At 40.6% G+C, this 72,089-nt stretch overlaps 4 protein-coding genes across 5 annotated transcripts; 2 read left to right on the plus strand and 2 right to left on the minus strand.

The window, feature by feature from the left end:
* The first annotated feature begins 6,675 nt into the window (after positions 1 to 6,675).
* On the plus strand, positions 6,676 to 9,529 carry LOC135700607 (uncharacterized). 2 transcript variants are annotated; one of them, XM_065221258.1, is made up of 3 exons: positions 6,676 to 9,162; positions 9,218 to 9,286; positions 9,347 to 9,362. In XM_065221258.1, the coding sequence occupies exon 1, from the start codon at positions 6,759 to 6,761 to the stop codon at positions 8,865 to 8,867; it is 2,109 nt and encodes a 702-aa protein (XP_065077330.1). In that variant the 5' UTR covers positions 6,676 to 6,758; the 3' UTR covers positions 8,868 to 9,162; positions 9,218 to 9,286; positions 9,347 to 9,362. The 2 variants fall into 2 exon arrangements, with proteins under 2 accessions (XP_065077330.1, XP_065077264.1); XM_065221192.1 differs by having other exon boundaries at positions 9,218 to 9,529.
* A 6,196-nt stretch (positions 9,530 to 15,725) lies between these two features.
* On the minus strand, positions 15,726 to 27,068 carry LOC135713826 (adult-specific cuticular protein ACP-22-like). Its single transcript, XM_065237398.1, has 2 exons — positions 26,952 to 27,068; positions 15,726 to 16,348 (listed from the first exon to the last, which is right to left on the minus strand). Exons 1-2 carry the CDS (start codon positions 27,066 to 27,068, stop codon positions 15,791 to 15,793), a joined length of 675 nt encoding a protein of 224 aa, XP_065093470.1. The 3' UTR covers positions 15,726 to 15,790.
* Positions 27,069 to 42,683: 15,615 nt separating this feature from the next.
* LOC135707617 (cuticle protein 19-like) lies at positions 42,684 to 43,392 on the minus strand. The gene is made up of 2 exons (XM_065229505.1): positions 43,298 to 43,392; positions 42,684 to 43,216 (listed from the first exon to the last, which is right to left on the minus strand). Exons 1-2 carry the CDS (start codon positions 43,304 to 43,306, stop codon positions 42,809 to 42,811), a joined length of 417 nt encoding a protein of 138 aa, XP_065085577.1. The 5' UTR covers positions 43,307 to 43,392; the 3' UTR covers positions 42,684 to 42,808.
* Positions 43,393 to 64,536: 21,144 nt separating this feature from the next.
* Positions 64,537 to 65,243, plus strand: LOC135707137 (histidine-rich glycoprotein-like). The gene is made up of 2 exons (XM_065228900.1): positions 64,537 to 64,575; positions 64,649 to 65,243. Exons 1-2 carry the CDS (start codon positions 64,567 to 64,569, stop codon positions 65,195 to 65,197), a joined length of 558 nt encoding a protein of 185 aa, XP_065084972.1. The 5' UTR covers positions 64,537 to 64,566; the 3' UTR covers positions 65,198 to 65,243.
* Positions 65,244 to 72,089: the final 6,846 nt, after the last annotated feature.

Here is a 72,089-nt window from a genome sequence, read left to right on the forward strand (position 1 = left end):
TTCTTTCTATTATCACAGTTCCTAATGTTTAAAAAAAACGCGGAGCTCTAGGATCAGGAGAGTGGATTTACTACTTTTACGGATGTTCCGGATCTTCCGGAGGACGGTCCCATAGCCATCTGGGTCCATGACCCAAATTCATTCTTATATCACAGATCCTAATGTTAAAAAAAACACAGAGCTCTAGGATCAGATTCATGGATTGTCCACTTTTACGGATGTTCCGGATCTTCCGGAGGACGGTCCCATGGCCATCCAGGTACATGTTTATGTCACGACCCCAAATATTTGTTTATATCACAGTTCCTAATGTTTTTAAAAAAACCGCAGAGCTCTAGGATCAGGATCATAGATTGACCATTTTTACGGATGTTCCGGATTTTTCGAGGACCGTTCCGTTGTCTCCAGGATCCATATATAGGAACCATGACTGTATTCTGGCTAATTGTGAACATTTGTGCCCATTAATCTAAATTACAGATCTTGCGCCACTTGCAAAACCCTACAAACACACCTTTCAAAAAAACGTGTAACAACTCTTTTCGCTTTTTAAAAAAGTAGACGACTCTATTTTCAAGTTTTTTGCAATCAAAATCATTTAGAAACCCTAGGAATTCTAAAGGTACCACCATTTTTTAAATTCATTAAGAAATAGCTAAGTTGTGCCATTGCAAACTTGCCGTTACACGTTTTTCGGAGGCATCGTATTCGGAGTGTTAAGAGCGATGCAGATAACTGTACGACCTCTCATAAGTGTCACAGGAGTTTTGATACGTTCGGTAAATGTTGCTGGTAGATTTATAATAGCAATGTGGATAGAATAAGGCATAGTGAAAAATTGAAAGGGAGGGGAACGGACCAAGAATTGTACTTCAGACCTTCTGCTCAGTAAACAGAAACGGTAACCACTAAGCTAGCGAGCCCGTCTTCTATCGCAATATTTTGCAGGCACTCAGAAATTGTGTATCATTTCCATAGTACCCTGGGTAAAATCATATTACAATTATATAATATTTTAGTATCATATCTTATAAGGTTATTTAATTGTTGATCAAGAAATCAATTTAATTACATACTAACAACTTAATTTGTTATAGCTTAGCATAATTGGCTATTTTTGTGGTATACCGTATGCGTGATAATGTTTGCACCATCGTACAAATAAGGTTCCCGTTTCACCTGTGCATACAATGCCTTGGTTTCTTTTCATGCACGTAACCAGCTCATAGCGTAGTAGGCTGTGTATAAAAGAAAACGATTTACTTTGTTTGACAGTTGTACCATGACGAAGTGGCAGCGTATTCGTGATTTGTCCCAAGCGCAAATGTCGCAAAAAGACATTTCAATCGCCGTAGGAGTGTCCCGGTGGACCGTCAAAAGGGCTTTAGACCGAGAAAAGAAAGGACAACTATCCGCGAAGGTGGCCACAGGTCGTCCGAGGTCAGCTCGGGTTCCGAGGGTTATCGCTGCTATCAAAAGGAAGATTCGCATGATTCCAGTTCGTTCAATAAGGAAAATGGCAAAGGAACACGGGATCAGTGACTTTACGGCACGGAATATCGTAAAGGAAGATTGCGGGGCGAAGTCGAGGGCACGGAAAAAAACCTCACATGATTACCAACCGCATCCGGGAGCTACGAGTCGAACGATGCAAGAAAATCTTGAACTTCCTTAAGCGAAAAAATCCGGTGATCCTGTTCACCGACGAGAGCATGTTTACCGTCGATCCCTATCAAATTCCAGAACCGACCCGTATTGTTGGTTGCGCTACGTTGACGAGCCCGTTAAGCCCCACACGCCCCACACAGTCGACGTAGATGGTCGAATCCATCCACACCCATCGTACGTACGGAGGATTGTTTTGTCTATGGGACAGTGGGAAGACCAGAAGAAAAACAACAGAAGCTATTGTTCGAAGTTTTTCTGTGCACTTCAACCGGCTTAAGAATAATTATTACTAAATTACCTAGTGCTGAATACCTAGTGAATTCTTAAATTAAGTAAAATACACAATCTTATACTAGTGAATTATCGATTGAGTTCGGGCAGAAAATATTTTTTGCTACTGCAGGTTAATAACGTAAAGCGGTATAACTAAATCTTAAACTAATTATAAAATTACCTAGGAATATTGCGATACGGCCTAAGAAAAGACCGAGAAAGGTGCTTAAACTACGTTAAATCGACAAGTGAAGGTGAAAATTAAACTAAAAATGTTGGTTTAAGCTTATGAACTACAGTTATGATCTAATTAGACACAGGAAATACAGCTACAACTTGGACAGAACATTTAGACTAAAACGTTGAGCGGTATAGAATCACTACAAGTAAGGAACGATCTCATACTCAATCTAATTACAAATAATTTCAAATATGACATTTATATTAGGAATTTTGTAATTCAATAAAACTGAATACATTGAATTGACAAAATCTCGATTCGCTTGCTACCGCACAACATCTTACAAAATTCTTGTAAGCACGTCGAGGATGTCTCGCAAATCGTCAACCAGATCCAGGTCGGAATTGAGTTCTGTCATGGGTGCGGTAAGCCAACTTTTCGGTACAGGCGATGTGGGTAGCGCAGCAGACAAGGACACGGGAACTCCAATAACCGATGCAGATGTAGTTGCCGGGATCAACAGTCTCACTATCGTGACCAACGCGAAACGCGGAGCGAAGGACTCGATGAAATCGGCAACAGGCGCAAAGAGCGATGCAGCTGTGGTAAAAGTAGTTCCTCCCCCTCCTAGTCCTCAGGTAAATCTTGACGTTGCCAATACCAGACAGGCCCATGTAAAGGGAGCCATACCCAAAATAAAGGTTAGTGCTACTACTAAAGTCAATCCCGTCCGGTCGTCAAATATTGTCGTTAACGCGAGACCCAACGCTCGACTTGATCTGAACCAACGCGTTCATATAACTCGGTACAGTCATTGCGAGTTGTGTAGTGAACGTGATACTAGTAGAATGGTGCAGTGTGATGGTTGCGATAAGTGGTATCATTTCTCTTGTGTAGAAGTGACTAGTGGCATAGCGGACTACAGCTGGATTTGTCCAAAGTGTCCATACATGCATTTCGGCGCAAGTCATCAAGAGCAGCAGACACCAATGCTCCAGCAGATTCAACCGGTAGATCCACCCCCCAACTCTGTAAGTTCAAAGAAGTCCACCGGAAAGGCAAGCAGTAACCGGAGCAATCAACGGAAGGTCGATCGACTATTGCAGAAGCTGGAAGAGCAGAAGCAGTTGGAACAAAAGTTTTTGGATGAAAAATACCGCATTTTGGATGAAGAGGACGCTGACGATGAAACTGTCGCCAGTGATGATGATGATGTAGGATCCGAGGAGATGTCCAAAGTGAGAGGATGGCTGAGAGATACGGAAAAGTGTGGTGAAGATTATGATTCCGGTCTGGTGGAAGAAGAGTCGAACGATGATCAACTGCAAGCTGTCATTCAGCAGGCACCGACTATGGGGCAGACGGAACCGCAATCATCTCTACATGGTTTCGTTCCTAACCAACGTTCAACGCCTCAAGAGACCGTTCGTATGGATCCGAGGTTGAGGAGCCGTGTAATGCAACCTTCCGTTCCAGCACCGATCCCTGAAAGCCTGTTCCGCCGACCACCGGCACCAGTTCCAGAGGAGCCATTTCGTCAGCCTGTTGTTCCAGATACCCAGTTCCGTCAACCACCAGCCACAGCTCCAGGAGTCCAGTTCCGTCAACCATCAGCCATAGCTCCAGAAGTCCAGTTCCGTCGACCACCGGCACCTGTTCCAGAAGGCCTGCTCCGAAGGTCGCCTTCGCACACGCTTCCAGAAGACCAGTTCTACCGACCACAAGTACTTCGGTCAGCTGCAGCTTTAGAAACACATAACTACCTGCCACAGGATCTTCGGCCTGCTCCAGCTCCAGGAATCCAGTTCCATCATTCGCAAGTCCCTCGAGTGGCTCCAGCTCCAGGAGTTCAGGGCATTCGGCCGCCACCTGCTGCACCAAATGAACACTTCTGGCCAGAACCAACAATCGTCCCGGAAAGCCAGTATCGTCAACCTTCAGGGTCAAGGAATGAAATGCTTCAAGGAGATTCAACATCCCGAGGTTTCGGAAATCCGGAACCAGCTGCTCGCAATGTCGAAGAGAACGTGTGCATCCTCAACCGAAGCCAGTTAGCAGCACGTCAGGCTGTATCCAAGGAGTTACCGGAGTTTTACGGAAATCCTGAAGATTGGCCGCTGTTCTTCTCCATGTACAACTCTTCAACGAAGATGTGTGGCTTCTCCAACGAAGAAAACATGCTTCGGCTTCGAAAATGCTTGAAGGGCAAGGCTCTAGATGCTGTACGATGCCGGCTACTCCACCCATCCAACGTTATCGGTGTAATTTCTACGTTGAAAATGCTATATGGAAGACCAGAAGCAATCGTTCAGGCATCAGTTAGGAAGATTCGGTCATTACCATCGCCACAAGTGGAAAAACTCGACACTCTTGTCAATTTTGCATTGACGGTCGAAAACTTGGTAGCTACGATAGAGGCATGCGGCGTCGAAGATTTCGTATACAATGCGTCTTTGAAATGTGAGCTAGTGGATCGTCTTCCTCCTGGGCTGAAGCTGGATTGGGCGAAGTATTCCAGAAATAATGCAGCACCAAATCTGCTTGATTTCAGTTATTGGCTGTACTCGATCGCGGAAGATGCTAGTTCAGTTATGCAAACTTCGTTCAGCACGCAAAGAAGTCGTGGAGCAAAGAATGATGGATTTATCAATGTCCACTCTGAAGCAGAATCAGAACTGTCCCGATCAGCAGCTGCAAAGACTCGGGGTATCCACGGATCATCATCAGCGCCAATGACAGAATGCATCACATGCCGAGGTCATTGTCCGTCAGTTGCAAAGTGCAAAAGATTTGCTGAGTTAAGCCTAGTTGCAAAGTGGGCTGTTGTACGAGAGAGAAAGCTGTGTCGCAAATGTCTGCGTAAGCACAATGGATCATGCAGGCAGCAAAAACCGTGTGGGATCAAAGGATGCATCTTTTTGCATCATCCGTTGTTGCACAATGACCACCAGGAGGTTGAAAAGGAACGTTCTGGCCAAACCTTTGCTACCGGAAGTTGCAATATTCACCAACTTCAAACTAGCGAAGTCCTGTTCAGGATTGTTCCCGTGCTAATCCACGGTCCATCAAAATCCATCCAGACATACGCGTTCATAGACGACGGTTCAGAGCTGACACTGATGGAAGATAGCCTTGCAGAGGAGCTTGGCGTAAAGGGGCCTCGAACACCGCTGTGCTTAAAATGGACGGGTGGTACCAAGAGAGTGGAGAATGAATCCCAGAAGGTGGATGTGGAAATATCAGCCATCGGAAATACCTCGAAGTCGCACAGGATGTCCAACGTACATACGATTCAGAACCTACAACTTCGGCCGCAAACGTTAGTGTATTCTGAGTTACTGCAACGGTATCAACACCTCGGTGGACTACCTGTCGAATCCTACAGTAACGTATGTCCTCGAATCCTGATTGGGCTTGACCATGCGTCGCTTGGGCATGCTATGAAAAGTCGAGAAGGAAAGCCATACGAACCTATCGCCGTCAAAACACGCTTGGGATGGATAATCTACGGGAGTTGTTCACGAACACAGCGAAACCAAAACTACGTGAATGTCCATACGATTAAAGTATGTGAGTGCAATCTTGATTCCGACGATAACCTGCACACCGCAATGAAGAACTACTTCACTCTAGATAGCCTTGGAGTGGCAAAACCAGAAAAGATTTTGCGGTCAACGGAAGAACAACGTGCCTTGGAAATGCTCGAAAAGCTGACAATCCCAAAAGAAGGGCGGTACGAAACGGGACTCCTCTGGAAGTACGATGATGTTCGCTTTCCAAGTAGCAAAGGAATGGCTTACAGAAGATGGCAGTGTTTAGACCGGCGCATGAAGCGGGATGAGGAGTTTGCAAAAACCGTGACGACGAAGATGGATGAATACGTGGATAAACGCTACGTTCGGAAGTTGTCGGATGATGAACTCAATATGCATCAGTCTAAGGAATGGTACTTACCCGTGTTCCCTGTTGTGAACCCCAACAAACCGGGTAAGGTACGGCTAGTCTGGGACGCAGCTGCTCCTGCTTATGGCGTTTCACTCAATTCGCTGTTACTCAAAGGCCCTGACCTTTTGACGTCGCTACTTGCAGTTCTCGTCCAGTTTCGTGAATTCCGGATCGCAATTTGCGGGGATATCCGGGAGATGTATCTGCAGGTTCTACTGAGGCAAGATATTCGACTGTGCTTCTTCTGGAAGGGCGATGAAGGCAACGCGGATCCTAAGGTGTACATCATGTTGGTGTTACCGTTCGGAGTGTCGTGTGCTCCAAGCATTGCGCAGTACGTCAAAAACACCAACGCCCAACGGTTTGAGAAGGACCATCCCACCGCTGTTCAAGCTATCGTCGACCAGCATTACGTAGATGACATGCTTGTAAGCGTGGAAAGCGAGCAAGAAGCAGTGGACCTCGCACGGGATGTAAAGAAAATTCACCATGAAGCCGGCTTTGAAATGAGGAACTGGATCTCAAATAGCCCGGATGTTTTGGAGGCCCCGTCGGATGGGATGACCCGATCGAAGAAAAACAGTTTGAGATGTGGATGCAATGGCTGAAGGTCCTTCCTGAAGTGGCAAAGGTAGAAATCCCGCGGTGCTACAGGACGGCTACATCTGTTGGAGGTTCCAACGAAGTACAAATGCACATCTTCGTCGATGCTAGCGAGAAGGGTTTCGCGGCGGTGGTGTATCTGCGATTCAAGGAGGGGCCCATCATCGAAACTGCGCTGGTTGGATCGAAGACTCGTGTTGCACCAATCAAATTTCTGTCGATTCCGCGCTCGGAGCTTCAAGCTTGCGTTATCGGAGTCAGGTTTGCGAACAGCATAGCACAGTCACTGTCTATCAAGGTGAATAGACGCTACTTCTGGACGGATTCCAGTGACGTCATCAGCTGGCTCAAATCCGATCATCGTCGGTATAGCCAATTTGTTGCTTTCCGAGTGAGTGAGATACTAGAAGCTTCGGAAGTTTACGAGTGGCAATGGATCCAAACTAAAAAGAACGTTGCTGATGATGGCACGAAGTGGAAACGGGTGCCTGACATGACTAGAACTAGCCGATGGTTTAACGGACCGGAATTTCTCAAGAACATTGAAGGAGAATGGCCTGTGGAACTACACATCGAAGGACCTACTACGGAGGAACTGCGCCCACATTTGCTCGTTCACGTCAAATTACCGGAGCCAATCATCGACCTCCAAAACTGCTCTAAATGGACTCCACTTGTCCATCGAACTGCATACGTGTTTCGATTCATCGGGAACTTGAGGACATCCAGACCCGAAGAAAGAACTATTGGAGTGTTGACGAGTTCAGAGCTAGCTACGGCTGAAAACTATTTGTACCGGCTTGCTCAGGGAAGTTCTTACCCAGATGAGGTAGCAGTACTATCGGGCATACGAGCGTCGGAAAACTTCACATTAACGATACCGAAGAACAGTTCAATCTATCATCTTTGTCCGTTTCTAGACGAACATGATGTACTCCGCGTTCGTGGTAGAACCATCAGTTGTCCGTTTGTTAATCAGGATGCGGTGAATCCTGTTATTCTTCCACGAGACCACCACATCACCCGTCTCGTCATATCCCACTACCACAGCAAATATCATCATCAAAACCATAACACAGTTATCAACGAGCTGCGGCAGCGATACAGCATCCCTCGTCTGAAGGCTGCCTACAACAGGATCCGTCAATGCTGTCAGCAATGCAAGAACGACCGTGCACGACCGCAACCACCGGCTATGAGCGACTTGCCTTTACCTCGCTTGGCCGCCTACGCTCGTCCGTTCACTTACATGGGGGTGGACTACTTTGGACCGTTTGTGATTATCCTTGGACGACGTCTCGAGAAACGTTGGGTACTTCTCGCCACTTGCCTTACCACTCGTGCCATCCACTTGCAAATCGTTCACACAATGACTACCGACTCTTGTATTATGGCACTGAGAAACGTCATGGCTAGGAGGGGGGTACCTGCAGTCGTGTATAGTGACAGAGGTACAAATTTCCAGGGAGCCAGTAAAGAACTCCAAGAGGCTATGGAGAACTTGGATCGAGATCGTCTAGCGGCGGAGTTCACCACCTCCCATACGTCCTGGTATTTCATTCCTCCCGCTTCACCGCATATGGGTGGAGCATGGGAACGTCTCGTACGAACTGTCAAACAGAACCTTGGTAAACTGAAACTCAACAGAACGCTGTCCCATGAAGTCCTCGAAAACATGCTAACGGAGATAGAGAATATCGTCAACTCTCGTCCGCTAACTAGCATTCCAATCGACGATGACCAGTCACCGGTGCTAACTCCCAATCATTTTTTGCTGGGATCAAGCAATGGACTAAGGCCTTGGGTTCCGTTTGACGACAGCTCTGAAGTGCTCAAGAACTGCTGGAAGCTTTCGCAAACTTTAGCCAACCAATTTTGGAAGCAGTGGCTTCGGGATTATCTTCCCTCAATCACTCGAAGGACGAAATGGCTCACGGAGGTGAAACCCATCAGAGTCAACGATATCGTTGTCATCGTGGACCCGAAACTTCCTCGGAACACTTGGCCTAAAGGCCGAGTTATTGGGATAAAGCAGGGATCGGACGGACAGGTGCGAAGTGCTACTGTGCAGACTTTCGGTGGCATCTACGAGCGACCAACTGTGAAGCTTGCCGTGCTCGACGTAGGCGCTGGAAGCAATGCGCATCAGGATGACCAGAAGCCCATTCCGGGGGGAGTGTTGGTTGCGCTACGTTGACGAGCCCGTTAAGCCCCACACGCCCCACACAGTCGACGTAGATGGTCGAATCCATCCACACCCATCGTACGTACGGAGGATTGTTTTGTCTATGGGACAGTGGGAAGACCAGAAGAAAAACAACAGAAGCTATTGTTCGAAGTTTTTCTGTGCACTTCAACCGGCTTAAGAATAATTATTACTAAATTACCTAGTGCTGAATACCTAGTGAATTCTTAAATTAAGTAAAATACACAATCTTATACTAGTGAATTATCGATTGAGTTCGGGCAGAAAATATTTTTTGCTACTGCAGGTTAATAACGTAAAGCGGTATAACTAAATCTTAAACTAATTATAAAATTACCTAGGAATATTGCGATACGGCCTAAGAAAAGACCGAGAAAGGTGCTTAAACTACGTTAAATCGACAAGTGAAGGTGAAAATTAAACTAAAAATGTTGGTTTAAGCTTATGAACTACAGTTATGATCTAATTAGACACAGGAAATACAGCTACAACTTGGACAGAACATTTAGACTAAAACGTTGAGCGGTATAGAATCACTACAAGTAAGGAACGATCTCATACTCAATCTAATTACAAATAATTTCAAATATGACATTTATATTAGGAATTTTGTAATTCAATAAAACTGAATACATTGAATTGACAAAATCTCGATTCGCTTGCTACCGCACAACACGTATATTAGTTCTCTTCCGGTAAAAGACGTGACCGAGGAGCACAAGAACATGTATCTGACCAAGCATCCTGCTAGCGTTATGGTGTTTGGATTGGTGGCTTCCGATGGCAAACAAATTGACCAGGTGTTTATTCCAGAAGGCGACAAGGCCAACACGGAGGTCTACATCGGGATTGTAAGTAAGTATGTTCTTCCGTGGATCAAAGATCAGTGCAATTCGAAGCCAAATGTTGTATTTCAACAAGATGGGGCTCCGTGCCACACCTCGAACCGCACTCAGAAGTGGTTGCAGGAACATCTTCCGTTCTGGGCGAAGGATATGTGGCCCCCATCCAACCCCGATCTTAATGCGCTGGATTACTCAATATGGCGCGTCATGAAGGCCAAGGCCTGTTCTAAACGCCACCCGACTACAGCAAGCCTCAGACAAACATTGACCCGTACCTGGTGATAAATGGATCCAGACTACATTATTAGAACCTGCCGTGCATTCCGAGAACGTGTTGAGGCCGTAATTTCAGCAAGTGAAAACTCGATCGATGATTAACTCAGAGTCTTAGAGAAACATCCCCCCTTTGAATAAATAAAAAAACTCGAAAACGAAATTTTTGAGAATTTTCCTAATTTTGACATTACTCAATGGTGCAAACATTATCACGCATATGATATATGGTATGGTATATTTATGGTTTCAGCATTATCGACATTATAATAAAAAGGTGAGCTGTAAAGTATAAGTACCATGCATAGAGATAACAAGCTGAACATTAGGTCCTAAGTAACATTGACAGATTCGCTTCGTCGACTTTCTCTTCTTTCATCTAGCATCTAATACGACAAACACAACAAGAAACGGTTATGTGCTCATGTTATTAACGAAAGAGAAAGTTGGCGAAGAGAATCGATCAATGTTACTTAGGACCTAATACAATGTTCAGCTTGATAAGTTACTGTACCAGAATCTGGACGGACACGAGTCTACCCAGGGAAGAACCCGGATACGACCACCCATGTGTGTCTAGAGTATCGTATGAGCTGACGAGTGCAACGGGAAGAACAGTAGGTGTATAGACTCTAGGTAAATTAATTAATTTATCTTTATTAGGGAGGCTTTCAGCCTTGGGCTGGTTCGCCTCCATACTCTAGGTAAATGAGCAGCATCAGCGGAGGAACCTATTTACCAGCTATATTACTACGTGTTAGAAAATAATTCACTGCTAGCATCGCCGGTTGGGTGTATGGCTTACCCGACCTACTAACAATATTCCACCCTACCCGTGACATTTATGAGAGGTCGTAGAGTTCTCTCTTAAGTAAATGTTGTACTAACATTCCTTCCCGATCACCACCAGTTGCAAGGACGTGACCAGGACATATCTGAACTGTTGGAAGAAGACACATCCTTTATCTAAGAGGTAGTGATTAATAACAAATCCGAGCCCAAATCATTTGCTTGCAGCAACGGATAAAAGTGAGCCTTCTTTTTAACATCAGTTTAGAACTCGTACCACCTACGATTGTGCGCAACTTGAATTATGCTATGCTATGCTATACTAGACCAGGTGGTTAGACCCTAGATAGGCTAACCTAGCGGCAGCGTTGCCAGGTCATTTTCAGAAAAATCTGGACCAGTTAAAATATAAAATCTGGAAAAATCTGGAATGCTCCGAAAAATCCTGTTTTAACATAACCCGAGTAGCACATGTCCGATACCAACAATTGCAGAAACTTGTTTATGACTAGAATAAGTCGTATAGGAGTTTCCACAACCTATTTGTGACAGATGTGCTACTAGGGAATGCTATTGAAATCAAATTGATGTGCCTATCTCCCGTAAAAATCGGTCAGCATGATCCTCTGGTATTTATTTAAAGTACTAGAATAGTTATGAATTACATATTACAAATATATTACAAATAAATTATGTAAAGCAAATAACTTGTTAGCATTGCTAAATCATCCAAAAATGGAAAAGTATTGACACAGTGTGCCCAAAAAAGTTTTATTATCCATTACGCAGCAGTTCAAAAATTGAATTAAATGTGGGCAACATAAAGGGTGATACGGTCAAAATTTGGTTAAGGGAAAACGCGTGTAAATCGGTGAAATCGTTTATTTAAAAAATCAAATTAAATTTCTTTTTCAAGTTCAATTAGTATAAAATTCAGGAAACATATTCAGTTAGGCTTCCGCTTTTCCAAATCCGAATTGCCGGGCCTTACGCTTGACCCCTGCCATCAGATTTTGTACAGCCACCTTGTCCACCTTCTTCGCCGCAGAAAGCCAGTTTGCCTTGAACTGCTGCTCGCCCTTAGCAGTTTTTTTTTGGTCTTCTTTAGGTTCCGCTTGACAATAGCCCAGTATTTCTCAATTGGGCGGAGCTCTGGCGTGTTGGGAGGGTTCTTGTCCTTGGGAACCACCTGCACGTTGTTGGCGGCGTACCACTCCATGGCCTTTTTACCATAATGGCAAGATGCCAAATCCGGCCAAAACAGTACGGAACAACCGTGTTTCTTCAGGAAAGGCAGCAGACGTTTATTCAAACACTCTTTCACGTAAATTTCTTGGTTGACAGTCCCGGAAGCTATGAAAATGCTGCTTTTCAAGCCACAGGTACAGATGGCTTGCCAAACCAGATATTTCTTTGCGAACTTTGACAGTTTCATGTGCTTGAAAACATCTGCTACCTTTCCCCTTCCTTTTGCCGTATAAAACTCCTGTCCCGGAAGCTGCTTGTAGTCGGCTTTGACGTAGGTTTCGTCGTCCATTACCACGCAGTCAAACTTCGTCAGCATCGTCGTGTACAGCCTCCGGGATCGCGCTTTGGCCGTCGTATTTTGTTTATCATCGCGATTTGGAGTCACTACCTTCTTGTAAGTCGATAGTCCGGCTCGTTTTTTGGCTCGATGCACGGTTGTAGACGATACACCCAGCTTATTTGCGGCATCTCGGAGAGAGAGGTTAGGGTTTCGCTTGAAACTACCGGCAACTCTCTTTGTCGTCTCAGCGGCTTCCGGTTTTCGATTTCCCCCCGATCCAGACTTCCTGGCTGTCGACAAACGTTCCCCAAACACTTTAATTACATTTGTAACGGTTGATTTGGCAACTTTTAGCGATTTTGCCAACTTTGCGTGCGAGTAGCTCGGATTTTCGCGATGCGCGAGCAAAATTTTGATACGCTGCTCTTCTTGCTTGGACGGCATTTTGACAACTGAAGAGTGAATTCCAAAATCAAAATAGGAGCAACATTCTACACACACACACCTTCAAAATGAGGGGTGTTCACGTTTTTTAAATGCAAAATTGAAAGAAATACGTCAAGTTGATATTGACCAAATTTTGACCGTATCACTCTTTACTGCAGAAAATATTTTTAGAATTGTTTTTTAAACTGTAATTTTTTTTTTAAACGAATGAAAAGCAAAGTATTAAGCAAATTTAATGGGATGGATTTTTTAGCTAATTGACCACTTTGTCAAGCAGTTTTGGTGTGACTTTCTACCAGCGATTTCACAAAACTGGACCAACTAATTTCTATTTTTTATGAAACGCACAAATGTTGGCTACTTTTTTCGTGGTTCTAAAAGAAACAATCTCAAAATAATGTTTTATTTCAAAGTTCAAGTGGTAGTAAACGTCATTTTAACTGCTCGAATGAAGTGCTTAATAGTCGATATAGTCCTTACTATTTGATGCAGTATCAGAATATAAAGATTTTATTACTTCTAATCAATTCAACTACCCTGAGGTTGATCAGATTTACAATTTAATTCTTGACATCATGCAACACACAACTCTCTATAGACATGTAGGCAATTTTATTTTGAAGCAAAATTCACCTGGCTGAAGTGGGAACCAAAGCCTAACATCGTGGTACTCACACAAAGTTTACCTAAACTACGGGTAACTCCACTATTCGCATGACCATTACGAATAATTTTAGGCCAAAGAATAATTGTATTATACTACTAAAATGAAAGTCTGATAGCGTCAGGATCTTGAAATGATTATGACCCTTATAACGGGTGTCACTTCACGGTGAAAACGAAATGAAGTGACCAGTTGTCACTCACGGTGAAGTAATTGCCGTGTAAATCAAATGGGAATCACTTCACCGTGAGTGATGAGTTGTCACTTCACCGTTAAGTGACATCGGTAATAAGGGCCTATGAATTCCGGAATTTCTATTTTTCCTGGGTCCCAGATCATGAACAATTTTGTTGGTCTGAATTTACTTGGAACTCTTTACAGGCTATTTTCGCCCTTTTTTTAATTCCATTTGAATGGTCCTAGAATTTCATCATACTTATTTTCTGGATTCCCCTAAAATAATCTTGATAATATCCAAACTTGTCCAGTAACATTCTGAGAGTTCATAGCATTACTTCTTGTAATCTCTTATAAATTACTCTCCAATTCCACAATTCCCTCAAACTGCTAATAATTCCCAAGAATAGGCATAATTTTTTGTCCATTATTTTTAAAAAATTTCTTGGTTCACTCTTCAGAATGATCGACACACTCTTCTCATAATTCCATTTGAACTGCTTTGTAGGTAAGGTCAGAATTATTTTGAAATCCTTTTCACTATTTCCTAAGTACTCAAATACTTTGTCAAAATGGCCTTGAAAGTCTCTCGGAAATCGCGCATAATTCCGTTAAAATGTCTTAAAATTTTATTAAAATGAATCTCCTTAGAAACATTGGACAGAGTTCCATTGAAATTATTCCAACGATCAGCATAGTCTTTAAGTTTCATCATAAAAATTTTCTATGATTTCTCTTCCGGATTGTATTTCCTATATTCACAAAATCTCCATGCAATTGTCATCAGACTTGACAAGACAATTGACACCGTCTTCATCCAGAGGTTGCACAGACTGAATATTTAACACTAGACAACGGACAACACACCACACTCAGTGGACCAGTAGGAAAATTTTCAGGTTGCCAAAATTTGCACCGGCTGGAGCGCGAATCGAACCCTCACTTTGTGGCACCCACAATACGCCTGAACGAGCAGGAAGCCCAAAAAGATGGATGGAACACTACTCAGAATTAGCTTGAAGTTCTCCTTTGATTTCACAAGGAATTCAACCTCACACTTCCCAAGTAACATTGCAGGTTTTATCGCGGTTTTATAGCATTCTACAAGTCTAAATCATGGTCTACAGAACCCTCGTAAAACCAAAATTGTTGCTTGGGTTCACTGTGAACTATTTTTAGAATTACCTTAATATTCCAATAATGTCCAACAATTGGATTTTTTAGAGAGTTAATCAATTGCAGTGCTATTTTTAAAGCAACATGTTTAATCAATCTGGGAAAATCTGGAACATATTTAAAAAATCTGGAAATATACGTGGTCTGTCTGTGTATCTGACAAGACGACTAAAAATCTGGAAAATCTGGAATACTGGCAACGCTGCTTAGCGGTTACAATTACTGTTACATAATTCATCATAACGAAACCAGCCCAACGCAATACAATGTCACAGACCTTACACAGCTACTTTATGGTTTACAGCATCCGGTTTTGGGTACAGAATATGCAAATGCTGCCCATAACCTTCTCTCGCCACACGCACGTCTTACCTTGACACTGTCCAATGTGTAAACGGCACAAAACGGTTACCACCGCACCAACGCCGCAATCCGAAAAGCTCCAACCATCATCAACCACGCTGATCGATTGACGTGCTAAGAGGGGCGGGAAGATTAATGCGTTGTTTGTTTTGATTGTAATTTCTCTGGTTGCTTTACTTTAAGTGAACCCTACACGATTGCTTTTATTGACAATAATCGTATTGTCAATACATGCTATATTGACGTCAATATATCGAGATTGACAATATTTATGAATTCACATCATCAATATTATAGTCAATAATTCCCCTTCGCGTCAATATATTGATGCGTGTGGGGTTTGCTTTATGGACTTTACGACGGCGGCCGTGAAGCTGTTCCAATCTCGAAAGAAGTGCTGAAGTGCAATGATCGCTCTCGAAAGAGAGGGATGACTGGAGATCTATTCGAAATTGATTTCAAGTAGTTTGCTATTTTTTCGAGTAGTTTTATTTTTCGATCAGTATCTACATTCAGGCGTAATATGTACACTGTAAAATCTTTCATGCAACTTCGTTCACCATTTTTCACAGGTATATAGCATAATCTCAGGTTAAATTCAGTATAATAAATAAATTCTGTTCTACACTTATATCGATGATCCCAGCGTGCTTCAGTGAACGTTGTTATAACTGTAGCTGTCATCGTGGTGTCCATTGTAACCGCTGCCAGCGATTCCGTTCTCCGTGCCATAGATTTGTGGGTGGTGGGCATGGCCAATCTTCTTCACGACGGCATTGAATCCGCTGTGTTTGTCCGAGGTGTACTCCACGACACGCTTGGTACCATCGGGTTCGTACAGAGTGTATCCTCCCTTAACAACATCTCCATCGCGGATTTCCCACTGGCTCTTGTGATCTCCTGTATGAGAATCCTGAACACCGTAATTGTAATTGTACTTAGGGTAAGCGTAATAATCCTTGTGACTGTCATGATCGTAGTTGTCGTATTTCAAGCCCTTATTCATATAACGGAGATTTCCTTGTACAGAGTAGCCATCATCTCCTTGTCCAGCATAGCCCGATGCACCATATCCGGAATTTTCATAGTTTTCACTCGATCCAAGACCAGTTCCATAGTACTGCGTAGCGTGTTTAGTCACTATATTGTATCCTTTTCCAGTACGGTAAGCGGCAGTTGTAGCAGCCAAAGCAGCAGCGATCACAACGACCTAGTAACAAAAATATCCTTCTGAGTGACGAATTTTGTCTTAAGCACTGTGTTACACTTATTACCTTAAACATTTTCCTTGTGAAACTGCACCTAACCGAAACTAAACTTTATCAACGAAAGATCACCGTTGAACTGATACCATTCTCGGCGGTCACCAATGTTTATATAGTGTTCTTTGTTGGCCGTGGGATCAATCCTCAACGGGTGGCACAGGGGCTTCCATGGGAACCCTTTTTTTTAATTGAAAGCTACAACAAAACAATCAAAACACGAGCACAGCCACCACTGTACAGCATTAGCGTGAAAAATTACAGCCAGCGTGCAGATTGATACAGTATCAAAGGCAAATATGCCCAATATCGTGGAAGCTATGTTGGAAAAACAAACTACCCGATTCAGTGGTTCCGAAACCATACTGTCCAAGCTTGTCTTAATTATCAATGCACACAACAGCGGAAATTGGTGCACGTTCTTGCCGTCTAGGGCGCGGAAAAATGAGTTTATTTGCAGGGTTAAGCAAGTTACTATTATATTAATTCATTGTTCTTGTGGTCTTGTTGATGCATGAGAAGTATTCAATCTTGTTGAGCTTTGCAGCTTGTGATGAGATTAGTGTAGTGTGGATGATTTTAGCACGAAACGTCCAAAGATCCGGATCGAGGTGATAGCTAAAAGGGGAAGTGCGAATCACGAGCGTCTGGTGTGATCCAGATGGTGTCCTATCCTGGAAATTCAAATATAAGGTGGTAGTCTCAACATTGACCATGGCGGATCATATGAAAAACATGCATTATTTCTGGAATCTAGCAAATGTTAATGTCCAATTGGTATAGTAAAAATAAGATATGCATGCTAATTCAGGATGCAACTTAGTTAGAAAGTAATAGTTTCCAAACACATCGCATTTTTAGAGCAGAATCTTGCAGGATTGTTCCTCAATCCTCAATTCCTGATCCGATAATATTTCTAAGATTTTCTTGATATGTCTATAAATTAATCAGTCTGCATTTTAACACATTTAGTTAGGTAGGTTTAATGTTTTAATTCAACCGAAATATGCCCAGAAGGTTAATAATGTAAACAAGAAGAAAATTGAAAAATAAAAAATTCAAAATAAATTAATCAATCAATCAAAGATGAAATAAATAGAAATAAAAAGTTATTTTACTATTTTTATCACAATATTCTCTTGATTTCTTGAATGACTAAAGGCTGTTGGGAATCGAAAATCTTTGACAGTGGTTTGTTTACATTTCTATAGAGAACAACTGGTGCAAGTTTGATCAAAGTAGTCGATTGCGTTCAGAAATAACGTCAAGTGGAGCTCGAAAGAAGAAAAAATATTGTGCACAAACACCTGGAAAATCCGGAGTGGTCCGGATCCAAGCTGGCTAAGGTGCTGAAGATGCCAAAAACAACAGTTTGTCGAGTGTTCAAAACCTACAAGGAAACCCTGAGCGTGGAAAGGAATCAGCAAACCTACGAAAAACTGAGACCAGGGTGCGTTAAAGCCAACCCCGGTCTTTCGATCCGAGATGAGGCCAGGAGGTACTGATTTTAAGCAGCTTCTCGGTCAATAGTTTTACATTGCGACTGGACGTGGGGATGTGCCGGGAAGATTCAAGTTCGTGTTTGCTGACAAGTTCGCGAAGAAGACCATGATTTGGCAAGCGATTTGCAGTTCTGGCCTGAAAACGGAACCATTCGTCACATCCTCGACGATGACATCCCAAGTTTGCATCGAAGAATTCCCTCTAATAGCGTGTATTGCCGTTCATCGGCAAGCATAGGGGCCATCTTTTGGCCCGATTTGGTCAGCTGCCACTACTCCAAGGCAGTATGGAATGGTATGCTGCCAACAAGATCGATTTTGTCCCAAGCTAATGAATCCTCCGAATTGCCCGGAATTTAAACCAATCGGAAAATACTGGGCAATTTCAAAGCAGCGACTTCGACGAAGCGGCGGGGTAGTGAAGGACATTCAGCAAATGCGGACAAAATGGAAGAATTGCACTGATTCCGTGTCCGTTTCCACTGTGCGGGGGGTGCTGATGGGCTCCATCAAGAGGAAGGTTCGAGATTTCGTTCAAACTGGAGAAATGTAACCATCTAATATAATCTTTGAAGTTTTAATAAAAGTACTGTAAAGCAACCATTAATGGACTTTTCAAACTTATTGAACCACGAATTACAGGTCTTTTTGAGCGTACCAATTTACTTTTAGTCAGCCAGTTCCAGGAAAGCCAGTTCCCTATACAAATAGTGAAAACATCAATAATCATTTTTTTTAAAACTGATATTTTATGTATTTAAACATGAGTTAACCAAATTGAAAAAAAAAATCTCCCGCAACTCAGGAATGGCAACAGAAACGTCCGGGAAGATTGTGTGTTCGAGATGGTTGGATTCTTGAAAAAATAGTGAAAACTCCTATGTTTTTATTTTTGGTTCGACATTTTGAATTTTACGTGTCCAATATCACAGTGCACTTGATCACTTCGTCATCTTTATAAAACTTTTCGAGTCCAAATTTTTTAATTGGGGCTGAAGTAAGCTGGCTAAATCTTCCCGATCCACGCAAGCTGTGGGAAATTTCTGGTGGAAGATGGAAGAGTTTAGCGGCGCCGGTGGTGTATTGGTAAGCGTGACTGCCTCTCACTCGGAAGATAAGTTAGGTCGTTGGCCCCGGCCATGAGTTGATGGGTCGATAGCTAAGGTCCAGGTGTGGGAGTTGCCTCCCTGGCGTCGGTAGCATTGGTCGATGGAAAATAAATAAAGGGAAAGAAAAGATGGAAGAGTCTTCCAGGAAAAGTTTTAAGGAATTTCAGGGAGTCTACAGCTTTCAGAGCCAGTAGAAATTCTGGAGAATGTCAGAAGAAACTTCCGTTGACATTTCTGGAGAAATTTGGAAGAAAATTTCTTGGAAAGATGCAAGATTATTTCAGGTAAAGTCGAAAAAAAAAACTTCTGGAAGATGTTGGAAGAAATTTTCGTACAAAGTCGGAAGAAAGTTACAAGAGAAATCATTAGAATCCTACCGAAGAAGCCAATCAAAATATTAAAGAGGAAGTTGAAAAAAAAAAAACTTCCAGAAGAAGGAAAAATCGTTTGGTTTTAGTTTTTGTTTGTCTTGTTCCCCCGTTTCGATGAGTCTCATCGTCGCCCACTGTTCACCATAGCTGGTCGAACTCCAGATGATTCTAGTTCCGCACTATCGTTCATACTGGCGACAACGCTCTGATGAGGCAACGAAACCCCACCGCCAAGTTCCTCCTCTTTTTTTATACAGGGGGAATCTGCTCCCAGACACCTGAGAAGATAACTGGGAGAAGTAGCGCTCCCGACCCACTAAACCTTACCCTGTGCTCTTGGCCCTTGTCCTCCCCGGAACCGTCCGAAAGCATTACATCATGGGAGGGGCCGATTGCGCTATGGCGCATCACACTAGTGGTGTGTCACAGACGTGACACTCGCTACTGCACAGTGAGCAGCTGTACAGGGCCTTCCTCTTATCGTTCGCTGTTAATTGTTTGCCTGAGTTCTAGAGCAGACGTGATAGCTAGCCAACTGTCCGCGGCAGGACAGGACAGTTGTGGCCGCGTACCAGCTGCGTGTGCTGCGACTTGGTCAGAGTCGTATACACTCTAAGAACCCGGTGTCACTCCTGCCTTTGCACAACGAGGGTTTGTGCAGAGCTTATCGACCTCCTGGAACGAGCTGGATGGGGCTCCAGCGTCCTTACTCTGCTGTAGTTCGTTTAGCCGCAATATCTCTCCCTTGGGTTCGATACTTAACGTTTCCAGGGCACACCACGAGGAGGCGAACTACTTCATGCCCCAAAAGCTCCTCCTCTGATTCTATCCTTCGACAATGTACCCCTCTAACCTCAGGAAAGCCGCGAGTATGAAAAATGCAATTTAGTCTAAATGAAGGTATTTTATATCATAAAACTTCATAAAAAAAATCCACAATTAATCCGACGGCGTTCGGATGACCTTTCGGACTTTATTTGGAATTGCTTGCATTATATGCCAAACACTGGACTGGTCAACCTCAGCGGCCATTTCTTTAAGTTTCTGGGCGAAATTATCGCCGAAAACCAACTTGAATTTGTTGGGGACATCACCCCTTGTCTCGATAAAACTTTCGACCAGGAACCTGCCTGAAATGCGTCGTGACATCGGTTTCGTTGTCCATGAGAAGGCATCCACTGTACTTCGTCAGAAGCCGGTCGTACAACTTCTGGGCGCTTGTTATGGCCACTAGATTATGTTTCTCGTCCTGTTCGGTTGCTTGGAGGCATGGAATGAACGGTAACCTGCTCGCAGATGAATTCTCCGGACGGTACAATGGCTGGCACCGTATTTTTTTTTGGCGACATCCCGATCCGCGAGTCCTGGGTTTCTCTTGATCGACCTCAACGCCTTCCAGTTCAGCTGCCCATCCAATTTTCCAGCACGACGTTTGCTTTGAACTTTCCGGGCCACTTTCTTGCGATCACGGAACCGATTGAGAACATATCTCATGGTAGAAAAGGCAATTTTCAACTTTTTCGCAATATTTCGAATTGGCCACGTCAGGTTTTTGCCGTGGGTGTGCAGGATTAATTTTCTTTTCTCATCTTCCATCTAATACATTTTTTTTTAATACTGCACGTATCAAGACGAAACTTGCACCACTGAAACACGTGTACTTTCAAAACAAATCACCGTCAAATTCCAAATCCGAACACTAGCGGCGCTGCAATAAATCAAGTATCCGGATTCTAAGTGGACCAGACTTTATTCGGTCCAACTCCTACTAGACATAGAAACAAGTTAATTTTACATAGTTGGAGATTCTTAACATCAAACATCAACCTTAAAGTGGTCATTTTATACAACAGATGAGGAGATGAAAGTGTAGAGTTGATAGTTCCGTTAGAGTACGGCAGTGTGAAAATTGTATATAGGGAGTAGAAAGCGAGCAAAGGTCAATTTTGAGGAAGGCACGAATCAAATAGTGGAAGTAAGTGAATTTTGTTACAATCAATAAACAATGTTTATGAATTATAATGTAAAAACTGGTGATTTCAAACTAAGCAATAGCAGCACGCGGCCACTCCCGATCGCAGGTCAAGAAAGGAATTGGTAGGAATGGCGTGATACCCGCTAGGTTGAAAGCCGAGAAATCCACTGCACTTCCTCGAGAAATCACTGGGATGTTGGATAAAAGGATTAGGTTTGTAGCAGGATTTGTTTTGGTAAACGATAAGCTGAATTGATATCCTAACGATCCTATAACACGAAGGAGCTTGGGGTTGAACCCACGGTCTTCTGCTCAGTGTGCAAAAACGTTTGCCACTAGCCAAACAAGCTCCTTTTATTACAACACAACAATGATCGATTTGGTGTTATTACAATGTATTCACATTAACAAATAAAGCGACTATCGAATCTTCAAAGAATCCATGGGACTTTAGATTAATCTCATGATGTTCTACTCAGTTAGCTAAAATATAAGGCCACCAAGGCCCTCATATAACTTCATACAAGCTACGATCGCGTTGCTATTGCAACCATTGAAAACCGTTCCGGTGACGTTGATGACGATTTTAAGTTGCACAAAACACACGATAATCAAGCAATATTACAAGTCTCCTTAATTGGAGCTGGGATTTATTCAAACTCAAACGATGATCCTTTAAACCTGGAGACAAAAAAGCTACGGAAAAGCGATAAGCCTTCATTAATCTCTTCTTTTACGTGACGTTCGTTGTTTCGATTTGGTCTTTACGTAAGACGGGAACATAATGCCCCTTACTTCACAAAATAACGCGGAAATTAAAAAAAAAAAAACAAATCACGAAAATTTCGATAGGTTGAAATTCGAAAGCGTTTTGAGAGTTCTGTTTTTGATGTGCTCTGTGGATTCCATATAAGCCAATACTGGTTGACATGTCTTGGATTCAAGCTATTACTGTCTAGTTAACTAATTTATCAGTCATTTGTGGTCCTGAAAAGGACCGATGGGTTGGGAGCTTGGAAGCTAGTTTAGTACAATGCAGTGGATATGTTTCCTCAATGATTTTGGAGATGATAGTGTTGCGGAAATGAAATATGTATTAGGGAAAACACATCAATCACAGAATCTACCGGACGGTACATTCGTTTATGTTTTTTGATGCAAAATTTAAGCCCCTTCTATTAAAGAGAATTTGGCAAGATTTTTATTGGTTTAATTCTCTTAATGGGAGGGGCTAAAATTTGCATCAAAAGGCATAAAAATAGGTTCCGTCTGGCATGCTCAGTGCTTGGTATCAATATTCGGTGACTGTGTTAGGGATTTTTTTTCATCTCACTACGTATTATCGTGCACAAAACGCACGGAAGTTTTGGTTTATTCAATAGATAATAAAAAAGCAAATATTGATTGGAGGAATTTCTTGCTCAATTTTTTCCAAATCACGAGATATTCGTGATCATATAAATTCGAGATTTTTGTTTGCTTTTTCTAGCGTCCTGGAGAAATCCTTACGAAGTGTCTGATTAATTGACATGGTTATGTGGTATTCGGTCATTGCGAGAATTTTTATGTACCTACCACTTCAATACTGTTACGCATTTGAACACTAACGTTTGGTTGCTGGGTAAATTATCGAAGAGCTTTGGGAGTGATGTGGCTGGCAGCAAGGCGAGCGAACGTTCATTAAAAATTAACTCTCAACAACAATAATTTATAAAGGTCCTAAATTGAACCGGTTTTTTCGTAATGGTTGAGTATTGCTGAGCTATTAGAGTGTTGGACACGGATGAGGCTGGCAAGCTGTATGTTGTTTAGAACGAGGGTGACGCGCTTGGCATAGATGACCCACAGAGACTCACGAGGATGGATCCCCATCAGTAGCGGTGAGGCTTTTTCCTCCTTCTTCGGTGAATCGAGGGCTCCTTTCACGAAAGCAGCTAGCTGCTTACGGGGAGCCTTTCGTTGCGTACTGGAGAAAAATGTACAACGCCACGCGCCTAAAGCACTGCTGCTGCTTCTGCTGCTGCTTCTGCTTCTGCTGCTGCTGCTGCTGACGACCGACCGGACACCACCACACACAGTGATTGAATAAAACCGTTCAGTGAGACCGAATGAAACTCGATTTTGAAATCTGTGTTAGGGAAAGCGCTGTTTGCAGGCAATCGGTGATAATATTGAACTCCATTGTGACGTTTGACATTTCGCGTCACTTTTCAAATAAACCAATATAACATATTCACCATTTTGAGAAAATCGGTGTTGAAGTTCGACAGATTATTATTTTAACTGTTAACAATAAATTTAGCAATACTATTTTTAATGTAGTTAGTGAATAATAACGTTCAAAATTCTGTAGAAAGGGTAAAATCACAATTTAACTTTGAATTTCATGCTACAATAGAGAAAAAAAAACCACATAAGACGTTTTGACTAGTCAAATTGTACATCGGACATGTAACATTGGCCGATTTTTCACCATGACATAATCAATGAGTGTTATATTGGACGTTTTGTTCTACATGATACTAGATTCCCTTTCACAGATTTCAGAGTAGAATACCTAACTTTAGATTGGCCTCGCCTTTAAAAAATGAGCACCAATCATGTTAGGCAGTCCGAGTGACCGAAGTAACAATCATGTGCCCATCATTTCAAACTGTAAATTGGACAATTGTAATTATCTTAAATAAATGAAAGTAAATTTGGATGGGTGTTTTTGTTTCACTTACAATGATAGTAGCCAATAGTTTGTATCGCTTAGCTCGATTTGTTTACATTTGTTACTTAGGACCTTAGGAGAGGGAAGGGTGGAAGGGGGAGGAGGAAGGGGGAAGTGGGAAGGTGGATGGTTTAGTCCAATAATAATACAAAAACACAAACATAATTAAATTACATACTTTGTGGATGACCCCTTAGATGAATCTTCTTGATATTCCGGGATATATTATTCTTTTGTCCCTTGTTATTTATTTTGTGCCCCTCTCTCGGCCTATTTGAATGATATTGGACATAAAATGATAATAAGGCATTCCTTGAAACAGCTGTGGTCAACTGATATTCAGGGCCCATGCATTAATTATGTCACGCTAAATCGAGGAAAAATTAACCCCCCCTCTCTTGTTACGTTTTTTCTATACCTAATGCATTGCTTGTCACAAAATCTTAGACCCCCCTCCTCCCTTAGAGCGTGACATAATATATGCATCAACCCTTATGTTTATCGAGAAGTTTTGAAAGTTCATAGTTGAACTGACAGATCTTTCCCATTGAAAATAGCTCTATTTATATGTTCATCTAGCATCGGTAACACCTGATTACTCACACACTCACAGCTTTTTAGCTGTCATGTCAATTGCAAAACGTCTCATGGACCACCTTATATTATTTGCATCGGCCTAATTGACATCTTGCTCTTATCGAAAAACAATGAATGATTTATATAAAATTCATTCAAAGCTTTCGAATGTACACTTGTATTGGTAATTTCGTATCCCACCATGGGAATTTACTCTCTTTTTAGGAAGCATTTATCAGACTTACACATCTATTTTTGTTAACCGTAAAGCTTTGCTTCACCCGTAGTTTGTGCTAACTCTCGCAACCTCCTAGCGGTCAGCAGTTCAAGCTCAAACCGACCAAAAACTGATCCAATTTCACAATTTTGCATGATCCAAAAGCTGCCTATTATCTTCATCTCGGTCACCGTTCATAGTACTTACACTTTGATGGTAATCATTGCCTAACGTCGTCGTCGCAAGCAACCGAACCGTTTGCCATTGAAACTGGATCGTAATCGTTCAAGCGAATGCGTTTAATGTTCTCGGTATTAGTTTGCAATTGTGACCTTTTTGGTCACTTTGCATAAATTGAAATCTTTTATTCAGTGAAAAGCTGAAAATCGTGCGAATTGTTTTCATGCTACGTTTAGGATAGTAGGTATGTCTGGGGTTGCTGGAAGGAAAATAAATCCGCTTAATTAGAAGAAAACAAAGCCAGCCATTTTGCTTGCGGCTGTAATCTGCGCACTAAAAGGGTGAAGTATTGTGTTTCTCGTGAACGTAGGTATTATTTAAAATGTAATTCATAAAAAAATAAAAGTTATCGAGGCAAGTCTTCGGTAACCTACTCGTGTCAAATTAACAAAATCTAGAAGAAAGTTAAAAAGTAATATTGATTTGCATTTACTAACCCTTAAACAAACATCCAAGTTACTCAACTGGATGACAGGCACGTGGGTGTGAACAATAATTGTTCGCACCTCTGCCTTCTTCGTTGCATAAAACCAGCATGTGTTTAAATATTAAGTATGACTGCGAATTTACGACCAACACTCTTCCATAACCCCAGCACTAGTGACCGAAATCTGCGTGTTTGATTTTGTGTGGAGTTGCACTCATTCTATTTGTTTTTTGAAACGTGAGATTTTTACGATCCACATTATGACTGAACCGCTAAGCTCGCTGTCATAGCTTGTCGTGTTAAATTTGCCAACTTTGTTGGCACTACAACAGTCGTTTGTCAGACTTCCTCTTCGCCGACGACTTCTTCTGTTGACTTCCATCGCGTGGGGAGTGGGGAATGGGGAGGGAGCAAGCAGTAGACGCAGATCAACCAACTGTAGGCTCGCACGGAACGTGATACTTAGACTTGAATTGTAGAAAATTGCTTAATCGAAGTTGGTGTTTTGCGCTTACCTGGGTACTAGCAGCAGGCAAATCATAATTGGATTAAAAGATCACCCCCTGTGCCGTTAGCTGCGTTTTATTATTGTTCACTGGTATGGCGAAAATGAGCGGGGTTTTAACGCATTTTAATCAGCTCAACGATTAACGAAGCGATGGAGTAAGTTATGGTAGAGGAATTGGAACTATGGAACTGCTTGCATTTTTTGGATTAATGTCATATTGATGACCATATCGTGGGACTTTCCCAGTTAGTGGTTTTCAACCTTTTCCGTTACATACACTCCTTTCCAAAAATTGAGCACCGCCGCACGAGGAGTAACTAGACAGCTAAAACTTTGGAAAATTTACGTTTGGCACATTCATGTATTTTCTACTATTAGTTGAAACACACAGCAAACAAAATTTACATGAAAGTATATAGTAATACATTTATATGAATTGAATTTTACATGCAAGTGTGATTTTACATGGATGTCAAAAGTTCAACAGGAATTGAATTAAATTTCAAGTAACAACGATACAATTTATATGAACGTGTAAATTTCAGCTTAAATTCATTGAATTTTGCAATTTAATATTTAAATCCCAGTTCCAGTTGGTATTTCAAATTTACCTAATATTTTCATCGGTGTAGGACAAGAATCTGGCTAAAATTATTGAATGTTGTTTTGAGTGATATTAGACATTGATCATTATTAAGAAGTAATTATTATTCAATTTGAGTAATATTGAAAAAAAAACCTCGAAAAACAGATTTGCGCAGCGACTTGTGACAAGTCGAAACCGTTGAATTCTTCTTCGTCGTGGATGGTATCGTGCACGCAGTCTGTGTAGAACTCGCCATGTTCGTCGTCGACGTCGCCGTCACGTTTCATCCTGTGAGCTTGGCATACCGTCGTCAATGAAACTTACTTCGCGGCTGGTGAACACCTTGCGCGATTGCGGATCGTAAAGTCGATACCCTTTTGTATTATTGTCGTATCCAACGAAGACGCATATCCGAGATTTGGGATCCGGTATTTGCGCCATCGCCTTGGTGCCGACGACTCTTAAGTGAGCCAAATCCGGATTTTTGCCAGTCCAGACCTGCTCCGGTGACGAATTATGACCTTGCTTGGGAGATCGGTTAAGCAGATAGACAGAAGTATGAACAGCCTCAGCCCAGAAAGTTTTCGCTAGTCCTGTTTCAAATACCATGCATCGTGCGCTCTCGACTATTGAACGGTTGGTGCGTACTGCCATGCCGTGCTGCTTCGGAGTGTAAGCTGTTGTTTTCTGGTGCTGGACGCCTTTTTCCAACAGGTAGCTCTAGAAGCCCTTATTCACATAATCTTTACCATTATCGCTTGGAAGCACCTTTAGCTTCCGGTCGGACTGTCGCTCAACCACAGACAAACAGACATAACACATTGAATATTTTTCACTGTGAAACATTGTCGCTAAAACAGATGGTGATAGTGTGTAAACGTCAAACCCAAGGGAATTGACTTTGCGTGCCACAGGTGGCAGTTCTACCAACTACGATTCTTTTGAATTTCTCGTTTAATGCTTGTTCGATGAACAACTTGCTAGTTTTATGTCTATTTTTCTGTGACTCTTTCGCGTGGCATTCGTTGAAGGTTCTCAAATGTTTTGCCTCCCATTTCGTCTTCAGAAAGTACGTTCACATTTTTCTGGATTTATCATCAACGAAGACGATGTAGTACCACCGAGTGAATTCACTTTCATAGGCCCACAGATATCGGTGTGCACCACATCGAGTACCTCTGCGCCGCGTGAACCTTTCTTGCTAAAGGGATTCCGGCAATGTTTTCCCATTGGCACACCTTACAGTCCTCTGCTTTCCTATCGACGATAGTAATTCCATCCACTAATCCGTTGGTCAGCTTGTGGACTCTTTTCATATTCAAATGGTCCAACATCTGGTGCCAAATCTTCAGGCTGAGCGCAGATGAACAAGTCAAAGCGCTGCTCGTATCCTGCTGTTGCTGTTCGAGCTGAAACAAATCGTTTTCGTGCTTACCCGTTTGCACAGTGTCACCGCTTTTGTTGATCACCTTGCATATGGCGACTAGGTATCCCTTCTTCACTATCTCGTTCACGGAGAGTAGGCTCACTGAAAGATCCGGAATCAGCTGGACTTTGTGTACTGAAATGGTATCATCCTGATAGACTGGCATCAAGATGGTTGAACCTGTTCCACATTCATAGTGTTCCCGTTAGCCAGTGACGATGGTCCCAGTCGAAGGTTTAATATTTTCCAGCAACTCTCGGTGGCTAGTCATGTGTGTAGATACTGAAGAAGATCCAGTTTCGGAATATTTGTTCAAAACCACTCGATTAGATTTTCACGCCAACCAATATTTATTCTTCACCTCGTCAATCTCTTCTCACGTCCCTTCGTCCGATCGTTTTCACTCGTCCTCCCTTTTTTGCCAAGACCTTTTCGGCCAAGGTGTTCCTAATTTATAACACTGTCAATATATTTTACTCAAAAGTAATAAACGCAAACCCTACATCCCCCTCTTCCTTTAAACGAATTATTCAGTAGCTTACGTAATCTCTGAAATGTTTAGGTTCTACTCTAGTTCTTCTTAATGTATTTGCCGTCTGTATTTTGTCTGATGTCGATGTAGTATCATTATCCTCCTTTTCACGGTGGCTGCTCTTGCGCACCAAACGAGGCTCCGACGAAGTTGTATCCTCTGGTGGATCAGTCTTGTTAGGCTCTGCACGGGGAAGTGCTTTCAGATGTGCTGAACTTCTTCTGAATTCCTTTCCCGTTTTAGTTGATCGAATGGTGACATCAGCTCAACGATGCCAGATATACAGACTTCTGTGCACGAAAAAAGTGGTCACCCTTTTTTAATTGTATCTTAAAAATATCAAATGAAGTATTTCCTGAAGCTAGAATTAATGCAATAACTAGTTAATACTTGTAACTATTTTTATATCTAATGAGATTAGAAAAATCGTTATTATAATTAAAGTTACAGGGGTTCAAAAAAGATAGTGTCCACCTTTATCGTGTACAAAAGTCTGTATATCTGGCATCGTTGCATCAGCTCCACTTCTATGGATAACGTCAAACGTTTCAGGTGCAAAGTCAGCACACAGCTTATTTTCCTTCCTGGTACGCTTCGCTAGCACGCGATCTCCTGCTTGTAAGTCACTTTCCGTGGCTCCACGTTTCTTGTCAGCATACAATCTCCCTTTCTCTTTCTCAATAGCGTCTCGTTCTCTCACGACCTCGTATTCCTGTGATGCGGTTAAAATGCACGGTAATTTAGTACGTATACGACGTCCAAACATGAGCTCCGATGGAGGATTTCCTGTAGTCGTGTGACTTGCTGCGTGGTACATCAGCAGATATTGCCTCAACTCTTTCCGCCAGTCCTTCCCCAATTCCTGCGCTATCCGTAAACGCTTCAAAATGGAGCGGTTCTGGCGCTCCACTTCCCCATTCATTTGAGGCCAATAAGAAATCGAGTGTACTAATCGGATACCATACTCCTCACGTTGGGGCCACTGCGATGAAAAAAAAAATTAGTTGACGATGCTGTGTCCAGGAGGGGCATAGTACCGCAAGAATCAAATTATGAAAGTTGTTACCAGTGGAAGTAATGGATTGAATAGCTAATTATTTTGAACGTTTCTGCAGCTAGGGGGCTGGAAACAAGTGACTGGCTAGGGGGCCACTGTTTTAAAAGTTTCTGAAGCTAGGGGGCTGGAAACATGAAATTGAATGGCTAGGGGGCCATTGGTTTAAAAGTTTCTGCAGCTAGGGGGCTGGAAACCTGAAATTGAATGGCTAGGGGGCCAATGTTTTTAACGTTTCTGCAGCTAGGGGGCTGGAAACCTGAAATTGAATGGCTAGGGGGCTATTTTTTTTAAAAGTTTCTGCAGCTAGGGGGCTGGAGGCTAGACGTTAAATGGAATAGAGACAATAATTTGAAATTTTCTGCGGCTAGGGGGTGATTAAATGTGAAGTTGGAGGAATTCCTACCGAAATGCTAGTTGACTCGGGATCGGACGCAAACCTGATCACTGTTGGAACATGGGAAATGATGAAAGAAAAATGCATTATTGTGCAGAAGTGCACCAAAGGCAGTGATAAGATTCTAAAAGCGTATGGCAGCGATTTACCGTTAGTCATATTGGGATCATTTGTAGCAGTGATTGAATTGATGAAGCGGAGTTTTTCGTCATCGAAAAAGGACAACGTAACATACTCGGCGATGCAACTTCCAAACAACTCGGCGTGTTGAAGATAGGAATTGATGTTAATCAAGTACAGAATAAAGAGCCAACACCTACATTTCCAAAGATTAAAGGGGTACAGGTTCATATTCAGATGGATCCAACTGTCGTCCCTGTTTTCCAGCCGCTTAGACGAATTCCGATCCCGTTGGAGGACTCTGTTAACAAGAAGCTTGATGAACTTCTAGCAAAGGATATCATAGAGGCAAAGAAAGGGTTTCCCCTTTAGTAGTGGCGAGGAAATCTAATGGTGATATCCGGTTGTGTGTGGACTTACGGCGTGTAAATCAGGCCGTTATCAGAGAACGCCATCCAATGCCAATCATCGAGGATGTTCTGGCGAAGATAGGTAGAGGAAATATATGGAGCACACTAGATATCAAGGACGCGTTTTTTTTGCTAGAGCTGGACGAAGAATCGAGAAGTGTCACGACCTTCATTTCGCATCGAGGACTGTATCAGTTTAAACGTCTCCCATTCGGATTGGTCTCGGCACCGGAGATATTCCAGCGTACTATGGACGAAATCTTGGCGGGATGCGAGGGTACTTATTGGTACTTAGATGACGTTGGAGTAGAGGGAAGCTTTCTCGAGGAACATGACGATCGGCTCATGAAGGTATAATAGCTAATTTCGTTGGATTAATAATAAATGATAAATACACTGTTGTAACTCTAATGTTGTTTTTTTTATTGTTATTTTATCATTGTTTGGTTTTAGGTATTGGACAGATTAAATGCAAGTGGTGTGGTATTGAATCGAGAAAAATGTAAGTTCCGGATAACTGAGTTCGAGTTTTTGGGGTACCGTATAAATGCAAAAGGCATCCTTCCCTCAGTGACAAAGCAAAATGCAGTGGCCACATTCCGACGACCAAGTAACAGTAGTGAAGTGCGAATTTTTCTTGGGCTTGCAAATTATATGGCTAAATTTGTACCAAATTTGGCTACCATAGACGAGCCTTTACGAAATCTCAAGCGAAAGGGGTCAAAGTTTCACTGGGGGGAAAAGGAGGAAGAGGTTTTCAATGAAATAAAAGCCAGCATTTCAAATGCAAGTTGCTTAGGGTTTTTCAAACCAGAAGATGAAACATCGGTTATGGCAGACGCGAGTCCTCATGCGTTGGGGGCAGTTTTAATTCAAACTAATGATATGGAGGAATCACGAGTCGTATGTTTTGCGTCAAAATCTCTGACAGATACCGAACGGCGATACTGTCAGACCGAGAAAGAGGCACTTGCGTTGGTTTGGAGTGTCGAGCGGTTCCAGAATTATTTAATAGGTAGAGAGTTTAATCTCCTAACGGACTGTAAGGCACTAACATTTCTTTTTTCACCTACTTCTTTTTTTTTTTTTTTTTAGATTTTCACGCCAACCAATATTTATTCTTCACCTCGTCAATCTCTTCTCACGTCCCTTCGTCCGATCGTTTTCACTCGTCCTCCCTTTTTTGCCAAGACCTTTTCGGAAAAGGTGTTCCTAACTTATAATACTGTCAATATATTTTACTCAAAAGTAATAAACGCAAACCCTACAATGTGCACGCTTGCATCGGAATCGACGAACCCTTCTCGCACTCGTACAGTCGCGAGCGATATGGTCAAACTTATGGCACTTTCGATATTTTGGCCCTTTTGGGGGATCAGTCACTCTTCGGTTTGTAATTACCTCGGTATTTACCACTTCCTCCTGCCGCTTGTGCCCTTCGATTTGCAGCAAACGCCGAGTCTTCCGCAGAGACAAACAAACTTTGTTTTGATTGCATCCCCGGTGATCACAGTTCCCGAATGTTCAAGCGCTTTTATCATCGGGCAATATTCTTCCAAGAAACCAGCTAGCAACAGCGTTCTCACCCAGCTGGTGCGCGGCAGATACAATGCGATTCACATAATCATTCATCGACGTGCAGACTGACAGCTCCGTCTTCACTAGTTTGTGTAATAGTCTGACTCTTCGTGTCAATCCTGTGTCCTCCGCTACCGCTTGCATTACCGTCCGTCATAATTATTACGCGAATTCCACGAGAAAACGACAACTTTTTCACTTTGATAGAACATTCCCTAATAGGCCCATAACCTATTAGGGAGAGTTAACGCTAGTTAAGATTTCACGGACGTGATATCCTTTTTAAAAAAATACAGATTAACAACACGCTAGCCTAAAACGAAATGAACTTTATTTGATTATAGATTATAACTACAGTTCACATTGCTCTCCTTGCACTTTTTCGCTGCTGGGGTGCTCCACGCCGTAAACTGCCAAGCAGCATCGATCGTTGCCATCCGCTCTAAAGTTGTCGTCAGCATTCTGCACTGTCCCCGTTTGGGCTGCCAATGTGTTCGTCGGCAATCTTCGCTGTCCAAGTCCAGGTAGCACGATTGCTGACTCGTCCCTCCGTCTGAATCACTTCCTGGGTTGATCTAGTCTTGGGTATCTGTAGAAATTTAACTTTAGTTGATCTGTGGGAGAAGAATTTCAGAAAAATGGCTGTGCCAGTTATCATACAAGGGAGCAAAGCAATTCCGCCAAGAATGGTTCAAGTTAGCCACTGTACACTGTCCGTTGATAGCTAAATCATGTCCAATGAATGTTGTATGAAGAGTAATAGTAAGAGTCTGAAATGTAAAGTGTAAAGTCCAAGTTTAAATTTTCCTGATTTTTATGTAACTTTGTGAACACGTCATCCATCGTCTGTTGTAATCGTACTTTGATTGAACCTCGATGTTTTTTTTTATCTTTTTGAACCTTTTCTTATATTTGAGTTGTTGGGTCGTTTCGTAGGCGTCTTGATTTTCCTTTAATGGAACAGTCTTTTAATTCTTGTTATGATGTTCCAAAGCTTGTTTTTGTGTTTGTGTTCGGTAAACTTTTTCTATAACTTCAGGTGTTTATTGGAGAGGGAAGGATGACTTCTAAAGGGGTAAATTTTATGGAGGAGTGGATATTGTATTTTTGGATGGAAATTTGGACTAGGTCTACAAATGATAGGTTTGGGTTTTCGGTTTTTGTGGTTCTATAGATTTCCAGAAGCGTTGAATGAAAACGTTCAACGGTTCCGTTTATCTTGCTTCTGCCGGTGGCTGCAACATACGGTTTAATTTTGTATGTGTTATAGAAATTCACAAGTTCTCCAGTCAAAAAAGATTTTTCGCCGGCCATCGCAAGAGTTTCTGGGGTTTTGTATTTTAGAAGAATATGCTTTATAGATGGAATGAGATCGATTGTAGCTCTAGATTCAATTTCCTTGATTTGAGCGAATTTTGAAAATTTGTCCTCATAGGTTAACAAGTTATGGTTTTCTAAAAACATTACGTCTATGTTTGCTATTTGAAACGGAGCGTTAGGAAAAAGCGTCTCTTGTATCGGAAACTTTATCGGGTTCCTATGATATTTGCACTCGTGGCAATTTGACAATTTGTGATAAAATCTCCCACTTTTTGGGCTAATTTTGGAAAATAATATTTTCGAAACATTTTTTGATTGTTTTCTTGAGCACCTCGGTGAGCTCTATGGTGTTCGGTGTGGATGATATCCCATTGTTTATCTTCCTCTTTTTCGTCTTCGAGTATGTTCTGGGTGAAATTTGCTGGCCGAAATTAAAGACTTAAAGACCTCTTGGTTAAGGATTGTGTGTTCAATGTTCATTACGGAATGACGCTGATCTAGCTTCCAAAGCTCCCATTTGTAGATTTCTTGATAGACGTAAGTTCGTAGTCTAGAGTTTTTAAATCTCGCTTATCTCTGTAGTATATAAGGAAGGTATTTTTGATTTTTGCCCAATCGTGAACAATGTTGTTTGCATTCAAAATATCGGCGGCTTCACCTCTAATTTTCCTTCGACTGCACAATCCATAATCGCATATAAGTCCCATCTTTGCTTGATTTCCTATCCATATGGGACTGATATGCGATTATAGGCAGTGCAGCGTTCAATTAGTACAATTAGTGCATCTGTCGCTCCTGCATCGCGGTAAATGTTAAACATTCTTGGACATCTGTCAGTCAAGCCAGAAGCTCGGTTGGTTTTCCATCGAAATGTTGTAAGTCACGGATAAAATCCGGTAACGTACCGATTTCAATAAATTGTTGCATCGTCACAGGATTAGGGTTTGGGTTAGCCATAATCTTGCCGAAGTAGAAATCTAATGCGTGGCTCCTTGAACCACCACCTCACTGCACTGTATAGGATTTTTGCATAAAGCCTGTGTTTGGCTCTTTGTACCACTTCATTTTTTAGATTTTTACAGCTGACAATTATGCTTGGCTCTAGGGAACAATTCACCTAAGATTTTTACACAGTTCTTTTTTGAACCAAAGCAGTACTTTTATACACTTCCGACACTAAGAAGATCTCGCCGGAGCCTGCAGTTAAGATTTCACGGACGTGATAACCTTTTTAAAAAAACGAACTGATCTTTATTTGATAATCGACTATAGCTATAGTTCACATTGCTCTTCTTGAACTTCGCTGCTGGTGCTCCACGCCGTTAACTGCCAAGTAGCATCGATCGTTGCCATCCGCTCTAAAGTTGTCGTCAGCATTCTTCACTGTCCCCATTTGGGCTGCTCCGTTGCTAACTTACGCAAATGTGGCCGTCAGAAATCTTCGCTTTCCAAGTACAGGTAGCACGATTGCTAACTCCTGGACTTTGGAAAAACAAAAATTCTCAGACTTGAAGCAAGTTTCAAGATTCAATAAAAAATATTCGGGATTCTTGGATACTGTTCAGGGTCTTGCACATGTTTTGTTATAGCAGATTGCGTCTTCATTGAAATATGACTGGGTTATTGACTCAAAAATCAAATATTATTTTTTTTGACGTAGGACTTAAAAGTCTGGGATTTTTTATGGAGGTACACATTGTGAAAACCGAAAATTGAACATTTAACGAAATTATGAAAGATTTTGAACGTTAATAACAAAGCTTTCCTTGAAACAATTTCAATAATTTTATCACCATTCGATCAGAAATATTTCTACGAATCGATAGCAATGCTCACGTTAATTTTGTTTGGGATGCGATTTGAACTTCTGTGCAAATTTTCAGCAAAATCGGTGACGAATTGCAAAGCTTAATGCGTTATCTACCAACTTTGTGACCAAAGGTTGACTATTCAACGTGATTTTATTGAAGTTTGACTTAGTTTCATGCTCGAATGTATCTTAAAAAGTGAAGATTTTTGAAGTATTTGTTCTATGATTTTTCCACCCATATGATATAAAAATGTGTAGTCTACGACATAATGCTCTTTAAATTTCGTTCAAACATAGTTTTCGTGTAGATTCCATAGATTGAGAGATAAAAATCAGAAAAGAGGCCGTTATGGCTAAAATTCACAAGACAACAGAGCCAATAAAGTTTCAATTAGATTGACAGAACAATGAGAACATAGTTGCATTGCTTTTCAATGACGACCGATGACTGTTTTATTGATAGATGTTTTTTTTTTAGGAATGTGAACCCTCAGTAGACGTGTTTTTTTTCAAAGGCAAGTGTAACTTGAGCCATAACAGAAATTTATAAAATAACGAATATTTTGGATGGCTCGAGTAACACTTGCCTTTGATAAAAAAAACACGTCTACTGAGGATTCATATTTCTAAAAAAAACATCTAAGAACATAAAATTTAGAGGACATTTCTGTGAAAATGAACAGGTCTAATGCATATGCTGCTTCCCCAACAAACAGTCGTTAGTATACGAAACAAATTGCCTCCGATCTTCGGGCGTGTGTGAATAGGGAGGATACAATTGCGTAACATTTTGCATACTCATCGCCATATTCAGAACCACACGCCCCCAACGACCACACAAAATGCTCTCAAGTGTTGTAATCTTGTAACCAAACTTTTAAGCAGGGGTGCAAGTGATTTTGATCGATTCTCTTAACGGACTTTCTGTTTCGTTAATAACTCGACGGTAAACACATTCATTAATACGTTTGTTGTTCTGGATTATAGAAGAGCATAGCAGAAATAGTGCGAAATAGGTTAGTGAAGCCATGGTTATCAAAAGAGGAAATCGATGAACATAATTGACTTTCATCCCTCGGCTTCTAAGCCCCATAATTCAGTCGTCGTCATAGCAATGAAAATTAGCATCGTACCGCTTTTGGTTCCGGGGTTACACTTGCTGTTTGCAATTCTGCTATTTAACGAATTTTCAATTACTCGAGCGCGTAACTGAGATCCTTTCTTATTTCTACTCGTTTGATTGAGCGCAGTAGAGAAAATAAATAAAAGTACTAATTTATCTTTATAAATATAATATTTATATTTAAAAGTAGAGAAGAACCATGACGTGAAACACAAATTCGCCAAAAAAAAAAGTGTTAAGCGTCTTTCTGATAAAGGAAGATGTACCAACTTGTTGAGAGAAAGAGTTTAACGAGAAAACCCAAAAAGGGGAGGAGCTTTAGCTGGGAGGACACTGATATTCTGCGGCCTTCTAACCTTACGCAGACACCAGTTCATTCCCTGTCCAACAGCAGACGGGTCGAGACTTTTGCGAGTGCCCAATCATTGAACTGAATGATATGGGATTGGCCGGTGCGATGTGCTGATCCAATTGCCTACACTTCATCATCATCTTCCAAAGACTTTAAGCCTGTACTACCATCTGCCCTTTTCAGGACCACCAAGATTTTCCAAAGTTAAATTTCTCCTGCTCCCGTAAGCTCCTGCTTCAGTTGACAAATAACATTTATTATATAAGACCACGTAGTCCTCGTCACCATTGTGTACAACCCCATAGGGCTGCCACCTTGTAGTTTTTAATAGATATACCTAGCTCATTAATCCCCAAGCAATATTCCGAATCATCTAAATAAGGTAAATGGAAAATCGAAAAAAAAAACCCGAATTTATCCACCTATGGTGTGATCAGACCCTTCTTACTTATTCAAGTTTATTTATTTTATTGTCATTATCAGTGACCAAGCCCCCCACCAATGTATCATCCAGTGACGCTACGCCACTGCCTGGGGGTACCCGGAATATATCCGGGTGTAGTCTATTTGGTGAGGCTACCAATCACCTTATCATCGTATTTTAATGTGATTTAATGGGTTTTAATTCAATTCATATTCAAGCTACTTCCCTGGGGTACCCGGAACATGTCCAAGTGTGTCCAATGTGGTCTGGAACACTTAACACGACTTGCATTGATCTTATTTTTGAATTCTGTAGTAATTTGATGTGTCGCATGATGGTTTTAATACGTTTTCCGTTAAATCCAGCGTGAAGGCCCATATTCACCGGATCTTATTCCTGCCATATCTCCGGAACCGGTTCACCGATTCCAAAACCGTTCAATAGCGTTCAATGGGACCCCAAGACCTATCATTTGGCGCCGAGTTTGTCCAAATCGGTTGAGCGGTTGCTGAGAAACGTGAGCGCATTCATTTCGTTACATACACACACACATACACACATACACACATACACACATACACACATACACACATACACACACACACACAGTCTCTTGGCGAGACGGCGAACGTAAGAGCCTTATCCCAGGAGTCAGTGGTCGAGTGCAGGGATCTGGACGAGATCACAACAGAAGACGAGTTAAAAAGTGCGCTGAAGGTGCAATGCAACCTGGGAGACGTACCGATGGCAATTCGGTTGAGAAAGGCGTATGGTGGCACGCAGACGGCGTTGATACGACTTTCTTCGGACGCAGCTAACGAGCTGCTGAAGACTGGCCGAATCAAGGTTGGGTGGTCAGTGTGCCCGTTGAAAGCTATTCCTCGGGTATCTAAGAAAATGGAGAGATGCTACAAATGCATGGGCTTCGGTCACCAGGCGAGACACTGCAAAGGCCCTGACAGATCTGATCTGTGCAGGAAATGCGGAGAGAAGGGGCACGTTGCAAAAGACTGTACAAAGCAACCGAGGTGCATGCTCTGCAAAAAGGAGGACGGAAATGGCCATGTGACGGGAAGTTTCAGGTGCCCTGAGTTCAAGAAGGCGATGGTGGGCCAGCAATAATGAAGGTAACCCAAATAAATCTCAATCATTGTAACACAGCACAGCAACTGTTGTGGCAGTCAACAACGGAAACAAAGTGCGACGTTGCAATCATTGCAGAGCCATACCGAGTCCCTCTCGATAATGGTAACTGGGTGGCGGATAGAGCAGGAATGGCGGCCATACAAGTCATGGGCAGGTATCCCATACAACAAGTGGTGGCAAGCTCATATGAAGGTTTCGTGATCGCCAAAATCAATGGAATCTTTGTATGTAGTTGCTACGCACCCCCGAGATGGACAATTGAGCAGTTCCACCAGATGCTAGATGGGCTCACCGAAGAGCTCATTGGACGGAGACAAGTCGTCATCGCAGGAGACTTCAATGCTTGGGCAGTGGATTGGGGGAGCAGATGTACCAACGCAAGAGGGTATAGCCTGCTGGAAGCTCTGGCAAAGTTGAACGTCAGTCTGGCCAACGAAGGAACCATCAGCACCTTCCGCAAAGATGGTAGGGAATCCATTATCGACGTTACTTTCTGCAGTACGTCGCTAATGGCAAATATGAACTGGACAGTGTGCGAGGAGTACACCCATAGTGACCATCAGGCGATCCGGTACAGTATCGGCGAACGAACACCGGTGGAAATGCGGAGGACGAAAGTAAGCGAGCGGAAGTGGAAGACGAAGGCATTCAATAAGGATCTCTTCATCGAAGCTCTAAGGGTAGACAACAGCGTCCCGGGCCTAAGTGCGAATGAGTTGACCGAATTATTAGCAAGGGCATGTGACACAACTATGCCGAGAAAACTGGAGCCAACGAACAGGCGGCGTCCAGCCTACTGGTGGAACGAGGAAATTAGCACCCTCCGTGCTACTTGTCTTCTAGCCAGAAGGCGTGCTCAGAGAGCAAGAACAGAAGCAGACAGAGAGGAGCGCAGGGTGGTGTTCCGAGAGGCCAGGGCTGCACTGAAACGAAAGATAAAGCTGAGCAAGTCAAATAGTTTCAAGGAGTTGTGCCGCGATGCCGATGCCAACCCCTGGGGCAACGCATACCGAGTTGCGATGGCGAAGATCAGAGGCCCAACGATGCCGGTTGAAATGTGTCACAACAAGCTGAAAGTCATCGTGGAGGGACTTTTCCCACAGCATGACCCAACGAACTGGCCACCTACACCATATGGCGAGGTAGATGAAGACAACGTTGAACAAGTCTCCAACGAGGAACTCATAGCAGCAGCGAAAGGGTTGAAAGCGAATAAAGCTCCCGGCCCGGATGGAATTCCCAACGTGGCGTTGAAGGCGGCGATCCAGACGTTCCCGGACATGTTCAGGATGGTGCTGCAGAAATGTCTGGACGATGGTCAGTTCCCTGATAGGTGGAAGGTACAAAAGCTTGTGCTGTTGCAGAAGCCCGGAAAACCGCCGGGGGATCCTGCATCGTATAGGCCAATATGCTTGCTGGATACTGTAGGAAAGCTCTTAGAGAGGATCATCCTCAACAGGCTGACGAAATGCACGGAGAGTGAACACGGATTGTCGGAGAGACAGTTTGGATTCCGGAAAGGGAGATCGACGGTGGATGCAATTCGGACAGTGATTGACAGAGCCGAGAAAGCTTCCAAACAGAAGCGGAGAGGAAATCGATACTGCGCCGTGATTACGATCGATGTCAAGAATGCATTCAATAGCGCCAGCTGGGAGGCCATCGCCAAGGCGCTCCATAGAATGAGGGTTCCAGGCTACCTCTGCAGGATTCTAAGTAGTTATTTCCAGAACCGGGTCCTTGTCTACGTGACAGACACGGGGCAGAAATCACTTAGAATCACGGCGGGGGTTCCCCAAGGCTCCATTCTAGGTCCCACGCTGTGGAACGGAATGTACAATGGCGTGCTGACGCTCAAGCTGCCCAAAGGAGTTGAGATCGTTGGCTTTGCGGACGATGTCGTCTTGACGGTAACCGGTGAGACGCTGGAAGAAGTGGAAATGTTGGCGGCTGAGGCGATAGATACGATTGGTAACTGGATGCAAGGAGCGAAGCTGCAGATAGCCCACCACAAAACAGAAGTGATGTTGGTCAGTAACTGCAAAGCAGTGCAGCGGGCAGAAATTACCGTTGGAGAGCACACCATTGCTTCGAAGCGCATGCTTAAGTATCTGGGAGTGATGATCGACGACCGGCTAAACTTTAATAGCCACATCGAATATGCTTGCGAGAAGGCGACGAAGGTCATCAACGCAATAGCCAGAATCATGCCGAACAATTCTGGTCCAAGCAGCAGCAAGAGACGTCTTCTGGCTAGTGTTTCCTCATCAATACTAAGGTACGGAGGTCCAGCCTGGATTGAAGCGCTGAAAACGAAGCAGAACCAAAGGAAATTGAGCAGTACGTTCCGGCTCATGGCCATGCGAGTCGTGAGTGCGTACAGAACCATTTCGATGGAGGCAGTATGCGTTATCGCCGGTATGATCCCAATCGGCATCACCTTGGCGGAGGACTACGAGTGCTATATGACGAGAGAAACCAGAGGAGTACGAAAAATGGTGAGAACGGAGTCGATGGCTAAGTGGCAGCAGGAGTGGGATGCAGCAGAGAACGGTAGATGGACACACAGGCTAATACCGACTCTTTCGACCTGGGTAAACAGGAAGCATGGAGAAGTCAACTTCCACTTGACGCAGTTCCTGTCTGGTCATGGCTGCTTCAGGAAGTACCTGCATCGGTTCGGACACACAACGTCACCCTTCTGTCCGGAGTGTGGGAATGTGGAAGAATCACCAGAGCACGTGGTCTTCGAATGTCCTAGATTTGATGATGTGCGAGAGGATATGCTCGCCCTTAGCACGGAGAATGTCGTCGAAGAAATGTGTCGAGAGGAGGGCACCTTTAACGCCGTCAGCAGAGCAGTAACGCAGATCATGTCAGCGCTGCAGCGAAAATGGCGGGAAGACCAACTAGAAAGTAGTAATGTGCTCACACAAGTGCGAACTGAAAGCCGAAGCCGGGAGAACTCTCCGTCAGAGTAGGCTGTATCCACCACCAGGGATAACCGAGTAGAACGTGACGCTGGGAGATAAATGGCTCACAAATTGGAGAGACGATCAGCGAACTGGAAGCGCCAATTAGCTGAGGTAAAGTGAGGTGCGTAATGCACGGCCCCCTCCGAAGTAATACGACAAGTGGTTCCGGGGGAAAAGGGCAAGGCGTCTAAGGAGGTTTTAGTGCGGTAAGAATCCCACACACCGTGTCACCGCGACTGTGCGCCCAGTCGTCAAGCGGTGGCACGATGGCCTTTTTGAAGGTTTCCTCCTTGCCAAAAAAAAAAAAAAAAAAAAAAAAAAAAAAACACACACACACAGACATGTTCCGATCTCGTCGAGCTGAGTCGAATGGTATATGACACTCGGCCCTCCGGGCCTCGGATCGATAGTCGGTTTTTCAAGTGACATCTATACCCTTCTTTGTAAGAAGGGTAAAAATGTTTATTCTAGACAATTCAAAGGATATAATCAGCACTGTGTGTTTGTTTAAAATTCTCATTCATTGCAAGCAAACATTTCATACTGAAATAAAATCAAAAACACCAACTTGATGCTACAGCACAAGCTAGAACGTGCTCGAAATTCCTAAAGGCCCATGCTCAAAGTTTTCTCCTTAAACAAATAATTCATCGGTTCGTCAATGATGGACTACCGTAGAAACCAATCGATTGGTCGCTGTTGAAGTGAATATATACATGAGTCAAATAATGGAAACCTCCATTCAATAACCATTAATTCATTGGCAACATAATTTGAGTGATTAACGACGACACCACTGAGCAGTGCGAAGACTAGTGTGACTTCAACTTTTTCCTGGTATTTCCAGTGTTAATTGTATATTCTCAACAGATGCACACGGGGAACTGGCTTGCAGACTTCCTCAGTGTCTTGCACTTATTATATACGTACCTTAAAAAATGTCCGCTCTTCTCTATGCGCATGAAGCGTTAGAAATGGGTTCCTTTCTCATTTTGGATTTGCTTTTCTTTGGTAGATACGTCTACAATGTTGGGTCCTCACATGTAAGTTGCAGCTATGATATAACCGTCGTTGCTTAGTGGTTGTCGCCCAGCTGCCGTGCAGTAAATGCATAGTAAAATAGAAAGCGATATCCAGTTTCCGAGTCTGGTGCCATCTGCTTTCTGATTGATGAGCTGCCGTCAATGATTTATTTCAATCACAACATACGCCAATTTTATTTCAATGCATCAAGAGCTATAAATTCGTCTGATGGTGACATGATTGTCAGACAGGGAAATGGTACATTAATTCTGCCCACGATGTCCGTATTGGTTCATCTTGTCACGTTCTTCTCAGTTGCAAGCGATTGATTAGAATTTTTCGGATGATTATTTTTCAATGAGTTCATATTTTCAATAAACAATATATTCATCTGTTTTCAGAATAAACTTAACAACTTTCTTATTACCTATCAAGTCTTTCAGGAATGAGTTTAAATAAGGTGAAATACTGTAATGTATGAAATGATTCGCCTATTCCGAATGCTTGTGTTCATGGTGATGCTTCACTTCCGGTTCGTGATGAGCCAACGGTTCATGTTGGATCCTCTTGACGACTGCCTTGAACCCGTGCACGGGATCTGCAGTGTACTCTACGATGCGAGTGCTGCCATCGGAATCGAACAGAGTGTAGGCTCCCTTAACGACATCTCCGTCCCGTTCTTCCCAGTGGCTCTTGTGATCTCCGGTATGGGGATCCTTTACTCCGTAGTCGAACTTGTACTTGGCGTGTGCGAAGTAATCGTGGGGAACTTCGATGTGGTCTCCGTGATGTTCAATTTTGTGGTGCTTCTCCAACTCCTGGTGGTGTTCTTCTTGTTGAGGAGCGTGTACTCGGTACGCCGAAACGGCAACCGCCATACAGGCCATGAAGCAAACGAACTGGTGAAAGAAGAAATAGAACATTTACTTGCCAATTAGTAAACCGGTCGCGAGAAAACGAAATTTATGTATTCCACTCACTTTCAGCATGATTGAAGTGGGTGCTTTTTCTTCAAAAACAAAACTATACTACTGTGCACTGGAACGGCTGCTCGGGAGTTGTCCAATGTTTGATGGCTCTCGGTTGAATGATATAATTAAAGCACTTCTACTAGTTTTTATAGCGAAAAAACAATAGATACCGAACCGCCACCGCACTCAGTCAGTGCCGGGAGAAATGGTTCGATTCGATGTGTTTCGTGCCGATTCTGTCTAAACGCCACCGACGCCGACGTCAGTGCATAGCATCAAGACACTCCGTTGAGACCTTACATGCCGTGAGAGTAAGAGAGGCTTCGCCAAGTTGTAAATGTACCGAAGATATTACATAAAACAAAAAAGTAATCGACAGGAAAAATCGCTCAGCACGGATTAACTTGGACTGTCCATTGAACCGGTACGATTGTTGGGGTCTAATGAAGTCACAATAATTTAATTAGCACTCGTTTACAATCAATTTATGTGCTGCTGCAGCGCGGAAAACTGCAGTGATCTGAGTGCGCCGATGAAAGGAGTCCAAAAAAGAGCATGAAAATTGAAAAATTACCGCCGGCGCCGGATGATGTGTGCCGGTTTCGCGCGCTGTGGGAGATTAATTCTGCAGGGCGTATGCACTGTGTAACTGTGCTGCTGGGAAACTGCATATTATTTCGGTTAATCTTCCTACTGTGTAACAGCATGATCTTCAAATTGGGTGGGTGGAGAAATATCTTTCCAAGACTGCAACAAAGTTAGTATACAGCTACGTACACGCCACTGATGCTACGCATTTTGTTCTACATTTCGAATTTTTTTTATAGCATAATTTGTTTAGAATTCCATTAAGCAGTTTAAAACAGCACTTTTGAAACGTTTCCCCAAAAAAAAAAAAATGCATTCTACACACTTAGATTGGCAGCACCCGGCAGGCTCGGCATGTATTTTTACTGAGATCTCAGAAAAATTTATGTTTGTTAGCCGAGATCTCGGCAAAGTTCCCATTTGTTAATTGAATCCCGGCAAATTTTTCATTGAGATCCACGTAAGTGTGTACTACGCTAAATTTATAATTTTGTGGAAATGGTTAAATACGAGGGGGGCGACACATCTAGATCTCAATTATAGATGCTCAACAAATCTCACACTAGCGAATCGATCTTCGAAAAACCTTCTTTCATTTCTCGCATCTACTTGCATCGCACATCACTTTTATTGCAGGTGATCTTCAGAATCGTCATCAATCTTCTTTCTATCTACTCAGCGTGCGTGCAGCTAACCCCAGCAAAACACAATTTTTCCTGCATTGTAGATGGAGTCACCCCCCTCGGTAAAATATGGAATTTTAACTGTTCCTAAAAAACCTATCAGAAAAGTCTGGTGTTGAGATCAGCTGACATATTTTACTTAATTTTGAACGGTGTCGTATCATAAAAATGATTTTATGTGAAAAACTGAATTTTGTTGCCTACATTTAGCCGTATTTTAAACAATTTTCCAAAAACAAATATTGATTTTTTTTTCATTAAACATAACTTAAAAGGTGTCCCACATCGCATTGCATCACGAAAAAAAAACGCTGTAGAAAATTACCTATTTGGTATTTTCTCATGAAAATTTGGGTAGAATTAGTTTAGAGTGTATTGTTTACACAGTATTTTTATCGCTATCAGTTTTTCGAAAGTTGGAAAAAATGGCGTCACCCGAAATTTTTGATTTTGCGCAAGCACCTGGAAAATCCTCAACTCTCTCATCGGAATTGGAAAACAACTCGGAATCGTGCAGTCAACGGTGAGTCCTGTGATTAAACGTTAAAACGAAACTCTGAGCATCGAACGGAAGGAGAAATGTGGTCAGAATGGATGTTCTATTAGTGATCAGGATCACAAGCGTGTCGTGAAAGCGTTAAAGCGGAATCCCAATGCTTCGGTCAGAGAGGTGGCCAAAAAGTTGAATCTGTCCAAGTATTTCGTTCAGAGAGCCAAGGACCGAGAAGGACTGCATCGTACAAAGTGCAGAAGGCTGTACGGAAACTGTACATCCAGATGCTGACGAAGTCTCATTGTCTCATCATGGATGATGAGACTTACGTCAAGGTGGACTTCCGGCAGCTTCCGGGGCTACTGTTCTTCACCGCCCAGCACAATTTTGATGTTCCGGATGAAGTAAGTAAGTAGAAACTTTCAACGTTTGTCAAAAAATACATGATTTGGTAAGCAATCTGCTCATGTGGTAAACGGAGTGCGCCGTTCGTGACTACCGGAACTGTAAACGGAGAGATCTACCTGAAGGAGTGTCTACAGAAACGTCTGCTTCCTCTGTTGAAGCAACAGAAGGGCCCTACGATCTTTTGGCCGAATCTAGCTTCGTGCCACTATTCAAATGTTGTCCTGGAATGGTACGAACCCAACGGAGTCACTTTCGTACCCAAAAATACTGGGCTATTATGAAGCAGGCACTACGAAAGCTTCCCAAGGAGATCAAATCTGAGGAAGACATGTACGGGTTTCCGTACAGAAAAAGCTGCAGCTAATGAGTGAAGTGCGAGCATACGGTTATGGTATTGAATTCGAATAAAATATATATTTGCCAAAAGCTTACTAATGAGTTATATTTTATTGTCTGAAAGTTTGAATAGGATCGGTTTTATAGGTAATTTTCTACGGCGTTTTTTCTGTGATGCAATTTGATGTGGGACACACTTTATATTGCAATTTTAATATCAGATTCTTCTTCAGCGATGACAAATCAAGTATAAATGCTTACTTCTGAATACTGCATAGTATAAAAGTCTGCACAATTAACTTCGCTCCGGAGCTAAACATTTGCATTTTAATTTAATTCTTATTAAAAAAATCACCTTGGCATGCAATAGAAAAACTAGATTCAAACATTACAAATGGATTTGCTATACACTTAGACAAAATAATGTAAATTAGATGCTCTGAGACTGACATATACGAGCGTCAATTTTGACATAAAATTGAGTCATAATTGACGCAAAATTCAGCTTAATCATACGTATTTTCGAACTTTTCAGTCTCGGAGCATTTAATTTTACATGACATGTTTGTTTACATCTCATCCTTTATGTCAAAGATGGATTCCGTCACGTGTAAGAATAGGTATTTCTAAGTGCGTAGTACATGCTTGAAATGTATTTTTTTCTGTGCTAAACATATGATAGGGACATATTTAGATTTATCGGTAAAAATTGATCAACTTCTCCCCGTTTTACGGTACTCAATAACAGTTCTCTAATAATATTTGATAAATTTATGTTTTTTACGAAAATGAGAGAAATGTGGCTTCCAATTTGCTCCAAAATGCGTGATATATAACTACTAAAGGGTTTATTCGATAAAAGTGGCGCACCGAAAATCTTCAGTTACTTTTGAACCGTATGAGTAAAAACCTAAAAATTTTAGTAAATCTTATTCATAGTGCATTGTTTACTTATGTCAAGTTTCATAGCTATTCATGTCATGTCGTCGAAACAAGAAATTGTCCGTGATGGGTCTGGGTTCAATCCCAGCCGAGGTCGGTGGGATTTTTCTGAGGCATAAAAATCTCTGGTCACGTCTTCCTTCGGAAGGGAAGTAAAGCCGTTGGTCCCGGCCCATGTGTGTTTGAATGGGTGCGATATCCTACGCAGGTGTGGAAGCTGCCTTCCTGCATATTCGATTGCTGTCAATGGATGGCAATTGATGTCCGTCGGTGATTGGCACTAGATTGCGGAACAGAGACCGACGTTAAATAAAGGAAAGAAGAAAGAAATTGTCCGTGACAAAATTTTGTGCACTTACAATCAAAATCCAGATGCGTCCCACCGATAGATCGCTAAAAAGCATGGAATTGCAAATAAAACTGTGTCTCGTGTGATAAGAACCTTCAAGGAGCGTCTAAGTGCCCGAAGGAAGGAAGGAAAAAAGTGGTCGTAAACTGCCCCAATGGATAATAAAATGGCCAGGAAGGTGGTGCAACAGTTCAAGAACCGTCCAAACATGTCAATTCGAGATGTCGCTAAAAAGTCCAAAGTGTCAGTCGGTTTTGTGCAGAAAACCATGAAGCGTGCTGGGTTACATGTTTACAAGGTGCAAAAAGCCCCAAACCGGAATGAAAAGCAAAACATCACCGCGAAAGCCCGCGCCCGGAAACTTTACACGAAGTTGCTCACCAAATCGTGTTGCATCGTGATGGATGACGAAACTTACGTCAAGACCGACTTTCGTCCAAGAATATTTCGTTGCCAAGTCTATGTTCGATGTTCCGGAGGATGTTCAAAAGAAGAAATTATAGAATTTTGCAAAATAGTTCCTGATCTGGCAGCAGGCTTCCGGAAATCTCACGCGTACACAAATGCGACAGCGAGCTGTGAGACGGAGCGTCGCATGACTCTCAAATCCATGGTGTGCTACATTAGTTGTACAAAAGAGACACAGTTAAAATTATTTTGTAATTTTACACGAATTTCCATGCACATAAAAGAGCATGCATATTCATGTAAAAATAAATTGGTTTTTAAATTTACACGACTTGAAATTTACATGCATGTAAAATTAAACGTCACTTGAATTTTACATGGATGGCTTTAGATGGATTCACTTTGTAATTCCACAGGACATTTAGAATTACACTGAAGTTTTTGGTGTAAATACAGAAATTTTTAAAATATGTCTATATGGACCATAGCATGCTATAGTTACAAATGGCATCAAAATCCGATTTATAAAATTTTTTTAAGCTTCACACTTAGAAATAACTAATTTTACACGAGACGTAATCTATGTTGGACGTAAATCATGGAACGTAAACAAACATTCCATGTAAAATTTAGTTTTCTCAAACCGAAACATAAGCAAGTTGACGAAGAGAACGTTTTATTGAATTGATTTTCTCGCTTCTTTCAACTGATTCTCATGTCAAAAGGGCCGCTTACATGTGTCGGTCTCATGACACCGAAATTTACATGACATTTTCGTGGTGTGTTGTGAAAAATCAAAATCTCGGTAGTTTTTTTTACGCGGTTAAATTAAAACATAGTTTAAAGCGATGTAATTTTAAAATGGTTTTGGTTTGCATGTCATGTAATATTCCTTATTTTTTGTTGTGTAGTAGCTAGGTCGCTTTCCATCGTTTTCAAAACAAAACAAAACTTTTCCCACATCAAGAACACGAGTTCGTCTTCCAGTTGAGTTTGTTATTTTGATGTCGCATTGAGACGTCGCTTAGCGACGTCTCATTGAGAAAAGCGCATGAGCTTCGCCCCACGCGACGTCGCATGATACTCGTTCTCATGAAACGCATACATCCGGAAATGTGCTGTGCTTACAAAACAGTGCGACACACAGACATTATGAGAATGTGAGATGTGACAAAACTGAAGAGAGAGAGAGAGAGAGAGAAAAAGAGTGCTACAAATCTCTTGCGCATGAGACTGATATGACTATGAGACTATTCGTATTGCGTCTCGCATACGGTATATCGCACACTGGAAGCCTGTCTGGCAGGCGATTTGCGGATGTGGTGAAATAAGCGCTCCCTTCATCACTACCGGAACAATCAACGGTGCGATTTACATGGAAGAATGCCTTAAGAAGCGTATCTTGCCATTCATAAGGAAGCACAAAGGATCAACTCTGCTTTTGCCTGATTTCAATTTCAATTTCAAAATTTCAACATCCTGCCACTACGCTCGAAACGCTTTGTGCCAAAAGATATAAACCCACCAAATTCACATGAGCTTCGCCCAGCTGAAAAATGCTGGGCAATTATGAAGACGGAGCTTCGCAAACATCCCAAAACTATTAAAACTGAGCTGGAGTTGTAGAAAATTTGGGTAAAACATCAAAAACACTGGGAATATCGGTTGTACAAAATATGATGGGTGGAGTGAAAATCAAGGTGCAGGCATAAAATAAAACAATTGTTGCATATCATAACTCATTAGTAGTTTTTCATTCCCTGAAAATTTCTAGGAAATTCGAAAATCGGTTTAATTTTGGTGAGTAAATATGTGTGTGCCAGTTTTATCGAATACACCCTATATTTATCTTGTTTTCAAATTTTTATGTGATTTGAGGGGTCGCATGATGGGTTTTTAACCTGGTGAGAAACTGTCCACTGACCCGAGGGCACCCGGTATATGTCCAGATGTGGTCAATGTGGTTCTGGGTAGTTGATATGACTTGACCGTTGAACTTGTTGTGTGTCACATGAGAGCTTTTTAATTATTTTTGAATTTGACCACTTTCCCGGCGCATCTGAAATTCACGTTTTTGTTCATATCTCCGGAACAAAATGTCCAATTGGGATAACATTTAATAGCGTTCAATGGGACCCAGAACACATACAAACTGAAGTCTTTTTTCTTCACTCAAGTCGGTTTGGGGTCCCAAGCAACTGCGCAAAATCTGGGGTCGATTGGTTATAACCCGGCTTTCCGCATTGCGTTTGAAATTTTTATGGAAATTAGTATGGGAAAACCTACTTTTTGCATTTTCATTCCTAGGGACCACAATTACTTTAAGCTTGAACCATGGATCTAATTATGTAAAAGTATATTACAGGAAGTTCTTAACTACTTTGTTCATGGATTTACCGCTAAAAAAGTTATAGCTGTTAAACTACTAGGGTGAATTAACTTAACAAACCCACTGCTCCCCATAGCTGTGCAAAATGCGATCGAATTTGGTTCTGACCTGGATTTGCGGGAGAGCATTAACGTTTGTATGAAATGTATGGGAAATAGAACAAAACTGTTCAGATACCTGTCAAAATTGCAGAAATAGCTTAACTAAGCTTAAAAACTTTGCCGACTTCTCGACAAAAAGTAATTATTAGTTACTTTAGCTCAAGTGCTTCGCAAATACCTATAAGCTCATATATACGCCTATAGGTCTGCGAGGAACACTTGAACTAAAGTAAAATAATAATAACTTTTTACCCAGAAGTCAAATCGATTGGCAATTTTAGATAAAGTTGTTCTCATAGTATTACCAATCAAATTTCAAGATTTGGTCCAATTTGAGCCATTTCTGAATTTATGTCAAGCTAATTATTAATTTTGTTCCGTTTCCTATACCTACTTAATTTAAAATTCTCCCGCAATTCCAGATCACAACCAAATTAGTTCAAATTTGGCAGTTGTTGGGAACCTCAATACACGTCTAGCAGGGGGTTGTGATCCGCCTAACAAACATGATCCACCCTAGTGTTCATGGATCCACTCAAAATTGTGAATGGCTGCATGGCGTGCATTCATTTACAATCATTCTTTTCGAACTTTTTCCATCAACAGAATTCCGTAAAAAAATTGTTTGTAGCTTTTGAAGAATTTAGCTAAAACTTTCGAAATTAAATCATATCTGTACCTCTTATACATGAAGAGCCAGAGCGAATATTGTGTAATTTACTTTAACATTACCATTGTTTTCAGTTAATGTAAATACACTCGCTAAATAATAAAAACTAGTTCTGCTCTCTGTAATTCGCCATGCATAAGAGGTACAGATATTGTTTATTCCCAAATGCTTTAGTTAGTATCAAACTCTACAAAAGCTACAAAAAATATTTAACGGATTTCTGTTGATGGAAAAAGTTAGAAACAAATGAATGTAAATTAATGCACGAAATGAATGTAAATGATTTCCTATGCCAGGAGACCTCCAAAACCAGATATTCGAACAGCATAAATCTTCGATACATTTTTGCGAGAGCTACAAGCTGGATCTTATTAAATTCAAATCGGTTTAGCCATAACCAAGAAAAGTGAGTGAGTAACGAACATTTGCAGTATCCACACACATGTAAACTGTACATACACACAAAAACACTTTCCGATCTCGTCGAATGTATATCGAATAAATAACACTTGACCCTTCGGTTGATCGAAAATGTGTCTTCAAGTGATATTATGGCTTTTCGGTACACCTACAGTGTATTTTAAAATTGAACGTACAGATGTCATTACATTTTAGAAAACAGCTGTTAAAGCCCAATTTAAAGAGATGCGTTTCTGAATTTTTGGCTGCAGAATTATCATACATTTTTAAATTATTGGTAAAGTATTGGGTTTATTTTGTTGCGCTTATTAAACGTAATGTTTTTTCTTGAAATACCTTAATATCTTGAAAAGCAATGAACTAAACTTTTTGAAATGTTGCGCATCTTCAGTCATAATAAAGATCATTAATATTTCACTAATATTTCTCAAATTCGTCCACTAGGTAAAAAATTGAAAATCGAGCGTTTTACTCAAATAAATCTAACTTCATACAGGTTCTTCCAATAAAGTCCAAAACTAAAGCAAATAATCAATAAATATCTGTTTGATTATGGATGTAAGAAAACTATATATATCTATTAATAATGTTTAAAAAAAAAAACCATTAGGGTGTACGCTCAATTTTGCGAAACACTGTAGGTGTAGAAGATATGTTGAGGACTGTTAATAAACTACGTAATCAGATTCATCAGAGAAAGTTCCAATCAAACGGGTGCACGATAGTCTTCTAATTTCTAAGCAGTTTGGAAGCATGTCAAAGCTTCAATCTATATTTCAATGAACATACTTCCTATAAGCATTTTCATGGTAGGGTTTTGTAAAGTGATCATCCATAATCAATCATCAATCTCAAATTTAAAGTTGGATCTGCACGTTTCTTATTCTTCCTGGCTTTGACACTCTTATACGAGCTTTTGCTTGCTCTCACTTATTATTTTCTATGCCCAGGGAAGTCAAGAAAATCTCCAGCCCGAAGGATTTGAACTTGTGACCATTAGCGTAAGAGGCGTGAATGCCAGGACCGTGCCCCCTGACGAAAGATTTTCTAGTCCGATACGGAAATCGAACACTCTGGTTTGAAAATATTTGAAGAAATACCGGGGTCTGACTAGGCTATCGGAGGCCTCTTCTTGCGTGTAAAACAGTCAGGCATGAACAGATAGGTACACACACGGATCCGGTAGTAAAATGTATTTGAATTCCCATCACATCAAATCATTGGTATTCACAACCTAAACTGGATATGCCACACATCTTAACGGCAACGGTGCATGTTGGTTAAATTTTGCGAACTAGACGTATACTAACGAAGGTCAAAGATATTTTGTTAAGTAACTTTGGATGTTTCAATTCAAGGTTATGTGGTTTTATTTTTTAATTAAATTCATAGAACACGATAGAACGTGAAAATTTCTGGAATACCAAGAAAAATCAGTGTGAAATGACAAGGTTTCTCTCTGGATTTGGACAAATTCCAAACACTGGTCGATTAGTATCAGCACAAATCATCAACTAGGATACAGCTGTAGTGACTAACTTGCACACTTTAAAATAACTATGTTTACACTAGACAAAACCCATCTTTGACGTTAATCATGAGACGTAAACAAATATGCAGTGTAAAATTAAGTGTTCATAAACCGAAACATATAAAACTCGGTGAAAAGTGCATTTGATTGAATTTAATATCTCGTTTCTTGCTACTGTATTTTATGTCATAAGGGTCGTTTGCATGTGTCGGTATCTGGGCAATGAAATTTATGTGACTTTCTGTAATGTGTGGAACCCATCGGATGAGGGGCCGAAGATGCAGAACATAAACTGAGGCTGAACTGTAGCTTAATTTACTAATAAATCAGTTGGAGTGTTGTGTATTAAAAACAGTGTTATGTATTAAAAACTAAATGGAACTGATCCACTATAAAAAAGCTCCATAGCTCGGAAAATACTGGAGCCACATTGCGCATCTCGAAACGAAAGACTTTTTGTACGAACGTTTGTATGAAAAAGTTTTTCGTTTCGAGATGCGCAATGTGGCCCCTGGACTTAGAGTTTTGACTTCTTGAGCAAAGTTGCTTGTTTGGATATTTTCTGTAACCGAAGACAATACTCCTCTAAATCTTCATAGAGAAAAGTAAGTTTTTTTTTTTTTAATCATAGTAAGACATGATTAATATTTTGTTATTTCCATATTTAAGCGCAGTACTGGGTCTGCAGCAGTAAATTTTCCACCACTAGACAGGAGATGGAACAACTATTTTCTCACAGCGGCCAAAACCTCAAAAATTAAATTTGATATTAATTATTTCAATATTTTTTATCATTTTTACATATTAAGAGCATCTTAAATTGAATGATTTGTGCAGTTCTATTGATTAAATATTTTTTATGGCTGTTTTAGTGCAGAGATATAAAAAAAATTGAAAAAAATCGTAATGTTTCTTGTTACTGTTTTGCTCAAATATAGCAAAAAATAATGTGTTTATAAACTTGGTTGCTTCAGAAGAAATTTTCCTCGGCTTATTTCACGTTAAATGGATGGTAAAAAAGAGTGTCTTAGTGTTTTTAGTGACAGTTTCTGATATAAAAATTAGCAAAAATATACTTTTTTCGCATTTAGACTAAGCAAAACATATGACGGACACATCCGCCCACTATCATTTAGTAATTAAAAGATAGCTAGAAAAGTTAGCTTTCAGATAGGTTTTAATGTGTTTTGCGATTTTTTGCGAAACATGTTGAAATTAGGAATAGCAAGTTAAGTGTTCTTTGAAAATATATGTTTCTAAGTTATTTAATCTGCGGTGTATACCGTAGCAAGCTTCACAATGCCTTTTTCAAAGCACACCAATATGCACACACATACACACACGCACCATATATCTATCTCTTATGGTTCATGAGTTATGATTTTTTTAAACAAGCAGGTTAGGGTGGCCCCTAGATAATCGGCATTCTTTAAATATCTTTTTATACGTTCATTTCTCGTGAAATTTTTATGCCATATACTTTAAGAACTTTTTATGACACATATTTTTGCTAAGTTGTTACCTTTTATTTGAAAACTTATGACTAGTTTTGTTGAAAAATATTACTTTTTTTTTTAATTTAATTAAATGTTTTAAACACAAAAAGCTCTTGCAGTTTTTTTTTACCAAAAATGAAAAAAAACGATGTAAATGTTTGAAAATCGGTTCGCTCCATTTTGAGATATTGACAATTGATAAGAGTCATTTTTTCGAAGATAATAGACTTTAACTTTCTAATCAAAAAAGATAGTAACCTAGTTGCTTGGGCAAAAATATGCGTCATCAAAAGTTCTAAGTGTAATCAGAACAATGTTTTTGCAAGAAATTAACGCATGAAAAGATATTCAAAGAAAATCCGTTTTTGGTGCCACCCTAACCTGCTTGTTTAAAAAATCATAACTCATGAACCATAAGAGATAAAAACGTTGTGTCTTGTACAAAGTTGCTTTGAATTAATTGTTCTACAACTATTTAGAACACTACTTTGGTCTATTTCAAATAATAAATAGTTTGTATTTTTAATTCACCAATTTTATGGACCACCCTAATTCTACGAACATAAAAAGATTGAACCTAGGATTGAACAAAAAATATGAAGCAACTTTCCTAAAACTGACAGTTTGGGCGCAAACATTTTTGTCTTCCTAGGTAAATATGGCTGGGACAATTGTACATTGGTTTTGGTTCTACTATACTCCTTTTTGTGACGTCTTGATTGTCAAGTTACCTTTGTACAGCTAAAAAACAACTATTTCAACTGTTTTTTGCCTATTAGCAACAATTTTGAGGTTTTGGCCAACTTTTGTTCTAGGGGGAACCACTGTGAGGTGGTGTAGTGGTAAGCGTGATTACCTCTCACCCCAGCAGGCCAAATCCCAGTCGGCGCCGCCGGGATGTTCTGAGGCATAAAATCTCTGATCACGCCATCCTTCGGAAGGAAAGTAAAGCCGTTGGTCCCCGGTTCATGAGTTGATGGGTCGATAGGTAGGGTGCAGGTGTTGGAGCTGCATCCCTGGCGTCGCACAGTGGTTTGAATGCTCTATATCACGAACTTTTTTATTTGTGCCCTCAATATCGATGTTTCCGCCATGGTGTATTTAAAAGAGTTTTTGTATAAAATAAATTTAACTTTTTACAGTTACAAGATAGGTGTGTGGAGTCTTTAGAAAAGTTTAAGATAACTTTAATACAATAATCTTTGCTCAACACAACAATCCTCTATATGTCTTAGTTTTTGAGAAACGCAACGTTTTATATAACTATTCCACAAAATTTAACTTTTTTCAGTTTTTATCTCATAAGGGAATTTACGTATTCTCGGCAACCTAAGCAGCGACCTTCTTTCTAAAGCCTTTTTCTCTAAGGAACGCACACATATGCAGTATTGGTTTGTTTACAATCTTTTGCTGCCAGCTGCTCTAACAATTTCAGTCGAATGAATTGTCAAAAACTGTTTTGAAACGCTTTTACAAAGCTCCAATCTTCTCTAGTGAGAGCGAGTATTGTCGGCAACCAGTTTTTCTTCGGCAACCGTTCCATTTGAACTGCATGTAAATCTGCTGTTCTATTATCGGCAACTCGAAATCAGCTACAATTTGTAGTGCGTGTGTTTCATTTCAAGAAAACCTTACTAGATTGCTTTTTCTCAGTGGTAAAAATATAGTCAAATTGAAGCTGAAAGCATAAAGAACCGTTTGCATGCATTCAGCGAAGTGTTTTCGTAAGAAAATCCAGTGAAAATAGTGTTTCAATTTGAGTTGCCGAAAATAGTCTGTCATGCCGAAGCCGTCATTTCCCCTATATCAAAAATTATAGGTTCTGAAAGACTAAAATGTTTTACAAATATATGTATATTATCAAAGTACTCAACTTTGTTGAAGACGTCCAAATGGTAACGATTACACATACTAAGTTATTGATAAGTTTAGTGAAAAGAATTACATATTTTGTGATCCCACAGACAAAAATCCGGCAAAATCCGGCAGGTGAATCTTGAATATGATGAAAGCTTATTCAAAAGTCATCTCAAATTTGTCCCTTTCACTATCCTCGTTGATTAGTATTTTTATTTCAAAAAGGTTGTTCCGCAGCTTAGTGACAGTGCGCATTTGTCAAAGACTGAAACAAAGTAGGCTCAGTGATAATATAACAAAGTTTGGTCACACATTGGTCGTTTTTGATGCATTAAAGCGCATATTACATTTAAAATAATTATTTTATAGTGAAGTACAAGGGATACAATCAGCAACTTGCTGGGGTAGTTTGACGGGGCAATCGAAATAACCATGACTGCTTTCATGCATATGTAACATGGTCAGGTTGTGATTTTCCAACAGATTTTAAAATATTTGCATGTCATCTTCACAAAATTGTGACCTTCAGGTGTCACTTCTGGCATTGAAAGATCATCAATACCGAAACAGTAAAAAACTTCAACATAACGTTTAATTTGTCAATGTCGTTTCCCTTAAATTCTTTCCACATTTAAAAAGCTTTCTAAAAACTTATAATTTAAACAACTTTTGAAATCTTCACAAACAAATAACTTCCATAACACGAAACACCTTATTAACTACATGGTTACGCTTACCTTCATTACTGAAAGACATGCTTTTCCCATTTTTCGGATCTGCTACGGAAATGTTGAAAAATAACATTCACTTCACTATACAATGGTTATTTTTTAATGCAGCAAAAACGATCAATGTTGGTCGCACATCAACTTTGTTATGTTATCACTGAGCCTACTTTTATTCAGTCTTCTACAAATGCGCGCTGTCATTGAGCTGCGAACCGAGTATTTGAAAATTCAAAATAATCAATGAGGATACTAAAAGGGACAAATGTTTCAATGAAATTTGAGATCACTTTTGAACAAGCTTTCATCCTGCTTAAGGGTCACCTGCCGGATTTAGCCGAGTTTTTGTCTGTGAGGGCACAAAATATGTATTTGTTTTCACTAAATTCGTCAATAATTCAGCCTGTGTAATCGATATCATTTGGACGTCATCAACAAAGTTGGGTATTTTGATAATATACAAAGATTTTTATAACATTATAGTCATTTAAAACCTATAGTTTTTGAAATATGTCACAAGCGGTGCTGGTGGTGTAGTGGTAAGCGTGATTACCTCTCACGCCAGCAGGCCTGGGTCCACTCGACGTCGCCGGGATGTTCTGATGCATAACATTTCTGATCACGTCTTCCTTCGAAGGGAAGTAAGTAAAGCCGTTGGTCTCCGGTTCATGAGTTGATGGGTCGATGGGTAGCGTCCAGGTGTGGGAGCTGCCTGCCTGGCGTCGGTAGCATTGGTGCTCAGCACGGAAAACAAGTTCGACGGAAAACATATCAAGGAAAAAAAAAATGGTTCTCGACCAGTTTGTACTATAGTGAGCTTTTCGAGATTTCAGGCATAACAAATTTAAATAAATTTTAAGATTTCAGATTTGGCTCGATCAAAACTTTAGGATTCTGACACTTTAAAGCATTGTGTACATAATTTGTACATAAATTTGAGGTATAGTTATAAAAGAATTATGAGTAAAGTTCTGAAGAATTTCTACAATTTCTACAAAGTACTTCAAGAAAATTGTGAATTCTAAGGTAGTTCTGAAGAGACTTTTATGAGATTGAGAGGATCATTCTAGGCAAACCAAAGACAGATTTGAAGGAATTTCGGGTAGCATTTTATAAAAGATTTCCGAAGGGTTTTCAAAGTTAAAGTTTAAAGCAATACTCAGGGGCCCTTCTACTGTCTAATTCTTTTTTTCAGAATCGAACCAGCATAGGGAAGAAAACCTCTAAAATGCCAATCAATGAAACAAAGATAACAGAGGTCCATATAAATATCTATACCTATTCTAAGCTGATTCTAACTATAGCGTTCTAACGTTACTGTATTTCAACCTAGTTTGAAGATAGTTCCAAGAAAATGCATAGGAGACTTTTTTACAGTTTTGAGGGGTTTACAAGGAATTTCTTGGAAGAATCCAAAGATATGATTTGAAAAAGAGTTGTGAACAAATATTTACAAAAAAAAAATGAGTAGCATTCCAGGAAGAATCGGAATAAAGCTTCAAGAGATTTCTGTGAAGAGTTTTAAAAAATTACGAAGAGAATTTCAAGAACAATCCAAAGAATTCTGTCAAGGGAATTACAAAAAATAATCCAACGGATTTCTGATGTTTATAGCATAGTAATTTTGTAACCATTCTTTGGGAAGCCTGGGGTGAATTCCAACAGCAAGGGAACTGTAAGAATAATTCCTAAATAATTTCGATGAGTATTGCAAGAAAATTCTGAGGTAAACTTAAAGGAATTTTGATGAGAAATTATTTAGAGTCAGTGACATCAAAGTTGGAAAGTTCATTTTCAAAAAAAGTTCATTCGCTGTTCTTCAGAGAATCATTTCGCTGAAGAGGGAAATCGAAATAAATGTTCCCGAACGAGATCGGATAATTATCGAAAAACCAACTAGATGAGTTGCGTGTCTCTTTTGTCATATGTCATATGAAATCCTCTCACTGATCTTCTGCTCATGTTTATTTTTTTTTCTAGATTAGGTGTTATGCTTTGTGCATGATGATATTTAAGTTGATAGCGGCGCCGGTGGTGTAAGCGTAATTACCTCTCACCCCAGCAGGCCAGGGTTAAATCTCAGTCGGCGCCGCCGGGATGTTCTGAAGCATAACATCTCTGATCCGACGGAAGGGAAGTAAAGCCGTTGGTCCCCGGTTCATGAGTTGATGGGTCGATAGGTAGGGTCCAGGTGTGGGAGCTACCTCCCTGACGTCGGTAGCATTGGTGCTCAGCACGGAAAACAAGATCGACGGAAAACAAATCAAGAAAAAAAAAATAAGTTGCATACATGTAGGAGTAACCCGTGCATTGTTTATAAGGTTTTCACTTTCTGTAACTCTTGCTTTGCGTTACTCATAAAAATAAATCAAACTCAAACGGTTGGTTAGGAGTTGCGAATAAAGTAGTTCATGAGTCACAGTTTGTGATCTATTTCATCTCATATCGGGAACGAAAAGTCGTGTAAGGAAGTTAGAACATAAAATAACTCTTAACATTCGCTCTCTCTTGCTGACGAGTTAAAGCGGGAGTGAATCGCGCGAAATGCAAATCACAATGTTCCCAAGTGAAATGATGGTGACAACAAGACGTACTCAACTCTGCACACCTTAATCTGTGCCGATAGTTTTAGCTGTCCTCATTGGCTATGCCGAACGTGCCGAAGTATGCCAATCAAATTGTCAATATCCCACGAGTTTGGCAACCCTGAAGCTATAATGACATTTGTGAATGTTTTTAACTTTTCATTTTCGGAGCGGGAGGTGAAGGATAAACCGGAAGTTATCAAACCCATACGGTAGTGAAACAAACTCGACAGATCCACAAGATTCTGACTCGATTTGAATAATTGATTCCTTTCAGGTGTGCGGAAACGAAGTCGTAACCTGATCGATGAAGGAAGAAATGCAACCGTCATTCTTTGAAATCCTCTACAACTAAAGCAAACAACGAACTCGAACGGACTGAAAGAGGAACGACGGTCATGTAATCGACGCGTCGAGTTCCTAGTGTGAAATCAGAGCCATCCATGTAAGAAGATAACTCGTAATCACTTGATGAGCCGAAATGGAATCTGGGAATCTGTGTTGCATAGTGTAGTTGGCTCATCTGCACGTCCATAGGATCTTGCGAAGCTTTTGCTAAATAGCAAATTGCTTAGGTTCGTCAGGCGGAAACCGCTGAGCGCAGCAAAACTCGCTCTGCAGCGAGCCAAATTTTATAAATTCAGCAAGGCTTTACAGTTGACGGATCGGAAGGCCACCGGGGCCTCTTGCGATGAACAAGTTGAACTAGTGCACTATAGTGAGGTGAATCTTTGTGAAAATCAAATAGAGAGCCACCTCACTAGTAACAAAGAGTCACACGATTCATAGAATAGGCCTGAACGACAAACAATACTATCTGAGGAAACACTCAGGAGAAAACTAGAAAAATTCCATACCGGAAGATCCTCGGCAAAACCGATATTCTAACCTGGTCGAAAATCTCTGTGATAATCGTTTCGTCTTTATTGATTATCTGGTGTTGGGTCATTAAGCCGAATTACGTTAGGCTGAAAAACGGTAGGCTGATGTACATTTATCAGTTATTATATATAATGAACTTGTAAATGTAGCTCGATTATCATAGTAGCCCTATCCTTCGTTCCAAATGTAAATTTGACCATCGTATGATGCTGGATATTTTTTCCGGCCGTTCCCATTTCGGTTATGGCTTTGTTGTACGTTTTGCACACCTGTGTTAGGAACATCTCCACTTGTAACAAATTAACTGCAATGAAAAGCATTATTTTCAAGCGCTGCTTGGAAGAAATAATCGAATCTACGTACAGTCATTCTTTCCGGAAGTCTGCTCGACTGCTTCAACATTTCTTCTACAGCCGGCACAATTTAGTCACCGTTCAGAAAATATTCGTTCTACAGAAATACGTACTGCAAACGTGCATAAATTGACGGTTTGTTTTTGAACTCCATGTACTTACCAACCTGTTTACACCAACGGCAAGCTCAAAAATTTCACCGATCGCATTCCGAGCCAGATCTTCTAGGCATATGACCAACCCTCGTTGGAGGTACACCGTTACGGCCTTCTTGACAAAACCACAAGCCGTAGGGGTTGTCACTGTGAATCAAATTAGATGGACTGAGTATTGTTAGTTTGATTGAATTCATGATGCAGAAAATACTTACAGATTTTCTAAATGTGACATTTCACAATCCACGAACTTATTGGGCTTTACATTGGAGTAAACAAAGGATTCATTCTTAGCAACAATTACTAAAACGTCAACGCTTGACAGTGAGGCCATTTTATATTATATTGTTTGTATTCTACTTGTCAACGTATGCCCTAACGTGCCAAACAGTGTGCCATGCTGTGTTTCGGCACAGTGTGAAGAGTTGATTATACCTTGGGTGATAGTGAATTTTTGGCGATATTTCCAACACTGCGTGACATGAAAGACTTTCAAGGTTAAACAACGTACAAAGTTATTCAAACTCTCCGACATCGGACATAGTAAAACTTTTTAGGTAGCAAGAGAAGTTCAATGATTATCAGAATGATGCATACACATTTTAACTTATGTTTCGTAAACGGCAGTTTCAAGTTTTATGATGATGATGGTCCCACCTCCTACCCCTACAAAGGTTTGAGCTGGACAATTTATCTTTAAGATGATTGAATATGACATTTTAACCATGTTGGCAAACAAAATCGAACTGGTTTCAGTTACAGATATGAATTCCCTCTAGAGTTTACAGTTGCTTCACAGCGATATAAATGTGGAAAAGCTCAGGCGTCCACCTCTTAGTTCGCCTTTTTGTACACCTAAAATATTCATAAGTATTACAAGCAATCAAGAGTTAATGAACAATCAACAAAGCATCCTATTACACTAGTAACCCCGCAATCTGATGCTATCATAATTTTCAGCAATGTCAGGAATGCTCACGAACCCCTAACATTTGCCAGAAAACTTACTACTAACTCAAGGTATCTTTCAAATAAGCTTCAAAATTGCATTTTTTTTATCAAATGTTAAATCCAGTCCTCTATATCCGTAATACGCGCGCGAGGCTCAAACCTTTGTAGACTACTTTTTTTTTTTAAATTAATCTACTATTAAATCAAATATTAAAAATCCATCATCATCCTCGTGGCGAACAGAAATAGTTTTTGCAGTGCTACAATAATTATTAAATTACATTTTTAAATGGATATTACGGGAACTTCATGTAAGATCATTACAGTTCCATTAATTTCAGGAAAATAGAAATAAATATTGAAATGGTCCCAGTTTTTCTGGAAGTCCAGAGAACTTCATAAAATTTTAGAAAACTATAGAAAAATTCTGGAATTTAACAGTAGTTCAAAGATCTCCAAGAAAGTACAGTTCCAATAACTTCAGGAGAATGTAATCGATTACAGACAAGTTCCAAATAAATCAGAAAAGATCAAAGAACCTCAGAGCAATTCGTTAAACTTCAGGAAAATAGAAAAGTTGTTCGAACTGCTTCAGGATGTTCCAAGAATTCCAGAAAATTTACGAGAACTTCATAAAAGATTCATGAATATTTAGGCCTATTCTGCGAGGCGTGTGAGGTGAGGTTACACGCTGTCACTTCACTCGCGTGAGGTGACTCTCCATTTGATTTGCACGGAGACTCACCTCACCCGAGGTGACAATTGTCACTTCACCAATACTTCACTGTCACCTCACCTCACACGCCGCGCAGAATAGGCCTAATTAGGAAAATTGAGGAAACTTCAGGGATGTTTAGTGACGGTATGGGAAGTTTAATAAATAAAGTAAGTTCCGTGAGCATCAACATATCTATAACGTCAGAACTTCCGCCAAGGTCAAAGAACGTGAACTTAAGTAAATTATGGGAGCATTAAAAAAATACTGAAACCTTCCGAGAACCCGACCGAATTTCAGGAAACTCCAAAGAACTCCACTTCCAAAGTCTAGAGACATTTTCGAAAGTTTTGAGATCTTTATGAAAATTACATAAATTTCAAGACAGTTCCGGGAGCCTCAAGGAAAATCAAAGGATCTCAAGGGCAGCTTATGAACATCTAGAAAGTTGTGCAATCTCTAGAGGAGTTCTGAGAACATAATGAACGTCATGAAAACTGCGAGAACTTTAGAAATAGCTCTTAATATTCTCGAGAATCCCTCTTGGGTCGTTTGTCCTTTGCCCGCCAACCATCTTATTTCTGAATTCTCATGTGATTTGATGCGTCACGTGAGAGTTTTGGTTGATACAGGGATACAGCTCCTGTGGACTGCAGTCCACTTGCTGTTTCATATTTATGTACTGAAGACAATGAAATGAGCATGAGAACAATGATAAAGGGATTGGCTTATCAAGGCGAGGGTCTGGCCAAATCTTGTTGGCGAAAGTATTTTACGACTCAGATATCAACATAACAAATCAATTGCATTTTGTGAATGGGAATCTATGTTTTTAGTAGTTAGTGTTTTTAAGTTTTGTGGTTTATGGCTGATTCCATAAAAGTTTTACCCATATAGGGAACTTAATGATGTGTTTATGCAGTTATGCATCCATAATTTTATTAAAATTATGAACGCAAGAATTTGAGGTGGGCGGGAGTGCACATATAAAAAATCAGTAAGTAGCCAGCTCTACAATTCTAGAAGTTTTGTTGAGGATACTTCAATTACTCTGATATGAATTCCAAGCATTGAGCGAGATAATTTAGAAGGTAATTGTTAATTCTGAAGGAATAATGAAGATTTTTGCAATGGAATTAAGATCTCATTCTCTATTAAAAGTTCAAAACAGTGAGCCTGGAACACTACGTTTCATTTTGCGATTTGGATTTTCTAAGAATTATAGCATTCAGCTATACAGAGATACACAAAATGTCACCGTCCACATATATTCATAATTTTAAAATGGTATTCTTCAAATTAGTCCCTCTCCCATTTGTACCATCTTAATCTCCGCCCAACCTCAAGGAGCCCTTCGATGATTAAATTTGCCAATGTTTGTCTTAAATTGTCTTAGAACACAAAAATCATGGGACTTCCAGAGCAAGCATTTGATTATTGTCACTCTAACACTCTTGGGTCATTAGTAACTTGCACGGAGATGAGATTTGAATTCCTGACTTAGGCATGATAGGTATGGATATTAACCTCTTCGGCGGTTCCGTCCTCTCCAGTGCAAGTATATGAATGAGCCAGTTTAATGTACTTTCCCGATTGGTCCAGATAGAAGTTATCGTGATTTGATTTGGATTCACCCAACCTTGTGAGCTGGAGGCTCTTATTTGTTGATCGACATCTGGATCCGGAGGCTGTTATCCAATGTTTTTCACTAACTGTTGAAATCAATGGATATAGGCAACAACGTTTCCTTTAGTATTTAACGCGGAAACATTCATTTCTGAAACAATTTAAAACCCATAAAATCAACCAGTAAATTCCCACGGTTGAAGCAGCGTCGAGCCAAGCTAACTGGCGGTGATCAGTTTTGTCACGCATTTGAATCGGTTTCATCTGCTCTTCACACATGGTCTTGATTTTTGGCGATTGAGATGGATATCCGTGAGATTTCATCGAATGTGGCACGTGTGTGGTACGCGTGCGGCTGTTTTGACATCGGCAAACAAAGTCACGAAGGTGAAATAGCAATTTGGCAGGACACAGAAGGCATTATGCCTACGAATCAGATGAGGTAGTGGTTTGCGTAAGAGTATTTTTTTTATTATTAGTTGTCCAGGTTTAAGTTTATTAGTCGTTACTAATTGTGCTTTGAGTTGCTGCAAATGTCCAGTATATAAATGCAGGTATGCCACCGAGATGGAGTTATTCCATTGGTAGACGTTCAGTTAGTAGCAGTCGAAAATCATGTTCAAGGTACGAAAGAGTTGGTGTGGCTCAATCCGATTGGTTTTGATTTGAAATTTTTCATTTTTGCTTTTATTGACAGGTATCGTGCATTTTGGTGTTTGTGGCAGTTACTGCCACCTCCGGGTACCATCATCAACCGGAGCACGAATTTCACGTGGAAACTAAGCACGCTGCTCCACACTATCATCATGAGGAATATCATCACGATGCTAGTGGACACGAAGATCACCATCATGAAGATCACCACCATTCGTATCCCAAGTATAAATTCGAGTACGGTGTCAAAGATGCCCATACTGGGGACCACAAATCCCACTGGGAGCACCGTGATGGAGATGTCGTGAAGGGACAGTACTCGTTGCACGAAGCCGATGGTACAGAACGTGTGGTGGAATACACCGCTGATCCTCATCATGGATTCAATGCCGTTGTAAAGAAGATTGGACATGCCCACCATCACCACCAACCGCAGCATCAGGAACATCATGCTGAACCACATTACACTGCAGTGGCATATGACAATCATCAACAGCATCAGGGTCACCACCATGAACAACAACATCATCACTATCCAGCGGAGCATCACGATCACGGGGAAAGCTACAGCCATCTATCCAAATACGAGTAGGAGTGTTGATTGATCTTGATCTGTGATAAACTTAAATGTGTTCCTTTAATTGTAGCAACGGAAAAGATTTCCAAAGAAATATAGATTACAATTGTGTATATAGTGTGATGCAAACGTGATAAAACGGTTTGTTTTAAATATGCTACGGCTGATGACATATTTATTGGTAAGCTGTGCGCTATAACAAATTAATAGCTATTTCTGGTATCAAAACCAGCGTTGATAAACCGTTTCTTCTACACTCAATTTAGCTGAAAATGAAGACAACCTTAACAGATAGACCAACTACCGGTATGAATTTGAATTTTGACATAGCAAACATTCTATTGATTAAGGCAACTCCTGAGTATCGAAGTTGACACTTCACGCGCCTAAAAATTCGGTTTTTCAACTATTACTTTGTATAAATTGATGTCACGTAAAACCAAAGCAGTGGTGTCGGTAGTGTAGTGGTAAGCGTGATTATCTCTCACCCCAGCAGGCCTGGATTCAATCCCAGTCAGCGCCGCCGGGATGTTCTGAGGCATCTCACACATCACTGATCACGCCTTCCTTCGGAAGGAAAGTAAAGCCGTTGGTCCCCGGTTCATGAGTTGATGGGTCAAGGTCCAGGTGTGGGAGCTGCCTCCCTGGCGTCGGTAGCATTAGTGCTCAGCACGGAAAACAAGATCGACGAAAAACAAACCAAAGGAAAAAAAAGCTACTAATATCACATTTTGGTGAAAAGTTATAACGAGCTTGGGCAGGTGTCGACGGCCGTTCCGTGTTTTCCGAGCGGTAAAGGTTTTTATTTATTGACCCGTTATTTGAGCAATATGTTCTTTTATTATTGGTACGATGGTATTGATGGTATCTAGATTCGCTTGGGTCATTATTACGAGTATTGATGAACTTATTTCTCTGTGGATTGTTAAAACGTACTACATTCCATTGTCTTTGGAATGGAGGTCTTCCTTGTTGGTTATTGTACCGATTACAGTTCTGTCAATTATTTTTCCATGTGTAGTAATAGTTATCCAGTCGGTAATTTTGTGCTTTGTATGCTAAGACATTGGCTTCACCGACGGGAGTTTATTCCAATGACTTGTTAATAGCATCTGAAATTTTGGTAAAATATCCTGCTATAATAATGAATGCCTTTTGTTCATTCCATAAAGCCGCTGCAAAATATTTTATGGATTCATTCGACGCCATATTTTTTGCAACATCTATAAGAATTTGTATGTAGGCCATTTCCAGTTGATTTGATAATTCTTCTATTTCTTTGGTAAAGTTTATCATTTGATATTTTGATTGCATTGTTGTATTATTAATGTTCCTGGAGGTGTGAGTTTCACTATGCTTTAAGCCCGTTCACAATTTCCTGAATAGTGTTCGGCCTTTCAGATAACTTTCAGGCTATTCATTCCAGTTTCGTCAGTACAAGACTAATTACTACCGGAAGTTGAGTCGCCGATGTTACTTTTTCTATAACGTCCAGAGCGTCGAGGACGTTTTTTATTTTCTCGATTACTGGCATACTGGAAGAGGCTGTTCTAATTGTGTTTGTTAACTCCGCCATTCTGTGTTTTTTTTTTAAAATAATTTATTAACGACTAGAAGGATAAGTACAAAAGTTTTAAATTTATTATGTTTGGAATATGTATTCTCGAATCAACAAATGTTTTGATTTCACTAAAGGTGCCACACGTAAACCTAATAGCAGATATTTTTGGGGTGTATCATCGTAACTAGGATTGGGCGATCTTGAATCGATCTTTGGAAGATCGATCCTTTTCATTCCGGTTTCCGATTTTTCGAATGGATTCTTTGTCCACAAAAAGATCGAAAAAATCGATTGCTTCTTCCGATCTTTTCGATCTTAAAAAAATAGGTTTTAAATTTTGTAGTTGTATTTACATCTTAATAAAACGCGTTACTCTCACCTCAGAATACGTGGTAAATTAAACGAACATAACGTCAACATCAGCATCGCTCCTTACAATCACGTCACTATTTGCGTTTCCGATATTTACGAATACAGCAACATTTGATGGATCTAGCCACCTCAATCCTGTGCTCATTGCTCCTTACCGTCACGACAACATTTAATTGCAAATTAAAAAGGAAACATTTCTTGGGCTACCTACGTAAACAAGCGTATAGTCCATTCTATATACAAGAGTATTGATGGTCCGAAAGCGAGGATAACAATAACAAACCAATATTTTTGGCTAGAGCGAAAGTGAGGATAGCAAACTAAGCACTTGAAAGTGGGATTACAAAAGTGTGTGAGTTATAAACGTCAAAAAGGTCACCTAAAATAAAAACCATAAGATCGATCTACCAAAGATCGATTCTTTGGTACCGATTTAATCAGTGGATCGATTCTAGTACCAAACATAAGGTCGATTCATCAAGATCGATCTTTCTTTGAAGATCGCCCAATCCTAATCGCAACCCTTTAGTATTTTGAGAATCTGATTATACATTGTCCTGCTTGCTACCTTCGGCTCTCTTAATTAACGTTCCCCTTGGTCAGTCCGCATCGTGCTCTCTTGCCTTGCGGATCTATTAGCTTTTTGCTGAAGGAAGTGTTACTACTACCTAAAGCTACAACAAATTTAAACAGCACTTTTCAGTGGTCAACCTATACAATTTCTACCTTTTTCAACTCTTATTCCTCTTCGATATTTGTTTGGACCCTACCCGAAGTAATCCTTTTTGATTATCGATTTGGAAAATTCCTCTTCGATCCTTCAGATTCTTAAAGTTATCTGCTTGGAAGTCGATTTGGATAAAAAATTTATTGCCGCAATGACACCTAAGCGCAAAAAAAGGGCAACCTCTTGATCCCCTTCTGATGAAATTAATTTGAGCAATCAATTTGATTTGCTCACGGATGATGAGAATGCTCCATCATCCAGGAAAAAATCTTGTGAACTTTTCCGGCATAATGCCAAGAAGGAAAAGATTCCCCCTATTGTGATAACCACTTCCGATTTCCATGCTATTCGCATGGAACTTTTGAACTTCGTGAAAGTTAAGTTTTCTCTACAAATTGGACGTCGGGGTGAATGCCGTGTATTGGCTGAAACCTTGGACGGATTTAAATGTCTTCTCAAGTATCTTACTGAGAAGAAGCACAAATTTTTTACTTACGACACCAAAACTGAACGTGTGTTCAAGGTTGTCATGAAAGGACTGCCCAGTGGTGAATCCCTGGATCAGATCAAAGATGAACTGGCAAAATTACTTGCAGTTGTGCCACTCCATGTAATCAAAATGAAAATGAAATCCCGCCCTGGCGATTCGGGCATCGGGATTTCTAATGATTTTTATTAAGGCCTTAGAAAAAGCTAGCCTTATGCTCCATGTCCGAGTGAAGTGGGAACACTTCAGGAAGCCTGGAGGAAATTTCCAAATCCTCACCCAGTGCCGTAAGTGCCAGGGATGGGGTCACGGAACTAAAAATTGCTACATGCCAGCTTAATGCATGAATTGTGGTGAATCCTCTCACGCAAAGGACGACTGTTCTGTGAAGGAAGATTCTAAGAAATTTAAATGTTCAAATTGTGCTGAAAACCACAAATCCAATTTTTGGGAATGTAAGATTCGCAAAGCGATCCTACAATCTCGTTCTAAGTGACTGGTAGGAAACGCTCCACGTTTCCGACCAGGTACAAATTTCTCTGCTGTTAACAACAGTCAGCGAGGAACAAATTCTACATTCACTGCTAACAATGTTCAGCGAGTAAATGGAGCTACCTATGTTGCTATTGCAGCGGGTAGAAATCAAAATTCTAGCCAACGTTATTCTAACGGAAATTTGGAAAATTTTGATTTAGGAAGCATTACTGCTCCTAAAATGGAATTTTTACAGAAATCATTAAATGACATGATTTCTGATATGCTAAAAACTAACTGGATGTTTGATGCTATTCAAACTGGAGTAAAATTTGGTGGTAATGGTAATATTCTGTTTGATGATTGTCCTGTAGGTTATTACACTAGTCAATATCCAAACAGCCCAACATGCTTTTCTTCTGCGAAAAATCCCTCAACTATTGATTTGGTCTTAACTGATTAATGTCAACTTTGTAGTCAATTGGTTACCCATGCTGACTTCGGTTCTGATCACCTTCCAGTAACTTTTGAAATATCCCAAGAAATAATTTCTTATCCCAACAGCTCTACTTTCAATTACCATAGAGCTGATTGGAAGCAATATCGAACATTTATGGAATATAGATTCGATCCAAACATACCTTTGCAAACCAAAAATGATGTTAATTATGCTCTTGAATCTATGACTACTTCTATAGTTGAAGTAAGAGCTGCTTCAGTACCAAAATGCGAGGTTAAATTTGATTCAATTATAATAGACGACAATCTTCAGCTCTTGATCCGTCTTAAAAATGTCCGTGGGAGACAATATCAAAGATCACGCGATCCGGCCATGAAAGTTATCTGGCGGGATTTGCAAAAACAAATTGAAAAGCAATTTTCTGCCCTGAGGAACAAAAATTTTGAAAATAATGTTTCTAAATTAGACCCCAGTTCCAAACTCTTTTGGAAACTCGCAAATTTTATAAAAAAAAACCTTAAAAGCCTATTCCAGCGCATAAAGAAGGTGGTAAAATTTTGATTACAAATTCGGAAAAAGCTAAGAAAATTGCTAAGCAATTCGAGAGTTCCCATAATTTCAGTTTTGGTCTTACTAGTCCTATTGAGAATCAGGTTGCTTGAGATTATCTGAATATTTTCTCTCGGGAATATATTTTTGATGATTCCTGGGGGACTGATTTGGACGAAGTAAGATCTACAACTAGAAAGTTTCAAAATATGAAAGCTCCAGGTAATGATGGAATTTTCTATATCCTCATAAAAAAAACTCCCAGAAAGTACATTGTCTTTCTTGGTAAAATTATTTAACAGATATATTCATTTGGCATACTTTCCTCATAAATGGAAAAATGCAAAAGTTGTTCCAATGAAGCCTGATAAAAATCCAGCTGAAGCTTCTAGCTACCGTCCAATAAGTTTGCTTTCTTCAACAAGTAAACTTTTTGAAAAGATAATTTTAAATATAATGATGCTTCACATCAATACGAGCTTAACGTTTGCAGATGAGCGGTTTGGATTTCGCCATGGACATTCAACTACTCATCAACTTTTAAGAGTTACCAATTTAATTCGTTCAAACAAATCTAAAGGCTGCTCAACTGGAGTTGCTCTTCTAGACATACAACAAGCATTCGACAGTGTTTGGCATGAAGGTTTGATTGTCAAATAGAAAGAGTTTAATTTTCCACTCTATATTATAAAATTAGTTCAAAATTATTTAACTGACAGAACTCTGCAGGTAAATTATCAAAATTCCAAATCTAATCGACTACCTGTTAGAGCAGGAGTTCCTCAGGGTAGCATTCTTGGGCCTATATTGTATAACATTTTCACTTCGGACCTCCCTGATTTGCCTCAGGGTTGCCACAAATCTTTGTTCGCTGATGACACAGGCATTTCCGCTAAAGGAAGAAGTCTTCGTGTTATTTGCAGAAGACTGCAGAAAAGTTTAGATATTTTCTCTTCTTATTTACAAAAATGGAAGATTTCTCCCAACGCTTTCAAAACTCAACTTATAATATTTCCACATAAGCCTAGAGCTTCCTTTTTGAAACCTAGTAGTAGTCACATAGTCACTATGAACGGAGTTCCAATTTCCTGGTCAAAACAAGTGAAATATCTTTGATTAGTACTTGACCAAAAATTTACTTTTTAAGATCACCAAATGTAACAAATATATAAAATGTTTGTATCCTCTTATAAACAAGAAATCCAAACTTTGCCTGACAGTAACCAAAGTACATAGAATTTCGAATGTTGAGACTTTAGAGCAATTGTCGGACAAAATAATTAATAACTTCAGGCAAAAATTGTTGCAATCCTCAATTGCAACGATTATTTCCCTTTATACTAAGATTAGATTTAGTTTTAGTTTTTAGTTTTAAGATAGCAATTGTTATACTGACATGCAGGTTTAAAAAACCTGTTTAAAATACTGAATTGCCAAGGGAGGAACAATGTGAAAAGACTTAGATATATGTCATAAAATTTAAGGCTGGTAAGTAACTGTAGTAACTGGAACACCTAGGTTAAAATGAAATGAAATTTATTTTGAATTTGGAACAAATAAAGAGCTGCATGTTGTTTGGAACGAGGGTGACGCGCTTGGCATAAATGGTTCACAGCGTCTCACGACGAGCAACTGAATCCGATCAGTAGCGGTGCGGCTTCTTCCTCCTTCCTCGGTGAATGCCCATCTGAGCTTCAGCTCGTTGCTTGCGGGCAGCCTTTCGTTGTGTACTGGAGAACAATGTTCCACGCGACGCACCGAAAGCACTGCTGCTGCTGCTGCTGCTAATGATGATGACGACTGACCGGACCGGATTGAATAAACACCCTTAGACGATACCGGATGGAATTCGATTTTGAAGTGTGTTGAGGAAAGTGCTTTTTGCAGACCATTGGTGATAATTTTGAACACCATAGGAATAGTTGGAAATTTGTCTAATTTACAATATCGACCTTTTAAAAATTGATAGTGTTTGTTTTAGCAAATTTTTAGAAAAATTTTCCAATTGATTGGCTGGTTTAGAATTAAAATCCATCCGCTATTGATAGAGTTATAAGTGGTCAAAACTGGCCACTTTTCGTAACGCGGTCAGTTTTGGTTACCTTTAAATTTCACCCCCAATATGTTGCCGAAAGACGTAATTGTACGCAAGGGGTAGGTCACTCCGCACACCAATCTTGGGTCATTTTTTTCGTCAGTGTGCCGCAGGTGTGTAGATTGTGTCGGTTATAGAGCAAGCTGTGATTGTTTGTAAAATACTCACTGTTTGTAAAATAC

Source organism: Ochlerotatus camptorhynchus, unplaced genomic scaffold, assembly GCF_037179485.1.
Source record: "Ochlerotatus camptorhynchus isolate MF236.1 unplaced genomic scaffold, CSIRO-AGI_Acam_v1.1 ptg000002l, whole genome shotgun sequence".
Taxonomy (NCBI): domain Eukaryota; kingdom Metazoa; phylum Arthropoda; class Insecta; order Diptera; family Culicidae; genus Ochlerotatus; species Ochlerotatus camptorhynchus.

Bases quoted from the DNA above. Each gene is read 5' to 3' on its own strand.
- LOC135700607 (XM_065221192.1), top strand. From the start codon at position 6,759: ATGCACATCTTCGTCGATGCTAGCGAGAAGGGTTTCGCGGCGGTGGTG.
- LOC135713826 (XM_065237398.1), bottom strand. From the start codon at position 27,068: ATGGCGCAAATACCGGATCCCAAATCTCGGATATGCGTCTTCGTTGGA. The intron at 16,349-26,951 runs GTAAGTTTCATT...TTTTGTTACTAG, and splicing joins AGGTGTTCACCAGCCGCGAA to GTCGTTGTGATCGCTGCTGC.